The sequence below is a fragment of the Podarcis bocagei genome (assembly GCF_964188305.1).
Source record: "Podarcis bocagei genome assembly, chromosome: W".
In the NCBI taxonomy this organism is placed as follows: domain Eukaryota; kingdom Metazoa; phylum Chordata; class Lepidosauria; order Squamata; family Lacertidae; genus Podarcis; species Podarcis bocagei.
This window is the reverse complement of record NC_138131.1, coordinates 61773445-61845533: the sequence shown is the minus strand read 5'-3', so window position 1 is coordinate 61845533 and position 72089 is coordinate 61773445. Positions and strand designations below refer to the sequence as shown.

The 72089-nt window shown below is 46.1% G+C and overlaps 1 pseudogene across 1 annotated transcript; it reads left to right on the top strand.

Moving 5' to 3' along the window:
• Window positions 1-26053: 26053 nt before the first annotated feature.
• On the top strand, window positions 26054-54612 carry LOC308577993 (protein CIMAP1C-like; annotated as a pseudogene). Its single transcript has 5 exons — window positions 26054-26165; window positions 28748-28917; window positions 35967-36077; window positions 36698-36811; window positions 54128-54612. The product of its transcript is annotated as a protein CIMAP1C-like (transcript).
• Window positions 54613-72089: the final 17477 nt, after the last annotated feature.

The following is a 72089-nucleotide window of genomic DNA, read 5'->3' as shown; positions in this document are numbered from 1 at the left end:
CCCTGAATAGCCTAATCTCATAGCTGGACCAGCAGATACTGGGGAGCACATCCAATATCAGCCGGAGGATCTCAATGATTACTGTCCTCCTCTTATCTGGAATGGGCGGGTGGGAGTGACGCCACCCTGCAAAGCTTCCTTACGTGGAAATTGTTACAGGGGTCTGGGAGCCAAAAACAGTTGCTGAAGTATGAGAAAGCAGCCTTGTGCAGGCTGATTGTCTTAAGGGGCCATGCCTCTACGCTTTAGGTGAACTATTAGAACATCATACTCCTTAGCTGCACGTCTGCGTCGTAAACCAAACTTATCTCTGAACCCCTCGAATTGGGACCATGCTCCGGTGTAGGATTGCAATGTTGATGGTGCAAGGGGGCTCAGTACCCCTGCTGTCACTTCTCTCGACCGAGTTCCCAAGGTCCTCCGGAAAGGCTTCTGGGAGTTGATCGGCCTCGGGTGCTAGGTCACCAAAACGCTCCATCTGAAAGCGAGACAGGGCATCTGCAATGTCGTTATTGAGGCCCGGGATGAACCGCGCGGAAAAGGTGATGTTACCTTTCAGACATTCCAGCACGAAGAGACGGAGCACGCGAATTACCCTGTTGGATTTTGCAGATTGCTTCGCCATGATTCTTACCACCGCCTGGTTGTCTGACCAGAAGCACACCTTGGTGTCCTTGAGAAGGTCCCCCAAACCCGGAGAGCTACTAGGATTGGAAAGAACTCAAGAAAAGTTAAATCGCGTGTAATGCCCTCCGCGTGCCAAGATGTCGGCCAAGGCTGCGCACGCCAGTGACCCCTGAGGTAGACACCGAAGCCAGAGCGACCAGAGGCGTCAGAGTGCACCTGTAGCTGCTCCTTAAGCAGCAGCCAATCTCGCCAAAAGGATACCCCATTGTAACTTTTCAGGAAGGTCAGCCACATTTTGAGGTCCTCCCTTATGGTATGAGTGACCCTGATGTGGTGGTGGGGGGCAACACCGCCAACCATGAGACGGGCTAGGCGTGCGCAAAAGGCGCGACTGGGCGAGATAACCCTGCCTTCAAAATAGAGGTGTCCTAAGAGTGTCTGGACCTGATGCAACGTAGTCGTTTTCTGGGCCATCGTGGTGGTAACCAATTCCCTCAACGTGGCGAGTTCGGCCAGGGGCAGGCAAGAGGTTTGGCTGACAGAATCCAGTTCAATACCCAGATATGATTTGAAACCTAGCAACCAGAAGTCCCTGGGGTGGACTGGTAACAAACGGAAGGCCGATTCGATGTCACATTTTGCCATGAGCGCGCCCGAGCCGCACTCCCTAACCAGCCTGATTGCCTGATCAAGAGATGCATATTTGACTGAGCATTGTTCTTGAGGATTGGCATCATTTACTGACCCACCCTTTGGGTAAGAAAGGTTGTGTATTAATCGAAACTCGCCTGTGGCCTTCTTAGGCACGATACCTGGTGGAGACACTATGAGGGTGGGAAATGGAGGTTCTGAGAAGGGACCTGCCACTCGCCCCAGCAAACGTTCTTTGGTGATCTTCTTCTCAGCAATGTGTGGCATATCTCAGACAGACTTTTGGTTGGGGGGATTGGTGCATGAAGGGGTGACTACCACTGGGATGTGGAAACCTTCCCTAGAGCCCTCCTAAATGTATTTTGCTGCCTCTTTATTGGGGTACTGGAGTAAAAAGGCAGCATTGCTGATATAGATACGGGTGAGGGGGCTAGGGAAAGGAGAACACTATTTGCGGGCATTGTTTTTGCTTTGCAGTGTGCCAGAGGAGCCTGTAGAGGCTCCGGCCTCTCTTTTGTCTTGAGATGTGCCTGCGCCTGATCCGCGGGAGCCTTGAAAAAACTTCTACCCCCAAAAACATTTTGTGGTGGGGTGAGATCCACTACAGCGCTCGCATTTATGAGCAAATCGGCATTTTTCTCTGAAGCAGGAACCGTTGTTATACTCCCAGCAAGATCTCTTGGGGGCCTTGGATTGGTATTTGGACTGTTTCACATTGTCAGACCCTTTCTTGAAGAATGGGGCAACCAACTCAGACCACACGTCATCATCTTCGATATCCCATCTAGCTGTGTCGTCCCCTGCCGCCCGCTCCCTGAATGCCTGGTCATAGGCAAGTGCCGCCTCCCCCCCCATACATGGCTTCAGCCTTTAGGATGATAAGTAGGTAGTTGGTCAGGTGCCAACCCCTGTCAGGGTAACTAGCGACTATAATACCCATGTAAGTGGTGTATGCAGTGAGCCAATTACGAAAGGTACGCTCAACACTCACTTTTTTATCTTTTTTCCTCTGCTTGGCGGATTTAGATTTTAGGCATGTCGAAGAGGCAGGGGATAGCAGATCAAACAAATCCACAAACTCCCCATTAAGGATGCGTTCCCGCAACTTCTCGCGCAGGCGAAGGCCTGGGGGCTGGTCAGTTCTTTTGAAGTTGGATTTCCTAATGCTACCTCTGGAGTCAATGCCCTCCTCACCACACAGCGCAATAGCACCATGTTCACGCCTGTGCCTCCGGTTGCGGCACCGCCAGACCCAGTGCGGCAGCCCTGGGGCGTGGGGGCCTGTAACCCAATAGCCTTTGATGCTCCCCCCCGTGTACTATCAGTGGAGCTGGACCTACCTGAGGAACTAGATGATCCAGAAGAGTCCCTCTTGGACTTGTGGCTCTCCTCCTGGATTTGCGGTGTTTCCTCCCACGATGACGCGATCTGTGCGACTTAGGGATGATGAGCGTGATGCGCCTTCCTGGACACGGCGGTCAGCGGAGCTGCTACTGCGCCCTTGCCTGCGGCTGTGAGGTGACCCAGAGCGCCCTGTGCGCGAATCCCGCTGCTCCAGGCGGCGCCTCAGCCGGGCAATGGTCCTATCCTTACTGTCTCCACGCACCGGGTGCGAGGGACTGCTACTAAGGCAGGAGCGGGTAGAGGAGGAGCTCTCTGTACATCTCGGCTTGGCAGCCGAGCCCTTGCCGGCGCGACTCGCCATGGCTAGTGGGCTTATGGACCCAAAAGACCCTCTAGGTGCTGCTGCCCTCTTGGGCGCGGTCTTCTTGGGCTGCTCCTCCCTGGTCGCACGCGCCTTACGCTGTTCAGTGGCCTGTATCTGGGCAGGCTTGGTGGACGCGCCCCTTACAGTGCCCCTTCTAATGCGGGGCGGAGAAGCAGCCTGACGCTTTGGTGGCATGGTGTGGGGCTAATAGAGTAGGGTATGCTAGGGAATCCGTAGAACAAGGGGGGGGGCAATGATTGGTAGAAAATGCCCGCTATCAATTTGCAAACACACACTAGTGATAAAGGTAAGGGTTCAAATAATGGGAGGGGAGGAGATAAGGCAAGGACTGAGTCGCAGCAGGGATCGCTACTAAAGGCTGCAAAATAAAACAAGCAATAGTTTAGAAAATCACTGCACAGATTTCAGTTGAGGTCCATGGGCAGTCTCCCCTCGTCGATAATGAGCGCGATGCCTGCTGTCCACTGCACCTGCTGGCAAGCTATGATAGTGAGATGCAAAACCAATACTTACCTGATGAGGCCATAGGTGCGCCTAAGGACCACCGAAGCATGACCGCCCCTGCAGCCAGATCCAGGATGGCCGCCGCCATGTAGTCACCGGCGCAATGGCTGCTGCCATGCGATCGCCATTGAAATGGCTGCAGACTTGGGGCCACCACTAAGCAGGCCCCACCACGGTTTATGGGGGGGTGGGGCAAGCAGAGGCACACACTGTCCCCCGGGGCCATCTGGGGGGGGAGGCGGGTATGCCCACCAGCTGCAGAGGTCCCCCCCGCCGCCGCCCAGGGGAGGTTCCAGGGTCGCCAGAGGCCTGGTGTAGGCCATATGAGGCGGCAGGGCCTCCCTGCAGCCTTAAAGGCTGACCAAAGGTGGGGGAAGGCCATGCGGTGTGGCCCGCGGCCCCCCCACGGAATGGGGGGGTGGCAGGAAGGCCCCCGCCGCCCAGGGGAGGCTCCAAAGCCGCTGTAGGCCCAGCTAGGCCGCACTATTCAGCAGAGCCTTTCCGAGGCCCGGTTACGCCTCCCGGAGCCGGGGAGGGCACGGGCCGCAGCCCGCGCCCCCACCCCCACCCCAGCGATTGTGCGTGTGGCGGGAAGGCCCCCGCCGCCCAGGAGAAGCTCCAGGGCCACCGGAGGCCCGGCTAGGCCGCAAAATGCGGCAAGGCCTCGCCGAGGCCCAGCCAGGCCTCCCTGCGGCCCAGGCAGCCCTCCGGAGCCGGGGGAGGCCGCGTGGCAGGGCCCGGGGCCCCCCCGGCGGTCGCGGGGGTGGCGGGAAGGCCCCCGCCGCCCAGGAAAGGCCCCAGGGCCGCCAGAGGCCCGGCTAGGCCGCAAAATGCGGCAAGGCCTCGCCGAGGCCCAGCCAGGCCTCCCTGCGGCCCAGGCAGCCCTCCGGAGCCGGGGGAGGCCGTGTGGCGGGGCCCGCGGGCCCCCCCGGCGATCGCGGGGGCGGCGGGAAGGCCCCCGCCGCCCAGGAAAGGCCCCAGGGCCGCCAGAGGCCCGGCTAGGCTGCAAAATGCGGCAAGGCCTCGCCGAGGCCCAGCCAGGCCTCCCTGCGGCCCAGGCAGCCCTCCGGAGCCGGGGGAGGCCGCGTGGCGGATGTTGGTTTCTGCTTTGCTTCACTGTGCAGCGAAAGGGCTTGTCACGAGACAGGTGTTTACATTCCACAGTCTGTACTGTTGGAGTTTCTCACGGGAAAGGGAAGCTGGATGTGACGTACACTGGTTTCCTGTTTTTCACTGTGTGATTCTCTCCGAGCTGTCGAGAGGATGCTTTTCTGCTCCGGCAGAGGCAAGATGTCTTTCTGTAATATACCAGCTTTGAACTGTAAATAAAGCAATATAGAGTATGCAGCACGTACTCCTCATCCTTCCGCTGGGCACGAGACTCTGCTTTAAATGAACACGTGGTTATGGGCTCCAGAAGTCGAATCGGAGTGCCGGCAAAGGATCGGAATGCAGAGGGACAGATCGGAACGGTATCTGCTCTGCGCGTAAAAGTGATTGATGAGGTATGTGCTACTGCTCCGGGCAGCCTGCCAGCTTCTAGTTAATTGCTTTATGGCTGGACTTTGAACATTTAAAGCCGTTTTGCCGGGAACAGGCAAAAGGCTCCCAGGCACAAGTCACTATGCTGGGGAAATCGAAAGTAACTTTTAAGTGCGCTTTTGGAATGAAGCAGCTGCAGCAGTGACGCAGCAAGATTTAAAGCAGCATATATGACGCTGAAGGCTAATGCCAGAGTCATGATGGCCCTTCAGGATGCTTGTGGGATTCCTACGCTCAACAAGAAAAACCATGCCGACTGGGTTCTGTATGCAGAGGCAATTCTGCGGAAAGAGGGTTTGTTTGAGGTGATTACAGACCCCCCCCCCCAGTTCCAGTTACAGATGCATGGGAAGCTAAGGATTCCAAAGCACGGGGAACGCTTACATTGATAGTATCCCCAGAAGAGCTCTGTCTATTGCGTGATAAGACCTCAGCCAGAGAAATTTGGGACGCTTTGAGAGAGGCTCACTTAAGGACAGAAGCTGGATCTACTATGTTTTACTTTAACAAGCTGCATAATATGGCTCTTGCTGAAGGTGGAGATGTGCGTTTACATCTGATGGAGATGCAAAATCTGAGACATGAGCTGCAACAGAGAGGACTGAACTTTCCAGAGGCTGTGTATTCTTTCATGATACTACAATCTTTGGGTTCAGGTTGGGAGTCTGTTGCAACCCAGATTGCTGTGCAGCCAACCGCTCAGCTGACAGTGGACTATGTAACTGCCGTGATATTGAATGAAGCGGATCGCCGGGGTGCTAGCTGCATGGGCAAGGGGGAGTCTTCACAGACGTCGTCCCTTAGTGCAGTGGAACCACCAGATGGCGCCAAAGCTTTGAAGGCAGTGAAATGCTACTCGTGTGGACGTCTAGGCCATATGAAGAGGGAATGCAGATATCCCAGGGCCAAGACAGAGCAGCGCAGCGAAAGCTCATCGCGTGGAAAAGGCCGAGGCAAAGGCAAAGGTCCGGTGTCTAGGACAACGCAGCACAAGGCTATGGTTTCACGCTTCACTCCAAAGGCTGCAGAGGTCCAGAAGACGTCTAGATCTTTCTTCGTTGTTGATTCAGCGGCAACCCACCACATGTGCAACGATAAGAGACTGTTTGTGTCTTTTACACCGCAGGAAGGTGCGATTCACCAGGCGGATGACCACACTATTCCAAGTAAAGGCTACGGAACTGTTGTTCTTCACAGTTTGGACTTATCGATACAGAATGTACTTTATGTGCCAGACGCCAATCATAATCTGCTCAGCGTTGGACAGCTGAATGAACGGAACATTGACGTGTCCTTCAAGAACAAGAAGTGCATCATCACAAAGAAAAATGATTATGTATTGCATGCTGAATATGTTGATCGTTTGTTTGTTTTGTATTATGATGATGTTGAAAAGGATGACACTTGTTGCATTGCAGGTTCTAACAAAAGTTTGCATGCAGAATGTATTCATGATTTTCATAGAAAATTTGGTCATTTGCATTTTGAGGCAGTATCTAAAATGCCTACCTTGGTTGAAGATATGACTATTAAACCCTGCAGGTACCACATGAAGTGCAAAGCATGCGCAGCAAACAAGGTGAAAATGGCTGCGAAAGGTAAGGTGTCTAGTAGGCAAGCTACAGAACCATACCAGATTGTTCATGCTGATTTGGTTGGACCACTAGCGCCCTCTTTGGGTGGAAATAGGTACTTCATGGTTCTCATTGATGCATTTTCTAGATATATTTTTGTGTACAATCTCAAACAGAAATCAGAGGCTTTTCCTAGGTTCAAGGAATTCTGTGCTTGGTTGGAAAATGTGCATGGTAAGAAGATAAAGACTCTTTTCAGTGATCGCGGGGGAGAATTCACTTCTCAGCAGTTTGAAGCTTTTCTGACTGAGAAAGGAATTCAACACGATTTGTCTAGTCCTCGCTCGCCATGGCAGAATGGACTTGCGGAACGGGCAAATCAGACATTGCTTCAAGGGTTAAAAACCTTGCTGCATGATGCCAATCTTCCAGAGAATTATTGGGCCGAAGCTCTCTCGTGTTTTGTTTACAGTTACAATCGCAGGTTATCTTCAGCGATTGGTTGTACCCCCTATGAGAAGATGTTTGGCAAGAAGCCATACATCAAACACATGAAGATTTTTGGTTCGGACATGTGGGTTCGCTCACCACAAAACTCCAAGTTAGACAAGCGTGGATTGCATGGTATCTTTCTAGGTTATCAGAAAGGGTCTTACAGAATAATGATGACTGACTCTAAGACAATAAAGCTCACGAGAAGTGTTGAGTACAATGCAAAGTGGGGGGAGAATGTGGGAATTTTCCAATGTTATCCTGATGACGGTGATAAGACTGAGGATAGTCAAAAGCAACCACAACAACCCACTGATGAAGATTCTGAGTCTGAATCTGAAACTGAATCGGGTGATTCAGAGGATTTCAAGAGTGCGAAAGCCTCTATGCGACCCTCTGAAAGCTCTGATCAAGAATTGGAGGAACCATTGTTCACAATAGGTCGTTTTTCTCCTAAGAAGGAAGAGGAGAATGTTGAAGACTTAAGGCTAATTCATAGGTCACAGAGAGCCACAAAAGGCAAACCTCCAAAGAGATTTGCTGATGAGTTTGCTACAATAGCAGTAACAGCTGTTAAAAGCTCCAAGAAGGTATTTGAACCTTCAAGTTTCCAAGAAATCCAGGGTTTGGATTCAAAGGAAGCTGAGCCATGGTTAAATGCCATGAAGGCTGAGCTTGATTCCTTAGAAAGGAACAAAACATGGGAACTAGTTCCAGTAGTTCCAGGAATGAAACTGCTTGGAAGCAAATGGGTCTTCAAAGCGAAGACAGATCAAAATGGCAAGATAGTCAGACACAAAGCCAGATTGGTAGCCAGAGGTTTTGCACAGGTACCAGGTGAGGACTATCACGAGACCTACTCACCCACAGTGAGATATGAAAGCATTAGGCTTATGCTCAAGCTAGCTGCAGAGGAAAATTTACACATTAGTCACCATGATATTAATACAGCTTTTCTGTACGGATCTCTGAATGAATCACTTTATATGCTTCCACCTGATGGCGTACAGGTAAAACAGGGATTTGTTTGTGCTCTGAAGAAATCCCTTTATGGTCTCAAACAAAGTGCACGGTGTTGGCACACAAAACTCACTGAAGTATTGTTTTCTCTAGGTTTTCAGCAAGGGAAAGCTGATCCATGTGTATTTGTCAAAGAGGAGGGGCAAAAGAAACTGTACTGTTTGTTTTATGTTGATGATTTATTATTCTTTTGGAAAGATGTCGCAATGTACAATAACGCCCTAGCTCAACTAAAAGAGCACTTTGACATGAAAGATCTTGGTGACGTAAACAACTACCTATCTCTGGAAATAGAGAGAGATCAAGATGGTAACATTCTAGTACACCAGTCACGAAAAATTGCTGATGTGTTAAGCAAACTAAACCTGATGGATGCTAACCCTGTAGACACACCGATGACAACAGGTTATCAGGTAGATGACACTGAAGAAGCGTTTTCTGACACTACACTGTACAGAAGTGTTCTAGGCAAGCTAAACTTCATTGCCAGATGTTCAAGACCTGACATTGCTGTTAGCTGTAATTTGCTAAGCAGACAAGTCAACAATCCTAGTGTCAAGGATTGGAAAGCTCTGAAACGCATAGCGCGGTATTTGAAAGGCACTATGCATTACAGACTGAGACTTAACAATCAGAAGTCTGGTGGTCTTGAGATATTTGCAGATGCAAGTTTTGGAAGTGACACTGCAGACAGGAAAAGTACGTCTGGAGTTTGCTACATGTACAATCAGGGTCTGTTTGATTGGTCTTGCAAGAAGCAAACAACAGTTAGCTTAAGTACTTGTGAAGCTGAACTGAATGCACTGTCTTATTCACTTAAGGATTGTGAATGGTTGTTACAATTGTGCAAAGACATGAAAATTCCTGTCAAATGTCCAATCCAGGTTTACCAGGACAACAAAGCATGTTTGGCTTTGCTGAATTCGGAAGGTTGTAAGCAAAGCACGAAGCACTTGCAATTGAAGGTGCAACATGCTAGGGAATGTATTCAGAAGGGACTCGTAACGGTGTCCTATATGCCAGGTAATGAAATTCCTGCTGATGTATTGTCCAAGATTATATCAAAGGATCAACACTGTACCTATGTACAGAAGTTGGGTTTGTACTGATATTGTACGAACACGCTGCCCAGTGATGTTCACAGAAAGGGGGAGGATGTTGGTTTCTGCTTTGCTTCACTGTGCAGCGAAAGGGCTTGTCACGAGACAGGTGTTTACATTCCACAGTCTGTACTGTTGGAGTTTCTCACGGGAAAGGGAAGCTGGATGTGACGTACACTGGTTTCCTGTTTTTCACTGTGTGATTCTCTCCGAGCTGTCGAGAGGATGCTTTTCTGCTCCGGCAGAGGCAAGATGTCTTTCTGTAATATACCAGCTTTGAACTGTAAATAAAGCAATATAGAGTATGCAGCACGTACTTCTCATCCTTCCGCTGGGCACGAGACTCTGCTTAAAATCAACAGCGGGGCCCGCGGCCCCCCCCGGCGATCACGGGGGCGGCGGGAAGGCCCCCGCCGCCCGGGGGAGGCTCCAGGGCTGGGGGACACGGAGGAGCCCCCCCGAGGCCTAGTAAGGCCTCACGAAACGCCGCGGGCCTCCCTGCGGCCTAGAAAAGGCCATCTGGGGGCCACCAAGGCCCTGGGAGGTGACCGGGGACCCCCCTCCACCACCCGCCGCACCCCAGGGCCGCCAGGCCTGGCGGGGGAAGGGAAGGGGCTGCGCGTGGCGTTGCCTCCCCCCCCCCGCGGCCCACACGCCCCCGCAGGCATGGGGGGGCAGCTAGTGGGGCCCCCGTGCCACCACCCAACACCCCAGGGCATCAGGGCCCACCTAAGGAAAAGGATCCCCTTTTGAAGGGGTATCCTGAAGTCCATTACCCCCGTTATCCCTTGGGATCCCTCCTTTTGGAGCGAGGAAGTCCAGCGACGTCCTTCCTGGAGAAGCTCTGGAGCCAAGTGTGGATTCCTAGGTAAGATCCTCCCTCTATTGTGTGGGCAGGTAATCCCTCCCCTACCTGGCCTGGTCTCCTTGGCAACGCTTCCCCCAGGTGGGATTGGACAACTGACTGAGGTAGGTGGAGACCTCCAGGTATCCCACCTGAGGGAAGGCAAAGCCAAGCCTATGCTGTTGGAGCCGCTCCAGATCTAGGGGCTGCACGCGTCCACGCAAAGGGCGCCCCCCATTTTAAGCGGGGAGCGGTCATTATTAATCTAGCGAATTGTTCGGAATAGATAGATTTAATTCCATTCAGATATTCTGAGCGAGTATCGAGGCAGCTTCTTATGTATTTTGTAACTTGATGCAAGAACCTTCCCTCTCAGTCTCAGTCACCTCACTGCTATGTTAGGAAAGTGATACTGGCCTACCTTGGAAGACTGTTGTAAGAAAAAAGTAGGTTTTTTAATTGTACCCATGGTTTTTCAGAACCTATGGCTTGTCTAACTGATGCACTTACCTGAACTCACCTTTTACATGCCTTCTGAGGACATCAATTTTTCTTTTTCTTCCATGCTGCCCCCAGCAAAGGAAATTTTTGTGTTTCATTTGTGTTCCTTTGCATACTTCTGTATCTGTATTTTATTTTGTTGTACTTAGCTTTGGGGAAAAACCCTTAATAGACAAATATACAATGTTTAAATTGTTATATTGAACCAAAAACAGAGGTGCCACACTACTGGCAATTGCAAGTTTGAGAACACTGCTGGAAATTAGCATGTTGAATCCTAAGATCATCTGTCCAGTGGTTGTTGCTTCTGCTCGGATGAATTGGATAAAATGATTCTAGGGTAATTAAATGTTGACCTACATATCCATTTTTCATTTTCATATACAGTGGTACCTCGGGTTAAGAACTTAATTCATTCCGGAGGTCCATTCTTAACCGGAAACTGTTCTTAACCTGAGGCACCACTTTAGCTAAAGGGGCCTCCCACTGCCGCCGTGCAATTTCTGTTCTCATCCTGAAGCAAAGTTCTTAACCCGAGGTACTACTTCCGGGTTAACAGAGTCTGTAACCTGAAGCGTATGTAACCCGAGGTACCACTGTATAGTTATTGTGTTCTATATAATTTTAAGTATAATTCCCCATACAAGTGAATAGTAAAAGAACTCATACAAGTAATGCTGACACAACCCCTCACACACACTACCATATTTTTTGCTCTATAAGACGCACCAGACCATAAAACGCACCTAGTTTTTGGAGGAGGAAACAAGAAAAAAAATATTCTGAATCCCAGAAGCCAGGACAGCAAGCGAGATCGCAGTGATCCCGCTTGCTGTCCTGGCTTCTGGGATAGCCACACGCAGCCCCCGGCAGCAGGATGAAGGCTTCTGTTGCCCGGGAGAACTTGCGCATGGCTAAGGCTCCCCCAAGACCTGTGCTCCCTTTAAAGAGCCTGTGAAGCGCTCTTTCTCTGGGGAAAAGCCAAGAGCCGCACACAAGCTCCACACGGCTAATAAAAGGGAGCACTGAGCAGAGCCTCCCGCCTGCATTCGCTCCATAAGACGCACACACATTTCCCCTTACTTTTTAGGAAGGGAAAAGTGTGTCTTATAGAGCGAAAAATGTGGTAAGTAGAATAAGAGAAGCATAACCACCCGACCCCACCCCTCTCCCTCTTTTGTCTTTTTCTTCTTCTTCTTCTTCCTAATTGTTTAAACCAGTTCATAAACCAAGAACTTATACACTGATCACTAATAATGAAACATATGTTGCAGATATTTTTCCACAATTATTATGCTATTTTTGTGACATACTAATGACATGAGAAAACTTGTATAATGTTATTCTTGTTTATATAAGCCAATAAACACACACACACACACACACACACAATTTTAGTTCTCATTTCCCCTAATTTCTTTCCAAGCAATTTTCCCCAAAATAACACATTTCTGCTTGTTATTGCCACAAATATATGTATTTTTGATGCACACTTTTCCCTAACGTATGTGTCACGGGAAATGGGGTTGCTTGTGTGTAAATCTCCAGCCGTTCCAAACTGCTTAGGTGTGGTTGTGTCTTTTTCTGACTGAGCAGCCCTTTGCGCTGCTGCTCAGTCGCTAGCAGAATCCATGAGTGAGTGTCTCCTAAATTTCCTCCAGCATAAGAATTCCTTAACGGACAACCTTCGCCTCGCCTCTCTGCGCGGAAGCCTTCTGCGCAGAGTGGGCGTGCCGAGTGGTGGTCCTCCACCCTCCTCACTGACTTCACTGGAAGAGTCTCGGAGCCTCGCCTCCGAGCTGCTCTCTGCCTCTCCCTTCTTCCTGGTGTCACCTGAACTTCCTTCCCCAGATGACGTTCTCTCTCTTCCCTTACTCTTCCCCTCTCCTGCAGAGTCCGGGAGCCTCGCCTCTCCCCTCTGCTCCGATGTCAGTTCCCTGACATCCACCTCCCTCCCAGGGCCCTCCAACCCCCCCGTCCTTTCCTCGGACGGTGATGCAGGAAACCCCCGGAAGGAACTCTCCCCTCCATCTGATGATTCAAACACCCCTCTCCATTTGCTGCTGTCTCTTCTCTCTCCCCTATCTCCCCAGTCGGATTCTTCTTCGGACAATTCCCCTTCCTCCTCTTCGGAGGCGGGAAAACCCTCAAACTCTTCCTCTTCATCGGTGGTGCCAAATTGCTCCCCCCAGAACCTCTCTGGTGGTTTGGGCTTTCCCGGATACCTGCTATGAAACTCCTCCTGCAGATACTCATCCCTAATCTCTTCTGCTGGGACCCATGCATTTTCCGCTTCTGGCTCCCCCTCCCACGCCACCAAATATTCCACTCGTCCCCCTCTCCACCTGGAATCAAGAATTTCAGCTGCATGGCCACTGAATTCCCTTTCCTCCATCTGTGGATGCAAGGGTGTTTCACTTTGCTGACCCAGAAATTCCCTCCCCTCCCTGAACGGTGAGAGTAAGGACCTGTGGAACATGGGGTGCAGTTTCATGTGAGATGGCAATTTGAGCCTAAAGGCCACTGGATTAACTTGCTGGGCTACTTCGAACGGTCCCAGTTTCTTTGGCCTTAGCTTCTTGCACCCTCCTTTGAACGGCAACCCTTTGGTAGACAACCACACCTGGTCCCCCACTCTTATGGTTTCTCCCTCTCTGCGGTGCTTGTCTGCCTGCCTCTTGTACTCTTCCTTGGCCCTTTCCAGGTTTAACTTAAGCTGTTGGTGTAAAGCCTCCATTTCTTCCAAAATTTTTCAGCTGCGGGAACACTCCAACTTCCCTCCCCTTCCCCGGGGAAAGCCCTGGGGTGACACCCGTAATTCGCCATAAACGGACTCATCCCTGTGGACACATGTTCTGCATTATTGTATGCAAACTCAGCCAGCGCTAATTTGTCCACCCAATCCTTCTCCCTCTCGCAGACGTAGCAGCGTAGATATTGTTGAAGTATGCTGTTAGCTCTCTCTGCTTGTCCATTGGTTTCTGGATGTCTGGCCGTTGAGAACCCAACCTCGACGTCCAGCAGACTCATGAGCTTCCTCCAGAATCTGGACGTGAATTGCCGGCCTCTGTCGGATAAAATCCTCAAGGGGGCGCCATGCAACCTGAAAACATGCTCTACAAACAGCTTTGCTGTTTCTTCTGCAGTCACCGCATGCGAGCACGCAATAAAATGGCACATTTTGGTCATCAAGTCAACTACCACCATTACTGCCGTTTTCCCCCTGGCTTTGGGTAAGTCCGTCATAAAGTCAATTGATACCACCTCCCATGGCCTCTCTGGTGTGGGTAAGGGCTCCAGTAACCCTGCAGGTGCTGTCCTCTCCCCCTTCGCTCTCTGGCAGCACTGGCACCCACGTACATACTCCTTCACATCTTCCCTCACCCGTGGCCACCAAAACTGCCTGGTGACCAGTAGCATTGTCTTATGTTGTCCAAAATGTCCTGCCGTGGGGTTGTCATGCAGTTGTTTGAGTATTCTGCTCCTCAAATCCCCCTCAGGTATGTACAATGCACCCTTATAGTACAGTGCCCCGTCCTTTACTTCGAACCCCCCCCCCTGAGTTTCCCCAGTGATACCAATTTCTCGGATTTTGGTTTGTGCATATTGATCATCCCTCGTCAACCCGGCCAGCTCTTGCCTCCCGACGAACACTCCCCCACACACCCATCTGCCCTCGGGAATGACATGACGTGCTTCTGGCCCTCCCTCCCCTTCTGCGTATTCGGGCTTGCGGGAGAGGGCGTCTGCTCTGACATTTTCCTTCCCAGGCACGTACCTAATCTCAAAATCAAACTTGGAAAACTCCTGTGCCCACCGCACCTGTCGTTGGTTCAGCACTCTCGCCGTTCTCCAATATTCCACGTTCTTGTGGTCAGTACACACCTGGACTTTGTGCTGTGCGCCTATGAGAAAATGTCTCCATCGTCGAAAGGCCTCGTGAATTGCCAGCAGTTCCCGATCGTACACTGTATAGTTTTGCTCTGACTTGTTCAGCTTCCTGGAAAAGAAGGCACACGGCTTCCACTGTTCCCCATTTTCCTGCTGGAGCAATATGCCCCCCACAGCTCTGTCTGGCGCGTCCGTCTCTAGCCTCATCGGCTTCCGCAGATCCACATGTAGGAGCTGCTCTTCCGACGCGAAAGCCCTCTTAAGCTTTTCAAAGGAACGCTGGGCCTCTTCTGTCCATTCGAACTTCTTCTTACTGCTGAGACAATCCGTTATGGGTGCCGTTAGATGGGCGAAGTTCTTGATGAACTTCCTGTAGAAATTTGCAAACCCCAAGAACCTCTGCACGTCCTTCCTGTTCTTGGGAGGCTTCCATTCTAGCACAGCCTGCACCTTCCCCGGGTCCATGGCCAAGCCCTTGTCTGACAACCGATAGCCAAGGAACTCCACCTCTCGAGCATGGAATTGGCACTTCTCCAATTTGACCCACAGCTGGTGCTCCTGCAGTCTCTTCAGCACTTCCCTGACGTCTTTTACATGCTGCTCCTCGTTCTCTGAGTAGATTAGGACGTCGTCCAGGAAGGCTACACAATTCTTGTACAGCAGGGACCCCAGCACGTGGTGCATGAAAGCTTGAAAGGTGCTCGATCCCGATTGTAATCCGAAGGGCATAACTAAGTACTCAAAGGCTCCCAGAGGGGTGAACATGGTGGTTTTCCATTCATCCCCCTCCCTCATCCTTATCAAGTTGTACGCCCCCCGAAGGTCCAGCTTGGTAAAAATCTTCCCCTTCCTTACCCTGGCCAAAATGTCATCAATTCTGGGCATTGGGAAGGTCACTGGTTCCGACACCCTGTTCAATCCACGGTAGTCCACTACGAGCCTGGGCTCATGGGAGTCTCGCTTGTCCACAAAGAACACTGGACTACCCCCCACCGCCCTCGATTCCCTTATGAACCCTCGCTTCAGGTTCTTGTCAATAAACTTCCGCAATTCCTGCATCTCCCTATCTGACATGGCGTACAGCTTGCCCACTGGCAGCTGAGCGTCTGGGAGCAAGTTGATCTGGCAGTCAAAGGGCCTGTGGGGGGGTAGCCGATCCGCCTCCTTCTCGCTGAAGACTTCTTCCAAGTCCGCATACTGAGGTGGTATCTTCCCTTTTTCCCCTACTGCCATCCCTGCCACCCTGGCTACTGCCATCCTCAGGCCTTCCCCTCCGTGGCAATGCTCTACGCAGTGAGCTGACCCAAAGGTGACTGTCCGCTGGTGCCACCCTACTACTGGGTCGTGCAGTGCCAGCCAACTCATTCCCAGTATGATAGGTGGTCCTGCTAAGGTGGCTACGTGAAAGACAATTGTCTCAGTGTGTCTGGAAACTGTCATTTTCATGGGCGGGGTCTGGTGGGTCACTTCCCCTCCCAAAAGTTCTCTCCCATCTATCGTGGTTACTTGCAGGGGATGTTCTAGAGGCACCACCTGTAGCTGGTGTTCTAGCGCAAAATCCTTGCTAAAGAAGTTGCAAGAGCTGCCTGAATACAGCAGCACCTTCACTTTGATGGGGTGTCCGTTTGGGAGTTCTAGCACCACCTCTATTGCGATGGCTGCTCGGGGGGGGGGTCTGGTTTGGGCACTACTACTGGTTGCTCGCCTGGCTGCTGTGCCCTCCTTCCTGCAGCCAAGCACGGCCGTTTCCCGGAGCCTCTTTCTTTTCCTCCTCACTCCCCACTGCCCCCACCATTCCTTGCCACGCCTTCTTCTGAGGGCATACTCTGGCAAAATGTCCCGGCTGCTGGCATAGGAAACACCTCTTACTGGTTTTCCCCTCCTTCTTACGCACCTCGCTGGAGTTTGAAAACCCGCACGCGCGCGCTCCTCCAATCTCCATTGGCTCCTCGGGTGGCACAGTAGACACTGGCACGTCTGGAGTGCGGTTGTCATGCCAACGCTCTGCTCTCCCTTCCCGCCTTTCCAGCGCGCGCGTCTCTTGCCTGACTCCTACAGCGAGCGCCAACTTGGTCAGCTGGTCCATCGATTCCGGGCGGGGTGAGCGGGAAAGTTCGTCTCTCACCCAAGGGGATAAGCCCTCCTCAAATAACATTTGTACTGGTTGAGAACTCAGATCCCACCCAAGTTTATGGATCAGCATAGCAAATCTCGACCAGTACTCTCTCACTGACTGGTTTCCTTGTTTGCACTCCATCAGTTCTTTACGAGTCACACTCTCTTCAACATCGCTCGCGAACATGTGATCCATCGCGCTAAAAAACTTTCTCAGGTCCTTCAAAGCCGCGTTCTCTGCCGCCATTAAGGGTCGGACCCAATCTCTGGCCCTCCCCTGCAGGTGCCCCACCACGAAAGCGACTCTTCCCCCATCGTCGGCAAAGTCATCGTGCTGCAGATCCAGCGCATACTGCACTTCAGTCTTAAAAGCGTTATAATCTCTGGGGTTGCCCCCAAAAGTCCGCACAAGTCCCCGTACCTTTCTTGCGATGGGGGTAATCTTCCCCTGGGCGTCATGTGTCCTCCTTTCATCCAGCCGCGCCGCTAGTAGAGCCAGTTGCTGCTCCAAGTCTTGGTTTCTCTCCTCCAGACTCTGTCCGCCTTTGGCCCCCTCTCCTGCGCCGGCTCCTCCGGTTTGACTCATGACTGTACCCCGGTCCTCTTGCACACAAGCAACGTAAAGGACTCACGGATTGCTGTCACGGGAAATGGGGTTGCTTGTGTGTAAATCTCCAGCCGTTCCAAACCGCTTAGGTGTGGTTGTGTCTTTCCCTGACTGAGCAGCCCTTTGCGCTGCTGCTTAGTCGCTAGCAGAATCCGTGAGTGGGTGTCTCCTAAATTTCCTCCAGCATAAGAATTACTTTGATCTGAAGCCTTTGAAGAGGAATTTAAAAGTTTCAATTTCGTGCATGACCTGAACTGTCGCTATAGGTACTAAGGGATTTAAACTTTTTTTTCCTGCTTTGCTTTGAACTTAGTTTTTCCTCTCCCTGTGGATTTACAAAATTATTTAAAGAAACCCAGGTACTTGACTGCCAAACTATTAGAGCTGTCAGTTTGCGGACTTGATTTTTGCTACTCTGAACTGTTACTTTTGAGTGTTACTGGACTAGCTACTTTGAAACACTATTATCTGGCACTTTTCCTGAAACTTTGTTTAAATAAGGACTCACTCTGCTGGCTATAAAGAAGAGCGGAAGGTCTTTCTTGAAATTTATGAGTGGTTGGATACTGTTGGATTTTGGCAAAACTTTTTTAAGCTTTTACGCTTTGGAACAACTATTGGAAAAAATTCCTTTGTTCTCCTCAAGATTTGTTTGAACTCCCCCTGGTGGATTTTGGATTTACAACTGGTTGGGACTTGTTTTTTCTCTTTTTTCTTCCTTTAACTTGTTGTTTACTCTCTGAGCTTGTGGATTCCCATGGGAGCATACTAAATTTGACCTTGGCACGTAGACAGGAGTGGAATGAGTGGCACTGGGAAAACAAGATCGGCCAAAGCTAAAGCTAAACAATTAACTCAATCAACATTAACTTCCCAGTTGCGCAGATCATCTGTTCCTACTGTTTTGGGAACACAAGAATTAGAAACTGAGCTGACTTTATCAGAAGGCATGGCAGCTGGAGGAAACGAATCAGTACTAGACAAAATCTTGGAGAAGTTGGAAACATTGGACAAAAAAGTGGATGTACAATCGGCAAAGATTGACCAAAATACTGCCAGCCTAAATAAATTAACTGAACAAGTGACCTTACATGCACAATCAATTGGGAAGCTTTTTGAAGCTACTACAGAGAATCGTAAAGCTACCACAGAGAATCGTAAATTGGCTGAGGAAGTTAACCAGAAAGTGGAAGCAGTGAAGGAGGAGGTTAAACCACTGACTAAACAGATTGGTGAACATCAGGCCTACCTGTCTATGATTGAATTACGCAGTCGGGAAAATAATCTGAGGCTGAGATCAATTTTAGAACTGGAACAAGGGAATTTAACGGAATATTTGACAAAAGAACTTTCCAAGTTTTGGAACTTGGAGGAAGACAAGGACTTTAAAATCGTTAGTGCCTTCAGACTTGGAAGAGTAGCAAGGAAGGACAGACCCAGAGACTGTTTGATTACTTTGAGATCTAAGGAAGAGAAGGATAAAATACTAAGCTTACATTATGAAAAATCACTTGTAATCCAGGGAAGGAGAGCGGAAATTTACAAAGATATCCCTAAACAACTTTTGGATCTAAGAACCACCTATACAGAACTAACCAAACTGTTGAGAAGTAACTCAATCCTTTTCAGGTGGGAATTTCCTCAAGGATTATCTTTCACATTCAGAGGGAAGAAGGTGAAAATTAAAACACCCGAGGATAAAGATAAGTTCCTGCATGATTACGGAGAAGACCTTCAGAAAGTGATTACAGGGCCTGAGGCTTGGTCACCGCCACCGCCTGCACCTACACCTTTGGGATCTGAGGAACAGAAGAAAGAAACACCACCCTCTACAGAATAACAGACTCGCCCAGGATGTCTCTGCAACTTCTTAGCTGGAACATTAATGGTGGAAATTCCCCGGAAAAAAGGAGAAGGATATTCCATATATTAAAGAAAGAACAATTGGACATTATTTGCCTACAGGAAACACATGTGACTAGGCTCCACAGAAAAGTGTTAATTAACAAAAGATTAGGCCAAGAATTTATTTCATCAGACCGAGTCAAAAAGAGAGGAGTGGTGATTTATGCAAAGGAGAGCCTATCACCAAAATTCCTTTTTAAAGATGAACAAGGAAGAATTTTGGCAATCGAAATTCAAACCCAGGGTGAAAAGTTCTTGATACTGGGAATCTATGCACCGAACGAAGGGAAATCAGAATTTTATAAGAAGCTGCATGAGACAATGCTGGACTATCTGGACTATAATAACATCATTATGATGGGAGATATGAATGGGGTGGTGTCTACAAATATGGATAAGTCACATGGCCAAAGCTTGACAAAAGATGGCAGACTACCTAAAACTTTTTTTGAACTGACTGACAATATGGACTTGATTGATATCTGGAGGACAAAAAAACCCCTAGGAAGAGAGGGAACATTCTTTTCTGAAGCCCAACTGACATGGACAAGAATCGACCAAATCTGGATAACTAGAGGTCTGGCACCCAAGATCAGAAAAGTGGAAATCTGCCCAAAGACTTGCTCCGACCATAACGCAGTAAAGATGGATATGAGACTAACTACAACCGGCTCCTTTAGATGGAAGATGAATGACACCCTGCTCAGAGACCAGGAGATTATCAAAAAGGCCCAAAAAGCTTTGAAGGACTATTTTGAAATAAATTTGAACACCATGGTGGAAAAAAGAGTAATCTGGGACCCAAGTAAAGCTGTAATGAGGGGGTTTCTGATACAACAGAACACCATAAAGAAAAGAGCACAGAACGAGAAAAAGGAAAAGATTTTGGAGAAAATTAGGGAATGCGAGAAAAAGTTAAGATCGAAACCGAAGTCAAAGGAGATTCTGAGAGAAACTAAACTCTACCAAGTACAATACTCTAAATTGATAAATCAGGAAGTGGAGTGGAAAATCAAGTTAATGAAACAAAGATCATTTGAATCGGCAAATAAATGTGGAAAGCTGTTAGCATGGCAGCTGAAAAAGAGACAAAAACTAAATACGGTTACCAACTTAGAGATTGAAGGGAAAAACATTCAGAATCCTGTGGAGATTAGAAAGTGCTTCCAGAGATACTTTAAGCAACTTTACACTCAAGCTTTTTGTTCAGAATATATCGCACCCATACCATTCTCAAATCCTTGGCCTACCCCCATCCCATGAAGATTCTTTTTCATAAAACTCCAAGAGATATTGTCAAAGGCTTTCTCCGCGTCCACAAAAATCAGAACTGCTTTAGTGTTTATATTCACCTCTAGTAGTTCCAAAATGTCTATTATGTTCCTCACATTGTCTGATAAATGCCTTTTAGGGAGAAAGCCTGCTTGGTCCTTATGAATCTTCTCCATCAACACTCTTTTCAATCTTTTTGCCAAAATGTCTGCAAAAATTTTGTAATCCACATTAAGTAATGATATTGGGCGGTAGTTCTTAAGTTGAGTCTTTTCAGTCTCTGTCTTTGGTATGAGTGTAATATACGCTTCTTTCCACGATTCTGGCGCCCTTTTCCCCTCTAAAATCTCATTACAGACTTCCTTTAGCGGTTGCACCAACCACTCCTTCAAAGCTTTGTAGTATCTGGAAGTCAGTCCATCTGGTCCTGGAGATTTGCCCAATTGCATGTTCTGAATGGCACCCTCTATCTCTTGTTCTGTTATTCTCTGATTTAGATCCACCTTACTTTGATGAGAGATTTTTTGTAATCCATATTTTTTAAGGAATTCATCTATGTCCTCTTCATTCTGTGATCCTTGTGAATATAACTTTTTAAAATAACTCAGGAAACAATTTCTAATCTCGTTGGGTTTGGATATATTCTTTCCATCCACTTCTAGATTTGTAACTGTATTTAGTTTCTGTCTTTTCTTCAATTGCCAGGCGAGAAGTTTACCACATTTATCTGCCGATTCAAATGTCTTTTGTCTCATTTGCTTTATCTTCCACTCAATCTCTTGATTCATCAATTCCATATATTGTGTTTGATATAGCTTGATCTCTCTCAAAATCTCCTGGGACTTTGGTTTTGATCTTAATCTTTTCTCTCCTTCTTTTATCTTTTCCAAAATCTTTTCCTTCTTCTCATTTTGCTTTCTCTTTTTTATTGAATTTTGTTGAATCAAAAATCCTCGCATCACAGCTTTGCTTGCGTCCCAGATCACTCTTTTTTCTACATCGGCCTTTAAATTTATTTCAAAATAGTCCTTTAAGGTTTTTTGGGCCTTTCTGTGGATCTCCTCGTCTCGAAACAGGGTGTCATTCATCCTCCATCTGAATTGACCAGTTGTTGTAAGTTTCATCTCCATCTTCACGGCGTTATGGTCGGAGCAAGTCTTTGGGCAGATTTCTATTTTTTTAATCTTTGGAGCCATCCCACTAGTAATCCAAATTTGGTCGATTCTGGTCCAGGTCATCATTGCTTGAGAGAAAAAAGTTCCCTCTCTCTCGAGAGGGTTCCTTGTTCTCCAAATATCTATTAAGTCCATATTTTCAGTCATTTCAAAGAAGGTCTTCGGAAGTCTCCCTTCCTTGGAGATTGTCAGTCTTTGTGCCTTGTCCATATTTGTAGAAACCACACCATTCATATCTCCCATAATTACTACGTTATAGTCCAAATAATCCATCAGAGTTTCATGCAACTTCTTGAAGAATTCCGCCTTCCCTTCATTTGGTGCATAGATTCCAACTATTAACAATTTTTCTCCTTGTACTTGTATTTCCACTGCCAGGTATCTTCCTTGTTCATCTTTAAACATCATTTTTGGGGCCAATTTCTCTTTTGCATAAATCACTACTCCTCTTTTCTTAACTTTGTCCGATGAGATGAATTCTTGTCCTAATCTTTTATTTATAAGTAGTTTTCTGTGTACCCTGGTCACATGGGTTTCTTGTAAACAGATCAAATCCAATTGTTCTCTTTTCAAAATATGAAAAACTTGGCGTCTTTTCGTGGGCATGTTCAGCCCATTACAATTCCAACTAAGGAATTGCAGGGCCATCTTGTTATTTGTCACTTACTCCTCCTACCGCTCCAAGTTGTTGCTCTTCCTCTGATGGTGGTGGTTTAAGCCCAAATGATAGATTCAGAATGTCCACTACTCTTTTTTGCTCTGAGATTGGGTCTACCGTTCCCTTCTGCAGATCCTCGTGGTTTCTCTCCAAGAATTTCTCTTTGTCTTGAATTGTTTTTATTTTCACCTTCTTTCCCTTGTAGTTAAAGGGCAGTCCTTGTGGAAACTCCCACCTGAAGAGTATGTTGTTCTTTTTCAGCAGGTAGACCAGATCTTTATAGAAGGTTCTCACCTCCAAAATATATTCAGGGATGTCCTTAAAAATCTGTATATGAGAATTTCCAATTTCCAAGGCCTTTTGGTAATTTAGTTTCAGTATTTTGTCTCTTTCTTCCTTGGATCTGAAAGTAATCAGGCAATCCCTCGGAGTCTTTCTGTTTTGTCTCCTGCCCAGTCTAAATGCTGTTATTATCTTAAATTCTTCTTCCTCCAATTCTTCCTGCCAAAAGTCAGAAAACTCTTGTGTAAGGAACTCCACAAGGCTGTCTCCTTCACTTTCAGGAATTAGTCTTAATTTCAAATTTCTCTCCTTTCTCTGTAATTCCATCAAAGACAAGGCCGCATCATGTTCATACACTTTTTTAGAAAACGGTTCTAATTTTTCCTGTGTCTCCTCAGCAATCTTTCTGGCATCCTCTGCGATTTTACGTGTTGCCGAGTTTTCTTCAATCAGTTTATTTATAGATTCTGTGTTGGATATCACACTTTTCGTATTCAAATCCAGCCTTGCTGTTAATTCTGTTAGTTTTTGTGAATTTTCTGTACTCTGCTGTGTCAAAGCTTCCAGGGATTGATTTATCTTGAGTAACGCCTGTGTCATTGACTCCATGGAGACAGCCGTCACTTTTTCCTGCCCAGCTGCACCTGTCGGTGTTAAACTTGATATTGAGCCTCTTTTCTTCTGTTGCTGTTGCTGCTGTTTTGCTTTAGCTCTCGTAGTTATCTCCTCTGCTGGGCCACTCATGTCCCAAGGACGTTCTCACAGGAACAATTTCCAAATGGAAAATCCCACTGTCTTAATCTGTTATTCTGCAACTGTTACTTCTCAGCCCTCTAGAGGGGGCAAAACATAATGTCCAAGTGAAGGAAACAAAGAATATAGAACAAAGAAACCAGGAAACTTCAATATAAATGCTGCAACACTTTTTCTATGTAGTTTCTCTGTCAACACAGTCCAGTCTGGTATATTGTAGCAGCAAAACCCCAAAACTTTGTATCAGTTAAGTCCTCAACTATGTAGCCTTGTAACAAGTTTCTAAAATCTTTTCACTGTCCTGGTATCTTATTTTGACAGTCCGTCTCAGGGGATTGAGGCAGCGGAAAGTTTTTCTCTTTCAAAAATCATGCAGGTTAATGAGGTTACTTTCCCTCCCCTCTGCCCCTGCCTGCTAGAGAGGAGATTTATATCCAAATGCCAGGCTTAAATAGTCCTATTGTTATTTCCCTTCAGATGCAGCTCTTTGTTTTTCGTTGCTTCATCTGTCATGCAGTCGGGGGAAGGCAGACTTCCTTGATTTTAACCTCCCCCGTTTCCGGCCAAATTTCCAATTTAAATTTAAAAGTTCCCGATAGTCATTCAATCCTACTCACGGGGTTTTCAATCCGAATTCAATTTGCAGGAAGGAATCGGCGCTCTCCGTCAATGGCGACGCGGCTTCACTCTGCGGGCTGGGTAGCGACTCTCAGCACCGCGCTCTCCCGATGCCGTTCCGGAGCCTTTAAAAAGGCAGTAAAGGGGGGCGCTTCTGGTGCCCACCGAGTCTCCTTGTTCACAGGCATCCGCGCCTGTGATTTTAGGGGTCCCCCACTTGCCGTAGCGGGTCAGACCCGAACTCGTGGAGCAGTCCTCCTCCGGAGCTCGGAAAGAGGACCGCCATAAACGCTGGCGCCGACCGGAAGTAAAGGCTTTCTGGGAAATGATCTATAATGAGTTAAAAAGGTATTTAAGTATACCTTCCTTAAGAAACCAGAGGCCTTCCTTTTGGGCATTGTCGGCCAAGGGGTGTTAAAGAAAGATAGAACCTTTTTTCTGTATGCAACAACAGCAGCAAGAATACTCATTGCAGAGCACTGGAAGACCCAAGATTTACCCACACTGGAAGAATGGCAGATGCAACTGATAGACTACATGGAACTGGCTGAAATGACTGGCAGAATCCGGGACCTGGGAGAAGAGACGGTGGAAGAGGATTGGAAAAAATTTAAAGACTATTTACAAAAACACTACAAACTGTATGAATGTTAGGAGAATGCACAATTGAAAGTAACACGGCAGCAGAAACTTTGTTGTAAAATATATGAGAATAAGTGAGGTTTAAGGAAATGATGAAATTTGAAGCAATATTATGTTTAAATCAAGCAGTTTAATTTACGATAAAGTTATTTAAAAGTTGGGACATAATATCCGAGATTTACAAAATAAGAATTGAAATAAGGTAATAAATTGCTGTCTATAACTATGTGACTGAGAACGCAGGGAAGGGAGATGCGGGGAAGTCCAAAGATTATGAAAATATGACTTATGAACAACTGTGTTTTATATGTATTCTTCTTTTATTCTTTGTTTATTTCTTAACTTTGCTTTGACTTTTTCTGTCTGTATGGTGATGGTATTTTATATGTTTGGTGGTTTGTTCGTTGTTTAAAAAATTGCAATAAATATTTTATTTTTTTTTAAAAAAGAATTCCTTAACAGACAACCTTCGCCTCGCCTCTCTGCGCGGAAGCCTTCTGCGCAGAGTGGGCGTGCCGAGTGGTGGTCCTCCACCCTCCTCACTGACTTCACTGGAAGAGTCTCGGAGCCTCACGTCCGAGCTGCTCTCTGCCTCTCCCTTCTTCCTGGTGTCACCTGGACTTCCTTCCCCAGATGACGTTCTCTCTCTTCCCTTACTTGTCCCCTCTCCTGCAGAGTCCGGGAGCCTCGCCTCTCCCCTCTGCTCCGATGTCAGTTCCCTGACAGTATGTCCACATTGTTTTTTGTTGGAGAACCATGTGGCAAAATTCCAAGAAGTGCAAATTTCAAAAGAAAGCTGCGTTTCAGTGTGCCTCTTGTTTAAGGAAGGGTGAATTGGGTCAGTTTCATGTTAAGGGAACTGAATTTCCTCTCCATCCCTCTGTTCATATTGAGAAACATTCTCTTTTGCTTTGAGGTTCATTTTTTTATGCTTTCTGGACTTTTTGTTTCATTTTAACTGGGATGTGGTCATTGTTGCCCAGGCAGCCTGTGCAAACACCCCTCTCTGAGCTCCTGGGAATGGGGGAAGGTTAGAATACAAATGCTGCAAATAAAACGAAAAAATGGAACAAAAAAAATCAATGAATACTATATCATATGAAGGCAAAGGAATGGGGAACATGGTCTTAGCATGGGCATAGCGAGGACTTTTGTTAGCGGGGCAGAAATGACATGATTGGTCAGTTAAGTATTTCTATTGTTTTATTTGATAGGGAGCAGCTGCCCTCTGTCCCCCCCCCCCTTAGCTATGCCCATGGGTCTTATGAAACAAAATGTGGTATTTTGGGCTTGTGGCTCTCCCCCCCCCCCCGGCTGGTAACTTGCAAGGAAGGAGGACTTGTATTAGCAGCACACAAAGAGGGAGAGAGAGAGAGAGAGAGAGAGGGGGGGAGAGAGAGGGAGGGAGGGAGGGAGGGAGGGAGGGAGGGAGGGGGAGGGAGAGTATTCTGCCAGAACCATGGTAATATGGAAATAAACAAGTCTGGTTCCACACTTGCATCAGCATCGCCTGGGCAACCTGGGAGCGAATTGCGACATGAGGCATTGTTTATGTTCCAAAAAGGAGGGGGTAGAGGAGGAATTGGAAAGCTGAGTAACATCCCCACTCCTTATTGAAATCTACATCCAGATTTCCATTCCATCCAGAGAAGCAGCATCAGCGGTATGGGTGACTGACACAACCAATTGCTACTTTGATTGGTAACTGAAATCCTAAGACCTTTGTTTGCTGTGTATTAGCATGATTAGGGTTAGGGAGCATAGCAATGCAAAGGCCAGTTGCCACCTCTCTTAGAAACTCCAGAGAATTAGAAAGACACAGAAGAAATTGTTTGTATTCTCCAAATGCTGCCCCACAGACCATGCCACTACAAGGAGATGACAAAAGGCATTGTTTTTGTGCCCTGTATTTAAGTTTTATTCCCCACCCCCTCCAAAGTGCTCAGGGTGAGGGATCAGGCCTGGTCTCATGCTCTGGAGGTGGTGCTCCCTTCATTCTGCTCCTCTGTCCTGAAGGGCTCTGGGATTAGGGTGGACACAGTTGTGGTTCTCCGGGGGGAAGGGTCAGACTTATGCTTGGAATGTCTGGAATCAGTATTTTGGTACCTGGAAAAGGGCAGGCGACAGCTTACTCATGCCAAAAATAAGCAGGATATAAATGTAAGAAAACAACTAGCTAAATAAATACTCCCCCTTCAATGCCATCTAGGTCTTCAGCTGGTGGGTCAGGACTTCCACCAATACTTCCACCATGCAAATATATGGTCAATGATGAAGAAATGGGTCCCCAAATGCATGTTACTGAAAAGGATGGAGATCCCTATCTAGCCTTTCGTCCATCATTGAATCACAGAACTGTAGAGTTGGGAAGGCCCATGAGTGTCATCTAGTCCAACCCCCTGCCATGCAAGAATCTTTTACCCAACATGGTGCTCGAACCCATGACCCTGAGATTAAGAGTCCCATGCTGCACCAACTGAGTTATCCTAGGTTCAACAAGTCTTGTGGCAGCAAATTCCACACATCAATGGTGAGTGTGCTTTGCTGCGAACAAATAAGAACGTAAGAACATAAGAATCTGTTGGATCTGGCCAAAGGGCATCTAGTTCAGCATTCTGTTCTCACAGTGACCAACCAGATGCCTGTGGGAAACCTGCAAGCAGGATCCAAGCACTCTCCTCCCATGTTTCCAGCAGCTGGTATTCAGAAGCAGGACATAGTCATAGAATCATAGAATCATAGAATCATAGAGTTGGAAGAGACCACAAGGGCCATCGAGTCCAACCCCCTGCCAAGCAGGAAACACCATCAGAGCACTCCTGACATATGGTTGTCAAGCCTCTGCTTAAAGACCTCCAAAGAAGGAGACTCCACCACACTCCTTGGCAGCAAATTCCACTGTTGTCCTGACTAGTTGTCATTGATAGCTTTATCCTCCTCTGTGAATTTATCCAGTCCTCTTTAAAAGCCATCCATGTTGGTGGTCAGCACTGCCTCCTGTGGGAGGGAGTTCCATAGTTAAACTAAGCGCTGTTTATTGGGGCTTTGCTTAATGCTATCAACACACATGAAACTATTTCCCCAACTCCTGCCTGCTGGTTCCCCTTGCATGTTTCTTTTGGTGTGTTTTCTACATGGCTATTTTGCTATTAATCATTTCTATTGTTTTCCTTCTGCTGTTTGGGATCGTGGTACTGTTGCTTGAGCTGCTTGCAATTATATTTTATGGTTGCAATTTCATTCCATGTTGTTCATTTTAAATTGTTCTGAGCTGCCTTGGGGACCTTGTTGTTGAAAGGCAGGCTGGGGGGGGGCAGTAAAATCAGGGGTCGATAAGCTTTTTTTTTTAGTGCAAGGGCCATATTTGATAACCATCTGAGGGCCATGTACCAGTGTTGAATGGGGTTAGATACAAAAACTGGGTGGAGCAACAGGAGGGACTCTTTGTGCATTAGGCTATAATCCAGCTCCACATACCCTCCAAGTTTCTATACCTACCCCTGCCCCCATCTTCATTCAGGAAAGCAAGAGGCTTTGCTCTCACATTCCAGCCAGGCAAAAGCACTTGAAGAGGGCACAAAGCAGGGGCAGGGAGGCTTGTGACCTGGAGAGAGTGCTAATGGTCAGAGAGAGAGAGGTCTGGTTGGTGGCATGTGGCTCCTGGGCTGAGCCTCCCATTCCTGGTTTAAATAAACAAAGGCACACAGACCTCTAGATTCACCCTCATTCCCTTAGCCCTTACAGTGCAGGGGCTGCAAAGGGGCTCTTCTCTGTCTGTTGTTGGACTAAAACTCCCATCATCCCATGGTGACTGGGGCTGATGGGAGTTGGAGTCCAACAAGCTCTTGGGATGTTGGCTACCCTGGCCTAGGTACATGCCGTTAAATCACATAAACAAGCAGCAATCTCCATTCTTTTAGCACTTATGGTCCTTATGTGGCCAAAACAGCACCATCTGTGCAAGACGGAGGGCTCAGCAAGCCTGGAGAAAACGGCAAGGTTTGAAGATAGGATAGGATAGGATAGGATAGGATAGGATAGGATAGGATAGGATAGGATCCCTCAGAGGAGAACACTCCCCCCTCCCCAAATAGCCCAATGTGAACTTAGCATACTTAGTGGAAATTGAATACTGTTTGGGGTGGGGTAGAACGGAGTAGCTGGAACCCTGAGCTGCAACACTCCATGGTGCAACATTTTATTGCAGGTTGGACTTGCATTCATTCATTTACTTTCATTCCCCAGAGCACTGGTGACACATACGACTCCCCACTGCAGTGGGCACACTCCAATGCCGACTTCCAGAGCCAAAGGTGCAGCTCAGCCTGTTAGTTGTCTTTCTGGTATCTCTAAGCATCCAGCCAGAGTGCCGGCCATCAAGAAGCAGTATGCGTCCATCAGTGCCAAGTATAAAGGTGAGCTGTGGGAATAGATGGGGCAAGAGAGAGAAGGAGATCAGGAATACAGAGGTACCTATATCTTTGCCAGTCTGGATGTGTTCAACAGCATTGTTGAAAGACCCTCTGGCATCTGGTTAGCCCCTGTGAGAACAGGATGCTGGACTCGGTGGCTGGCTGGCTTGATCCATCAGGGTTCAAAGAAATTTCAAAGAAATTTTATTGCGGCCGTAGGCCCATACAGATAAAAACAAGACATAAATAACAGTTTTTGCACGTGGGAAAAAACAGCCGCTAAAACACCACTATAACAATAAAATACTGTAGTATGGAATGGAAGGAAGGAATGACATGCTGCACCTTAATTAACTTGTAGTGCTCCTTGGCAGCGCTTTTGGGTAAGGACAGCGACCAGGAACCTAGCCACTTTCAGTGTCGTATGGATGTCCTTATCCTGCAAGATTTGGGCAAGGTGGAATTTTGGTGGGGTACCCTCTAGCTTCTGTATGATTAATCCCAACAAATTTGCCCGTGGCACATTGAACAAGGGGCAAGTGAACATAATGTGCTGAAGCGACTCCGGCGTCTCCTTATCACATTCGCACATGGCGGAGGCTTGGCCCTTTGAGAATCTATGTCTCAGGACATTAGAGGGAAAAACGTTAAACCTCGCCTTGGTGAAGGCCAGCCTATGGGCAACAGACGAAAGGGAGGAGAGGTATGATGGAACGCAGTAAGTTAAAGTGATACCAATGTTCTGGGGCGAACAAACACCTCCCCCCAGCGTATAATTTCGCTGTAAATCGATGTCGTCCAGTCTTTGGCGGATCAGTCTTTGAGCAGTGATTTGATCTAGTTTTAGGGAATCTAGGGGAGAGATTCCATAACTCAGGAGTTTGGCATGAATTCTACTAGTCCAAAGGCTGGAGAATTCATCTCGCCATAGGCATTGGACAAGGTAATGGTCTGGTAATCTGTGCCACAATGATAACCAATAATTGAAGACTTGCTTCCACAGGCAAGTTTCTAAGGATGCGATCTTCAATTCTAATCGGATGGCTGCGTTGCTTACGCACAGGGGGAGCATTAGGAGCCGACGTAGGAATTGGTTTTGCAAAGTCTCAAGAGGAGCAAGATCTGTCATCACGGCCCAGAGCGGGGCAGCATAAGCAAGCACGGGAACCACTTTTGCCTTGAACACCTTTAGGGCCGAGGGAACATGCAAAGCTCCATCCGAAAAGAAAAATCGGAGGAGCGCATATGACAGAGTTTTGGCCTTGTTGAGTAGGTGTTGAATTTGTGCTTTCCACCCCAAATTGTGTTGAAAAATAACTCCTAGGTATTGAAATTTTAGGACTTGCTCTATTTTTGCTCCACCAAGCTTCCATTTGTATAATCTCCGACTTCTGGCGAAAATCAGAATCTTAGATTTAGCATGGTTGATGGTTAATTGGTTGAGTTGACAGTACGTGGCAAAGATCTTCAGAGCTCTGGTTAGTCCAACACGTGTATAAGATAGAATTACCGCGTCGTCCGCGTATAAAAGGAGTGGACAGTGGTAATCCGCTAGTCTAGGCGCGTGTGTACTTGGAGATGAGTTGACTAGGGGTGCTCGCATGTCGCTGATGAATAGGTTGAATAGGCAGGGAGCTAATATACATCCTTGGCGCACTCCCTTGTTTATTGGAATCGAATTTGTGAGGTCGCCCGCAGGAGTAAGTCTCACTCTGGCAAGGGTACCTTCGTGGAGCTGGCTTATAAGCCATAAGAGTCTTCTATCGATGCCCTGTTTTGCAAGTTTCTCCCAAAGAATATTTCTAGGAACGCTGTCAAAGGCTGCCTTTAGATCTAAGAAGGCAGCACAAAGGTAGCCCCGGGGGGGGGGGGGACGAGTACTTCCGTGCCAGATGGTAAAGAACTATCGCATGATCAGTTGTTGAACGTTTAATTCTGAACCCTGCTTGTTCGTGACCAATCTGATTAGTCTCGTCTGCCCATCGCAATAGTTTAGTCAGCAAAAAGCTGGCATAAATTTTCCCTATGATCGAAAGGAGGCTGATGTTACGGTAGTTTTCCGGCTCCATTGGAGAACCTTTTTTATGAATTGGTACTATAATGGCCTCCTTCCATATTTTGGGGATGAGACCAGAAGCGTTGATTGCGTCGAAGGTTTTGGCCAAGATGTCAGCCCACCATTTTGGGTGTAGTTTGATGGCTTCAGCAGGGATCAGGTCGGGCCCTGGGGCTTTGCCCGGTTTCAGCTGGGCTATTAGCTTGGCTATTTCGTCCGGATCGGTGGGAGGCCAAATAGGTAGGTGGGAAAACAGATGCATCAGATGGTCGGAGGGAGCATCTGCCTGTGAGAAACATTTCTTCAGGAACAATTCCCATGTCGGTGCTGGGATGACTGCCCTTGGGAATTTCCTCGCCCTTCTGTTAATCAAAGACCAGAATTCCCTGGATCTATGTGGTTTTGAAGCAGTAATCAAGGCCTGCCAGCGATTCTGTTGCCACTCGCGTTTGGCAGTTTTCTGCGTGCGTTTGTAAACTTGCTTGGCTTGTGCATAACTAGCTGGCAGAGTAGATGCATCGGAGGTCTTGTACACATTATATATAGCACGGAGGCGCTGTCTTGCTTGTTTACACTAAGAATTATACCAGGGGGCACCGTAAGTATACTCGTTTCGATTTAATATTTTGGGTGGTAGCCTGAAGAAGGACGTAAGATCAGTCGTATGGTGGTGGAAGCGTTTCAACACTATGCTATACTCGTCTGAGGCAGAGTCTATGTTGGAATGGGGCCCGAGGATTTCTTTTTGAAAGAATTCCTGATACCTTTGAGCCTGGGTCTCCGACCATTTGATTCCTCTTAGTTGGAGAGATTCGTTGGTTACCATCTGGGTCGCATGTCTATGGGCCTCTGACTGCCAGTTCAGGGAGAGCTTGGCTACAAGGGGAAGATGGTCACTAGATTGTACATTCTCGATCTTAAAGGTGGAGATACACTTAAGTATATCACTGGAAACCAGCAGGTAATCGAGAACGCTGTTTGATTTAACGCTCAGATGAGTGAAATCCCCTGGAATATCAGGGAGGCATGTTCCATTTAGGGGGACCAGATTTAAACGGATGGCCATTTGATAGAGGAGTACTCCAGCCTCGTTAACTCGTTGGTCTTTAGAAGTTCTCCTCATGATATGTTCCAGCTCATAATTATCAAGGTTTGGGGTAACCCACCATTTGGCTTTGGTTAGCGAGTCCCAATTTGCTGCTGTGCGGGCATTAAAATCGCCACCTATTATGGCCGGGGTGTTAGGAAACTTAACATAGCATGAGAGCAAATGCTCTTCTAGCGAGCCCCATTTAGAGCCCAGTTCGGAGGAAGAGCCCCCAGGTGGCAAGTAAGCATTTGTAACTAGAAGTGAGATCTTTTCCCCCGCAATCAGTCCAGTAAGGGCGTAAGGAGGCAAGGCCTGTACTAGAGTAAGTTTAGAATGTAGGTTGAGGGAGATGCCTATTATTAGGCCCCCTTTAGGGCGGCCTCCTTTCAGGGAGGGGCAGGCAGGGAGTTCTAGAAGCTCAAAGCCATTTAGGGAAATTTTCTCTACTTCCCACGATTCTTGGAGCAAGATGATATGAAACAGGTTAATATACTCCAGGAATTCTGGGTCAAGTTTTTTCCCCCTCCAGCCCGCAATGTTCCAGCTGAGGACTGATAGGGGGGAGTTCCTGTTGTGCCCAATTCGCTGTCATTTCAGGGAGAGATGTGAGTCCTTTGGAGGCAGGGCAGACCCCGCAAAAAAGTCAGTTATTTTACTTTGCACGGCAGGCACCTGCTGAAGGTACCTAGTCTTGAAGTTGGTAGTGAAGTATTCTGACTGAGGCGACAAAACGGGTCTCCCGCTGGGTAACCCAAGGGTGGACACTTCAGTGGGAAACTCCACAGGATTTGCTGAGACTGCCCCACCGCGAGGGCTGAAGGTCGCCAATGAAACCATTTGATTTATATGTCCGGCCGGGTCTTCAATCAAATCCGGGCCATTTTTTGATGTAGGTGGAGCACTCCCATGACCTGATGCTGGTGAAGGTACAGGGGATGCTTGGCGTACTGGTACCGTTTGTATGTCGGGTCTATGCCGCTCAGGGGAATAAGAGGACTCCAGTTCCGGCATTGATGGATTAGATGGTAAGGAATTGTTTTGGTGGAAGGAACTCTGAGATACACTCCTCAGCGGGGGACTCTTGGAGGGCGAGTCAAAATTTATCAAGAGTTGAGGTGAGAGGCCAACTTGTGGGGCAAGACCTGGGTCTGCCAGGCGTCGGTGGGTTTTGCCCACAAATGGGGGAGACATGGGTTTAGGAGCAGGACTAAGGTGAGGAAGACTTCCTGCTTCCTTAAAACACGACTCCGAAAAGCTGGCAGGGTAGTCCTGAAAAGTGGGCAGAACTTTTCCGTTCTTCTGGACATGTATGAGCTGATGATTAAGTACTTCTAGTCTATCAATTATTTCTTGTTATTCTCTCGTTGGAAGGTCGCCAAAGGTGGCTAAAAGCTCTCTTTCCTCCGGCGGGGTCAGAGAATTACTTGCGCCAGTGGGTTTCTTTAGAGCTCGTGGGGGCGTAGGGTAAATCCAGTTTTGGTGCGGGTGGATATCCTCCGGGAGAGGAGGCTCAATGTCCTGAGGTACTCCCGACCTCTCCGACAGAGTCCGCTCCGTGCCGTGACCGGCAAGTAGAAGGGGGTGGATCATGCTATCCATAAAAACTCTTGTTGGGATGATATCATACCTAGCCAAGAGTGATTTCTGCCTGATGATAGCTGAAGGGATCCTTGGAGAGTAAAACGCAAGCATCACTTTCTGTTGCCTGAGGTGCTGGTTCAAGGGTAATACTGCAATGAGATCACATTGTGAGATTTCTATGTTTAGGAGATTGCTTAGATGCTTTTTAACCCCACTCAGAGTAAGCCACCTTGGTGACCCTGCCCCGATGTTTAGGCAGATTTTCTTAGGTTGTAGGGACAACGCTTGGTGTTTCAGTGCAGGATTTGGTTTATATTTAGGGATCACACTTCTTTTTTTGGTTGAAGGTATGGACCTCTGGCACTTCAATTCCCCTGTGTCTACAGTTGGTTTAAACTTTGACCAGGAGTTATCAATTTTCTGTTCGAGGTTACATAGCTGGGAGGATAGCACATCAATCTTCTTGAATATGCAATTAAGGGTTCTGACCACAAGATGGAGATGTTCATGTTGTTCTTGTCTTGCGCAGTCCTCAGCTCCGGCGTCCTGCACCACCCTCAGTGGGACATACCCTCTTCCTCCAAGCTTGCCGTCCGCAGATTTAATCTGAGGTAAAAATAATTCCTCTGGTGTTGACATTTTTTCTGGAGACGTTAGAGGGTAGAAACGGTTCTGAGTTTTCACCCTATAGCAGAATTCAATGGGGTCACTCCGTTTGCCAGGCACGGGGGGGTCGGTTTTTAATTGTTTGGCTCTTGGGGAGGGCAGAGCCTCGTCACAATCCCTTAGGCGTTTGCCTTGGCCCATCGTTATAAGTCTTTTAAAATAGCGGTGCTTAAAAGGTAGTAAAAAGTGGTAGAAAGGTAGTAAAAAGTGGTAGAAATAAAAACAACAACTGAATGTGAGCTGGCGGAGAGCCAGTAAGTCGAAGGCTGCTTCCAAGGCTGCCGGAGAATACAATTATCTGCTCATTAAAGCTGATTTACGATGCAGGCTTTACAGTTATCAACAATGTGAACTCCTGGCATGGGCTCCAACACCCATACAATCTTCAGCAAAAACTTGCAAGGCTGGGAGCCACAACACAGATTTTAAAGAGGATTCGAGATGAACTCCGGCAAATGCGTCTTACCTCATCGCCATCTTGACGCCGCCTCCCATCAGGGTTCCTTTTTTGTTCTTGTGGAAACCCAAGAAGGAAACTGATCTACATTTCTCAGTCACCATCAGAACTTTCTTCCAAGAGTACTGCTAGCATGCGAGACAGTGCATATTTCCTTGTTAATAAATAATAATAAATAATAAACTTTATTTATATCCCGCCCTCCCCAGCCGAAGCTGGGCTCAGGGCAGCTAACAACAATAAAATAATACAACATTCTAAAATCATTTCATTATAAAATTTATTCAAATCAAATTGATGGCAACCATTGGGCTAGAGTTCTGTGAAGATTGCCAAAGGAGGGAGTCAGGCTAATAATATTTTTTTTCTTTTGTTTTCCTTTTCCTGTGGCTGGTATGTCACCACTGCTGTTGTCCTACCAGGGTAACGCTTGTTTAAAGGGGATGAAGGAAGGGGGTTGGGAAAGTACAGGCAGAGCATAGGTGGTTGAGTAAAATGGGAAATCTTCTCTGGCTTGAATTATAGTCCGAGCCACAGAAGAATTCAGGTGCCTTGTAATGCTCACTTCCTATTGCAATGCAAATATCCTGGCCCAAGGCTAGCGAGATTTTACCAGAGGGAGAAGAAAAGTATGTTGTGGGACTTCCATCAGCCCCAGCCAGTCTGGTTCAGTGGTCAGAGATGATGGGAGTTGCAGTGCAGCAACACCTGGAGATCAAACACATCCATTCTTAAGGAAATTAGCCCTGAGTGCTCACTGGAAGGACAGATTGTGAAGCTGAGGCTCCAATACTTTGGCCACCTCATGAGAAGACTCCCTGGAAAAGACCCTGATGTTGGGAAAGATGGAGGGCACAAGGAGAAGGGGACGACGGAGGATGAGATGGTTGGACAGTGTTCTCGAAGCTACAAACATGAGTCTGATCAAACTGTGGGAGGCAGTGGAAGACAGGAGTGCCCAGCATGCTCTGGTCCATGGGGTCACGAAGAGTCGGACACGACTAAACTACTAAACAACAACAACAACACCTAGAGAGCTGTAGCTCCAAAACCCAATATATTATTCAATATATTATTCAACACAATATATTATTCCATTTTGCCCTTTTACCCAGTGTGGCAGCTCATAATCTGCAAATGCTAATGGTTCCGGGTTGTCTTCCCATTATTTTATTCCTCCCCCCCTTGTGGTTCTCTTGCAGGGCCAGGACCTGGGAAGTATGGTAGGTAGCCTCTCACTGGCATTAAGGACCATGACTTCACCAAGTATGCTGAGCCAGCCTACACAATGCGTGTGAAATCCAGTGAAAGATGTAAGATGCTGACAAGTTAGGTTCTGTGTTATTTGGGTTTTCCCAACAGCATTAACTGACCCACAGGGTGAAGCTGGCTAAACAACTGTTAAATTTGCTGGCAAAACATTTGAACAGAGATTGACAACCTGTGTTTTTGGGACTCTCTAATTATCGGGGCCACAGTTGATGGGACCTGGGTGATCCATGATCAAGAGCTGGGTGGCTTTCCAAAGTTTCCATTCCAACTGGATCAATGGCACTGCATGTAGGGGGCTAATGTAGTTGTTTCTTGACTACAACTCCCATCAGCCCCAGTCAGCATGGTCAAGAATGATAGGAGTTGTAGTCCAGCAAGGGCTGGAGGGTCTTATACTGCTGATTATTATGGTTGCACAAAAATCAGGGTTCTCAGTTGTACAGCTGTGGACCTTAGTGGGAAGAGGATGATCTACACTTAAGCCATGTTGAAGGATAACAGGAATGGAGGTGCAGGGGGGCGGAGCTTAACATATTCACTGCTATCTAGCTAGTGGGTGCCTTTAATTGATATCGGATAGGAAGTCAGTCATTGCAACCAAGCTAAATAGCTCAGAATCCACACCATGCCTCATGCAGACAATTCTTCTTTCCTTTGCAAGTGATCTCGATCACGGAGAGTCCTGGGCCCTGCTACTATGTGGACCCAAGCATTTCCCGTCTAGGGATATGGAGACCAGTTTCATTCCGCATGGTGCAAGAGAGAAAGCGGGCATGTAAGTTGAAAGATGAGAGATACTATGATGGTCAAGATGGGGCTGGAGTGGCATCTGTGCAATTTTGTGATGAAAATGTTTCTTTCTCACCTTGTGCAAAGAAGGCTTGTTGGTCAATCCCTGAACATGAAAGAGAGGGAATGAAAAAGAATGAGTGTGAGTGAATGAGCAGGTGTGTTATGCATGAAAATGGATGTGTGGGAGCATTATGTGTGGAGCTGTGGTCTTAAACCACTGAGTCTCTTGGGCTTGCTGAGCAGAAGGTTGGTGGTTCGAATCCCTGAGACAGGGTGAGCTCCTGTTGCTCTGTTCCAGCTTCTGCCAATCTCGCAGCTTGAAAGCATACCTGTGCAAGTGGATAAATAGGTACTGCTCCAGGGGGGAGGTAAACGGCGTTTCCATGCACTCTGGCTTCTATCACAGTGTCCCGGTGCACCAGAATGCTGGCCACATGACCTGAAGTGAGATGAGCGCCACACCGCATAGACGCCTTTGACTATGTATGTAAGGTCCTTTACCTTACATTTACCTTTTACCTGCATGCATGTGGATTTGTGTATGAATGACAGAGAGCAGGGGTAGACTTTGGTAATACGGTTTTCTAAGTGAGGACAAAATTTGGCACTTCCCCCAATATATTTTATTTCCACAGTAATTCCTTTTGGTACAGTTGCTTTTTAATGGGGTTTCTCAGTAGGTACCCACATGAATATAAGTATTAATTATTACTATTATTATTACTATTATTATTGCTACTACCAATATTATTATTACTATTATTATTATTTTATGCCCCCTTGGCTCAGCACCCTGAGCAGGGGAACAGCCTGCACTGCCCTAGATCTGGCACTACAGAGAGAAGCATATGAAAAAGAGACAGGTGGCCTCACCCTCTTTTTTTATCAGCCACACTCACTGTTTGTCCCAGCCCCACTGGTTTGCAGGCCCTGGAAGGTTGACTGCATGGGAGTGTTGTCCATAGGCTGTAAAAGTTTATTCACTCTTTGATAAAAAAAATATTTCTGAGTAGGGGGTTTTCAAGAACCAGACAGGAAAACCAGCTATGTACAGAGACCTTACCTAAGTGGGCTGTTTGATGTGGGAGATTGTCTGGGGTGATATCAAAGTGTAGTTTAAAAGTGTCTGTGACGCCCATCCATCCCTCCATTCATTCCATGTGTGTGTGTGATCCCTATTGCTTTCCAGCTATTGGCCTTGACCGAGTGGGGCTGCTCTGGATAAAGGGGCATTCAAGGAACTGGGGGAAATATAGTTTTCCTGATTGGTGTTCCACCAAGTCAACTGGGTTGAAAAACACTTTTTACCATTAGGGTGTCTAAGTGTCCTACTTTACAGAGGGCAGTCCTCTAGCCAAAGGGTTCTTCCAATAGTAACACCTTGAACCTGGCCTGGTAGCAAATCAGCAGCCAGTGCAGATCTTTGAGCACAGGTGTTATATGCTGACAAGGTCTCACTCCTGCCAGCAATCATGTTGCAGCATTCTGGTCAATCACGCTGGAAGTCTCATCTTCCTGATGCCAAGGGACCATAAGATGTTGAGCATGTGGCTGATGAACGGACAGAAAGGAGAGCCACCAAAAACAGCATAAGGGAAAACAAGAGGGTCATGTTGCTTTAGAGTCATAATCTAGGAAGTAGTCTGGAGGGTACCTATGGAATTAACAGTAAATGACAGTGAATTGCAAGGGAAGATGTCATGGAAGAGATTAATAGCAGTGCACTCTTAACTCCACAGGTGATGAACTTAGTTGGAAAGGCTGCTAGAAGAGGAGATTGGAGGACAATGCCATGATTTTTAAAAGTGGGGGGGATTTTCAGTCAAGGCAAGGAGGATAGTGCCTCTTCCTCCAACATCCTCAAAAGCACAACAGTTTACAAATGATTCAGCTTAAGAACAAATAGAATTCTCAAATTTAGAGAGAGAAAGAGAGAGAGAATATGCAAGGCTTGTCATCTACAAGGAGGAGCAGAGTATTGTAGCAAATACATGGGGAATGCTTTTCCCTTTCGTTTGAGAAACATCAATGGAAGCTTGGGATCTACTAATAGATCAATAAGTGGGGTTTTTTTACTCCTAACATTAGCAAGTAAAACAGCAACTTAAAAAACAAACAAACCCTGCATGGCAGATTGCTCCTTCTCTTTAAGCCTCAATGTTTCTCACCTGTCAGATTTTACATCCATCATTCCTGCCTCCTCCTGTGCTCCTGTAGGATATGATGTATCTGTTACAATATAGAAGCAATGCGGCCACGAGCTGGTAGCTTGAAAGCAAAACATAATGGGAATGTTGGGACTGTTCCGTGGGAAACAGAGGGACAGTCAATTAACAGTGCAGAGAGCACCGGAATTAGCTGAGAGCGTAATATGAGCTGTACAGGAAGTACAGGTGGAGTTTGTCTCTCGGCTGTTGGAGTTTGAAGAGAGCAGTCGTGTTTTTCTGTAACGCTGCAAAGACAGAAATAAAGGCATGTAAATATGTTTCTGTCTATCTCTTTCCCCTGCCGGGGGGGGGGCAGGAAAGAGGGGGGGTGTTCTTCTCACGCTGAGAAGGATCGCCTATCACGACCTAGCCTGTATCCTGCTGGGGAATGCAGACAGGGAGGTCATCAGGAGATCAAGCCGGGTGCCTAGAGAGTTGCCAGGTTCTCCTAATAAAGGCTTGATTCCCAACATCTGGTAGCAGAGGATGGTTTTGATCCATGAAAGCAACAAGAGAGGTTGATGGAGCGTACTTCATCCTCTGCAAGGAGATAAGGAAGATATGGTAGCGTGCGGATGGAAGCACCGGAGGAGGTGTTTTTGCTGAGCAACGGAACCCCTAAGGTATGCTAATTTTATGGCTGTGAGAGTGAACGCGAATTGAGACATTCTTCGGTTCACTGAGTGTCTGCTTTTGGATGAAACCAGCACTGAAAGAGAGCCACATATTTCGCATACCTGAGTCTTGATAAGCCTGGAATGTCCAGTTGCTAAGCAACGAAACGTCAGTAAAGTGGAAAGTTACCGGCCAACAACGGAAGAGGGGCTGGGACTGTGAGAGGCTGGTAAACAGCGTTTGTTTTGTCTAATATCTCACTGCTCTTGAAAGGACTTTCAAAACAGCCTGTGTTTAACTGCCAAGTGAGGCAGTAAACAGCCAATAGACTCTTGGAATTTTACAGGCTCGAGAGTGAGAGCTGAGGCTTGGATTCAAAATGGATGCCAAGAAGGGAGGAGGCTTACCTTACCCACCTCCACTGACTAATGACAATTATTCCTCATGGTCTGTAAAGATGAAAGCCCTGCTTCAGAATCAGAGGATTTTTGGGGTGATTGAAAACCCCATCCCTGCTGCACCAACGCCAGGTTGGAATTCACAGAATGTGAGAGCCAGGACGGCCATAATTCTCTGTATCTCAGATGATCAACTCGTGCATATTCAGAATTTGCAATGCGCGCGTGAGATTTGGCAAACGCTGCTGTCAGGGGTTCAGGAGCAGAGGCACAGGAAAGGGAGGAAACAGAGAGCGAGGGGGAGGAATCCGGAGGTAATATGAGTGATGACAGCGGCCCGAGATCTCTGAGTCTTTCCAGTGAATCGGAAGATTCACAGAAAGGGGCGCCAGTGGTCAGAGCAAGGGGGGCGCCTAGGGGGACACCCCAGGTAGAAGGGACCAGAGGGGACTCAGAGAGCAGCAGTTGGAAATCGGGACCAGCTTCCCCACCAGAGCGCAGTAGGGGGGAGGGGTCCCAGGTATCGGGATCTGGCGGCTCGCCGCAAGCGGGAGGGCAGGAGTTAGGATTGGCCACACCTCCATCGGGGAGCGAGGAAACGGTCAAGAGGAAGGTTGAAGGCTGCGCGCGCGCGCCAAGTTCAAATGCACAGGAAGCCCGCCGCAAGGAGGGAGAAGAGTCGGGGGGGTCAGCGTCAGAAGAGTCCAGGAAGGAAGAGACCACGGGGGGTAGAGGGACCCAGAGGAGAAAGGAAAGACGGAAGAGGTGGAGTAAGGCTAGAGTATTAAGTTGGTGTACAGGAGGCGGAGACTCAGACGGAGCTTCGCCGGTCTAGCTTCTAAGACGTAGAGCTGCGCGCTGCGGCTTGAAAATGGAAACTGTAGCTCAATAAAGAAGTTTGTACAATACTGCCGGCTAGCGTGGTCCTCTGTGAGCTGGGACCTGGAAGCGGCTCTGACAGCTGCGTAGAATACATCAAAGAGATGCTGGTTCTTCAGCGTTGCTGCATTTTGAAAAGCTGACCAATCTAAGGCTAGTGCCAGATGGAGATGTACAAGCGCATCTGACAGAGATGAAATTCTTACGCCAGCAGATGGCGGAATGCAATTTCCCTCTACAGGAAGACATATTCTGCTTCATGATTATTAACAGCCTTAATCGGACTTATGCTGCTGCATCGTGAGTGTCGGAGAAGGCCTCTCCCTCCTCAGGCTCACTCCATCCGGCCTAGGGGGCGGGGCCCAGGCTCACCTTCGCCACAGCTTTAAGAGGCCTCATTGGGGTCTGGGACATCGCTGCTGCTGCATCGGAGTGTCGGAGAAGGCCTCTCCCTCCTCAGGCTCACTCCATCCGGCCTAGGGGGCGGGGCCCAGGCTCACCCCCGTAATAGCTTTAAGGACACTGGTGCTGCTGCAGCAAATGTTGAAGATGTTTATATATATTTTAAGGTGTTTTAAAGGTGTTTTTATTGTTTACTTTGTTGTACCACCGTGAATGGTGGTTTTTATCTATGTATTTTTGTTTGTTCCGTCTTGTTTTGTTTTTGGGGTTGGACATCGAGTGGGGTGGGGATTGGTTTTGTTTGGGCACAATTGTTTTGGTTGTTTTGTTTTCTAATTTGTAAATGGAGGTTAGTATGAGGCTTGGGATTGCTACCGTGGAGGGGCGAGGGAGGTATGGAGGTGGGGGCAGATGTTATAGGCGAAGGGGATTGAGATACGGATATGCTCGTACCCCTTCCAATCTGCGCCCCATCCCGAGGGACGAGGGTAGGGTGAGCAAGGATTACTCACTTCCTTCACTGGTGTTGTGCAATGCCAGGTCTATAGGCAACAAAACCGCTACCCTGCGAGATTTCTTTACCTCGCAGGGGGTTGACCTGGCTTGTGTGATGGAGACCTGGGTGCGCGAAGGGGTAACTGTTACCTTACGAGAGATGGCGCCCCCGGGTTTCTCCGTCCTCCACCAGTCACGGACTGTGGGCCGGGGGGGAGGGGTGGCAGTATTAATCCGGGAAGATTGTTCTTTCAGGGCTCTACCATCGCCATTGATCCCTGGCATTGAATGTGTTGGCCTAGTGTGGGGCTCCGAGGAGAGCTTGGCTGTCTGGCTGGTATACCGGCCACCTAGCGTACCAGCAGCCACCCTGTCAGGCCTGTTGGAGGCGGTGGCCGGCTGGGCCTTGGAGTTCCCTAACCTATTGGTATTGGGAGACTTCAACTTCCACGCTGATGCCACTCCCTCCTCACAGGCTCTGGACCTGGTGTCTTCCATGGCGACACTAGGGCTCTCCCAGTTTGTTTCGGGCCCCACACATCAAGCAGGCCACACGCTGGATTTGATCTTTGGCGCCGGTATAGATGTGATCATGTCTCCTTCGATGAAGGTGCCATGGTCTGATCACTATGCTCTGAAAGCCAGGATTGATGTTCCACCCCCACCCTGCTTAGGTGGCGAGCCGATTTGGGCTCGCCCGCAGAGGCTGATGGACCCTGATAGATTCCGTCAAGCCTTGCGGGACCTTTCTCCCCCTGGCGACTCATTGACTGAGCTTGTTGAGGGCTGGAATACCCAGCTCCTGGCAGCCATCGATGAGATTGCACCTAAGCGCCCTCTACGACCCCGCAGAAACCGGGCTCCCTGGTTTACCGAGGAGCTTCGGAAAATGAAGCGGGACCTCAGACGGCTAGAGCGAGTATGGCGGGGTGCCCGTGACGGAGCCTCAAGAACATCTTATAGGGTTTTTATGAAAACCTATGAGATGGCAGTGAAGGCCGCTAAGACGTCTTACTTCTCGGCTTGCATTGCATCCGCTAGGTCTCGCCCGGCGCAATTATTTAGTATAATTCGGTCTTTAACATCCCTTGAAGGACAGCCAAATTTAAATAACAATCTGACACACAGCTGTGAGGCATTTGCGAGCTTTTTTGCGGAGAAGGTCCTGTTGCTCCGCCATGACCTCCCTGCCAATTTGGATACAATAAAGGAACTGGAGGCCCCTCGACTGTCCTCGGGTCCAGTATTGGACCACTTTGACCAGATATCTCCAGCCGATGTGGACAGATTCCTCCAAGCTGGAAAGCCCACCACCTGTCCTCTTGACCCGTGCCCGTCATGGCTGATTAGAGCGTGTCCAGACGAGGTGCGGGCCCCCCTGGGGGATATCATCAATTTGTCCCTTGGCACCGGGATATTCCCAGGGGAACTGAAGGAGGCGGTGGTGCGTCCGCTCTTAAAGAAAACATCATTAGATCCCTCAAATCTATCCAATTACCGCCCGGTCTCGAATCTTCCATTCCTGGGTAAGGTGATTGAGAGAGCGGTTGCTGAACAGCTTGGTAGGTTTCTGGATGAAACATCTGCTTTGGATCCATTCCAGTCCGGCTTCCGCGCTGGTCATGGGACCAAGACGGCTCTGGTCGCCCTAACAGATGATCTCTGCAGGCAGCTGGATCGAGGCGGGTCGGGGCTGCTGATTCTTCTAGATCTGTCAGCAGCCTTTGACATGGTCGATCACGAACTCCTGGACCACCGCCTTGCCGACGTGGGGATCCAGGGCACAGTCCTTCAATGGCTGCACTCGTTTCTCTCTGGTCGGGGACAGAGGGTGGCGCTTGGGGGGGAATTGTCATCGCGCCACTCCTTGGTGTGTGGAGTGCCTCAGGGTGCAATTCTCTCCCCTGAAGCGTCAGGCAAAAGTCGTACCAAGTCCCAGGTGAAACCTGCAAAAGACTTCCGGTCAGCACCAGCGACAAATGGCGGATTCCCTCTGAGCTCCGGAGGGAATCGGCTCCACGGGGACAGGGTCTGACCGCTGCGGCGAAGCGGGACCCGAAGAAATCTCAGGCGGGGAAGCCTGAGAACTTGGAGACTCGACGGGCTCCGTTTGCGCCCCCCTTTTTAAAGGCTCCGGAACGGAAAGGGGGTGTGTGGCGCGGAGAGCGCTGATTTCTTTCTGGACAATTGGAAGCTAAAGCAACTACCCGTGAGTAGGAGTAAGCAAGTAATTGGAAGAAAAATTTAGTTAATTTGGCACCGAAACGGGAAAGGCACAAACAGGAAGTCTGCCTCTTCCAACTTGTAAATAGATTAAAGTAAAGAGACTGTAAAGCTGTAACCCTGAAAGACGACTTTTAAAGGTCAAATCCAGCACCAAAAAAGACGACTCCCCTCCGGTTTGCAGGAGTGGAGGGGGGAGAACCGAGCATTATTTTACCTGCAAGAAAAGAGGGTGTAAATATATTTCTGCTGTCTCGGAAAACTGGGAACGGACTGCCTATGACAGGGAAGGTCGACCAGTGGGAAGAATTGTCTGCATGTTAAGGGTAAAGAATATTGACACTTTGAGAAAGATACAGTGTTTATAGATCTGCCTTTGACTATAAAGTAACTTTTTAGAGACACTGAAACTTTTCTAAAAGCATTGAAACTCTGGCTTTTGAGGGATATTGGAACTTTTAAGAACTATACTTGTTTTTAACAGTTGCATAGTGAAGTTGGAAGGGTGTCCCCCTAGAGGAGACTACGTTGTAACAACTATTTTGTCATCAAGTTACCAAGCTCTGGAAAATTACTTTGCAAAACAAACTCACCAAGCGTGTGACTGACCTTGGGCTTGTTATGGCAGATGGGAAAGGGAAGATAGAGCTGGTGAGTGGCATACAGGATAAAACTACCAGATCCGGCAGACAATACAAGACTGATATTACTTTTCAGAGAAGGGCCTCAACATCCGGAGCGGCAGGCACAGTAGGAGCTGCTGCTTCGCAAGTAAAATCAAAAGCTATGTCATCTGAAGAGCTATTGGCTCAGGCACTTGGCAAAATTGATGCATCTTTGGAAAAATTAGCCAAACAGGTTGCAGAGACAAATAAACAAGTAGCTGGGGCCTCAGCAAAAATAGATTTGAACACTCCAAGTATTAATGAACTGGGGAACAAGGTGAACTCCAATACACAGTCCATTGAAAAACTATTAGAGGAATCAGCCTCGACTCGACAGATTGCAGAGGAAGCTAAGGATATTGCAACTGCTGTTCAAGAGAAGATACCACCGGTATATAAGAAATTAGAGGATCACGACCTGACACTCTCTATGATTGAATTACAAAGAAAGGAGAGAAACCTAAGAATTAGAGCAGTACCTGAAAGTGAGAAAGACAACTTGATAGACTTCCTTACAAAGGAATTCACAGACTTTTGGCAACAAGACCTGGGGAAAGATGAATTCAAATGGTGAGTGCATTTAGACTCAGCAAAAGACAAGGAAAGAACAGAGCAAGAGATTGTTTGATCACCTTAAGAACAAAAGAAGAAAGAGATAAAATCTTGAATCTGCACTACCAAAGAACCTTGGAAATTGAAGACTCATTTGTTGAGTCCTTCAAGGATATACCTAAACACATTTTGGATATAAGGGCTTATTATAAAGATCTTGTCGGCCTACTTAGAAGAAATAAAATACTCTTCAGGTGGGAATTTCCCCAAGGTTTATCTTTTAAATACAAAGGAAGGAAAATAAGAATAAGGACAGTGAATGATACAGACAAGTTTCTGAAAGATCACGAGGAGGACTTACAGAAGGAAGTGGAATCAGGAGAGGAGCTGACTGCATCAGGAAAAGGAATTCTAGACATAGCAAACTTGTCATTTGGATTCCCGGGCCCAGGGAAAGACACACCACCGACAGAAGAACAACAACAACTCGGTGCAGTTGGAGGGAAAGCTAAGTAACTTACCATGGCTCTGCAACTTTTAACCTGGAATTGTAATGGACTGAATTCCCCTCGGAAGAGGAAATCTGTTTTTCATGTATTAAGGAAAGAACAATTGGACTTGATTTGTTTAAAAGAAACACATGTAATGAGGCTACACAGGAAAATGCTTATTAATAAGAGATTGGGACAAGAATTTATTTCGTATGACAAAGTTAAAAAGAGAGGCTTGGTGATATATGCAAAGGAGAAATTGCTACCAAAATTTCATAGAATCATAGAGTTGGAAGAGACCACAAGGGCCATTGAGTCCAACCCCCTGCCAAGCAGGAAACACCATCAGAGCACTCCTGACATATGGTTGTCAAGCCTCTGCTTAAAGACCTCCAAAGTAGGAGACTCCACCACACTCCTTGGCAGCAAATTCCACTGTCGAACAGCTCTTACTGTCAGGAAGTTCTTCCTAATGTTTAGGTGGAATCTTCTTTCTTGTAGTTTGGATCCATTGCTACGTGTCCGCTTCTCTGGAGCAGCAGAAAACAACCTTTCTCCCTCCTCTATGTGACATCCTTTTATATATTTGAACATGGCTATCATATCACCCCTTAACCTCCTCTTCTCCAGGCTAAACATGCCCAGCTCCCTTAGCCGTTCCTCATAAGGCATCATTTCCAGGCCTTTGACCATTTTGGTTGCCCTCCTCTGGACACGTTCCAGTTTGTCAGTGTCCTTCTTGAACTGTGGTGCCCAGAACTGGACACAGTACTCCAGGTGAGGTCTGACCAGAGCAGAATACAGTGGCACTATTACTTCCCTTGATCTAGATGCTATACTCCTATTGATGCAGCCCAGAATTGCATTGGCTTTTTTAGCTGCCGCGTCACACTGTTGGCTCATGTCAAGTTTGTGGTCAACCAAGACTCCTAGATCCTTTTCACATGTACTGCTCTCAAGCCAGGTGTCCCCCATCTTGTATTTGTGCCTCTCATTTTTTTTTGCCCAAGTGCAATACTTTACATTTCTCCCTGTTAAAGTTCATCTTGTTTGTTTTGGCCCAGTTCTCTAATCTGTCAAGGTCGTTTTGAAGTGTGATCCTGTCCTCTGGGGTGTTAGCCACCCCTCCCAGTTTGGTGTCATCTGCAAATTTGATCAGGATGCCCTTGAGTCCATCATCCAAGTCGTTGATAAAGATGTTGAATAAGACCGGGCCCAAGACAGAACCCTGTGGCACCCCACTAGTCACTCTTCTCCAGGATGAAGAGGAACCACTTATACCGAAAACAGAGACTGAAAAGACTCAACTTAAGAACTACCGTCCCATATCCTTATTAAATGTGGATTACAAAATTTTTGCTGATATTTTGGCTAAGAGGCTGAAAAAAGTACTGATTGAAGAGATTCATAAGGACCAAGCGGGTTTTCTGCCGGGAAGACATTTATCTGATAATCTGAGGAACGTAATTGACATTTTGGAAAAGTTAGAAGTGAATATAAACACTAAAGCAGTTTTGATATTCGTGGGTGCAGAGAAAGCCTTTGATAATATATCTTGGAGTTTTATGAAAAAGAACTTGCAGGGTATGGGGGTAGGCCAAGGTTTTGAAAATGGTATAGGTGCAATATATTCTGAACAAAAGGCTAAATTAATTGTAAATAATGTGGTTACGGAACAATTTAAGATAGAAAAAGGAACACGACAGGGGTGCCCAATTTCCCCATTGCTTTTTATATCGGTCCTGGAGGTTCTGCTCAATATGATCAGAAGAGACCGGCAGGTTAAAGGTATACAGGTCGGAGCTAAACAATATAAATTGAGAGCATTTGCAGGTAACCTAGTTTTGACGTTACAGGAGCCAGAGTCTAGTACCAAAAGAGTATTAGAATTAATTCAAGAGTTTGGTCAGGTGGCAGGATTTAAATTGAACAAATTAAAAACTAAGGTTTTGGAGAAAAACTTAACATCATTGGAAAGAGAGAAGTTCCAGAATGAAACAGGTTTGACTGTGGTTAAGAAAGTGAAATACTTGGGGATTAATATGACAGCTAAAAATGGAAATTTGTTTAAAGATAACTATGAAAAATGCTGGACGGAAGTTAAAAAAGATTTAGAAATTTGGTCAAACTTGAAGCTTTCCTTGTTAGGTCGAATTGCTGTTATAAAGATGAATGTATTGCCAAGAATGTTATTTTTGTTTCAATCATTGCAAATTTTGGACAAAATGGACTGTTTCAAGAAGTGGCAGAGAGACATTTCTAGATTTGTCTGGCAGGGCAAGAAGCCCAGAATAAAATTTAAAATATTAACTGATGCAAAGGATAGAGGTGGATTTGCCCTGCCAGACTTTAAACTCTACTATGAATCAGCGGCATTTTGCTGGCTGAAAGAATGGCTGCTTCTTGAGAACACAGACATTTTGGATTTAGAAGGTTTTAATAACGTTTTTGGGTGGCATGCATACTTGTGGTATGACAAGGTTAAAGCACATAAAGCATTTAAAAATCATATTGTCAGAAGAGCATTGTTTAATGTCTGGATAAGATATAAAGATTTACTTGAAAATAAAACCCCAAGGTGGTTGTCACCGATGGAAGCAAAGGCCCAGAAAAAGCTCAATATGGAGGCCAAATGGCCGAAATATTGGGAAATTTCGGAACAAGAAGGAGATAAACTGAAATTACAGAGTTTCGAGAAATTAAAAAGTAAAGTGAGAGATTGGCTCCATTATTATCAGATAATGGAGGCCTACAATTTGGATAAAAAAGTTGGCTTCCAGGTGGGAAATACTAAACTGGAAACAGAACTGTTAGAACCCAAAACCAAGATTTTTGTCAAAAATGTATAACTTGCTGTTGAAATGGAATACTCAGGATGAAACGGTTAAATCTGTCATGATTAAATGGGCACAAGATGTTGGACATAATATTAATTTTGCTGACTGGGAACAGTTGTGGACCACCGGAATGAAATTTACGGCATGTAATGTCTTAAGAGAAAATATTATGAAAATGATTTACAGGTGGTACATGACCCCAGTCAAGCTCGCAAAAATCTATCTATCATTTGCCCGATAACAAATGTGGGAAATGTAAAGAAATGGAAGGTACATTCTTTCACCTTTGGTGGACGTGCCCAAAGATTAAGGCTTTCTGGGAGATGATATATAATGAACTGAAAAAGGTATTTAAGTATACCTTCCTGAAAAAAACAGAGGCCTTTCTCCTGGCCAATTGGTGCCAAAGAAGGACAGAACTTTTTTTATGTATGCAACGACAGCAGCAAGAATACTTATTGCAAAGTATTAGAAGACGCAAGATTTGCCCACTTTGGGAGAATGGCAGATGAAGCTGATTGACTGTATGGGACTGGCAGAAATGGCTGGCAGAATCCGTGACCAGGGAGAAGAGTCGGCAGAGGAAGATTGGGAAAAATTTAAGGACTATTTACAAAAATATTGCAAAATTAAGGAATGTTTTAGTATTGCTGTCCATGAGATCTCACCCAGCACTTCCCTAAGTTTTATGAAGTCGGCTTTCTTAAAGTCAAGAAATTGAGTCCTAGTATGCTTGGCTGCTCCTTTCCGCTGTATAGTAAACTTCAGAAGAGCATGATCACTCGCGCCTAATGATCCATCCACATCTACCCCACTAACCAGGTCATCAACATTGGTTAGGACCAGATCTAAAATGGCTGTTCCTCTTGTTGCTTCTCCCACTTTCTGGACAATGAAGTTGTCTGCAAGGCCAGTGAGGAATCTGTTTGACCTTATGCTCTTGGCTGAGTTTGACGTCCAACAAATATCCGGGTAATTGAAGTCCCCCATTACTACTATCTCCCTTCCTTTTGCATGCTTGGCCATCTGTTCCAGGAAGGCATCATCTATGTCCTCCGTTTGGCTTGGGGATCTATAGTAAACTCCCACAATGAGGTCTCTGTTATTCTTCTCTCCCTTAATTTTGACCCAAATGCTCTCACTTTGGCTTTGAGGATCTAAATCTTGGATCTCTTCACAGGTATACACATCCCTGACATATAACGCCACTCCTCCTCCTTTCTTGTCTGGTCTGTTTCTCTGAAATAGATTGTATCCCCCCATTATTACATTCCAATCGTGGGTAGTGTGCAGACTTGCAAGTTTCACAGTCCCTTCTCCTGCAATTTGCAACGTCCTTCCATCAGCCAGGTGGATCTCACCTTCCTGAGGCTTGAAGGAGATAAAGAGATGGCGATCCTTCGAAATGTGGCGCGTACAGCCTGAATCAACAACAAAGCTGCCTTTGGCTGTTGGAGCAGTCCTTACAGCAAGCAAACCCTTGTTTTCCACTGGTGTGGGCTTTTGCAGCTTGCCCCCCTGTTTCTGGTCAGCAGACGTGCCTTTAGCCTTTGGTGAAGCTGAGCCAGCAAACAACGCTTTGTTTTTCCCTTGCGCGGGCTCTTCACCCTCCCTCTGCTCCTGGCCATCTGCAGGCGGCTGCCTGTGTTTACCTTTGCCTTTCCGGCCTCTGCAAAGGCGATGGCCTTGGTTCTCACGAGAACCAGAGCTCTCAGCTGCCGACTCCTTGGCTCCCCCTGGAGGCTGGAATGCTGCCTGGGATGACGTGACGGTCAGCTCCCCCTGCAGCTTGCAACCGGTGCCCTCAGCATCCCTACATTCATTCGCATTCTGGGAAACAGCTAGGACCTCCGATGCAGTCAAACTCTGGGCTGGGATTATTGGCTTGTGAGCTTTCATCAAAGCAGTCCACATCCCACGTGCAGTGGTGTTGCCAGCCAGCGTCTTAATTTCCTCAAGAGATACGGATAGGACTATTACGTCTATCGCTTTCGAATCATGCGATTTCCATCTCTCTGTCAGAGGAACCGGAGGGGGCTCAGAAACGACATGCCACACCCCAAACTGACGCAGCAAACTCTCACACCATTTTGCCCAGGTTTCATAATTCTGCCCATCCAACTTAGGGCATTCAGCATTTGCCTTTGGGCACTGAGTGGCCTCTGAAGCTTCAAAAGCGTGGAAAAACTCCATTCCAGCTTTTACAATTAGCCGTGAGTCTATTTTAACTCGAGAGACTCCTTATCTTGGCAGCCATTAATCACGAAGCCTTTTTGGCTCAGCTCGCAGGCCAATTAGGCCTTGCCGGAGATCAAAGGCTCCTTGCGAGGTAAAACAGAAAAGCGTCCCTTTCCTTTCGCTTTTCCCCCAACATACCTCAAACGCAGTCTGTTGCAGCTTTACTCTCCTGTAGGTGCTATGAATCTGGGCCCGGAACCTTGTTGTTGGGAAACTGCCAGGGAGATAACGTCCATCACGGCCCCCAAGCCGGAGTTCGGAGATTCCATCGGCCTCCCGTAGTCACGCAGATCCAACAGTTAGGGGCACAAAGCCTTTGGAATTCCTAGCCACATTCCAGGGCTTGGTGCACCCTCTTTCAGCAGAAAGCACAGTCAAAAGCTTGCACCGCAGAAGAGCAGAAGAGCATTTTTACAGACTTTATGCTTTTCTGCTCTTCTGCGGTGCAAGCTTTTGACTGTGCTTTCTGCTGAAAGAGGGTGCACCAGCCTAGGAATGCAGCCTGAATTTCCAAAGGCTTTTGTGCCCCTAACTGTTGGATCTGCGTGACTACGGGAGGCCGATGGACGTCCAGAACTCCGGCTTGGGGGCTCATGATGGACACTAATGGATCCAACAGTTAGGGGCACAAAGCCTTTGGAATTCCTAGCCACATTCCAGGGCTTGGTGCACCCTCTTTCAGCAGAAAGCACAGTCAAAAGCTTGCACCGCAGAAGAGCAGAAGAGCATTTTTACAGACTTTATTTAGAACATGAACAGAACAAAAGAAAACACGTCCATTCTCAGTCAGCGTCTCTGACCATCTGACAAAAACGAAAGGAATATCTGAACAAAAACATCCTGTGATCAGGACATGCGCAGACTCTGTGACTCCCCAAAGCCTGCTCCCTTTAAGGTGGAACGGAAATATCCTAACATCCTGCACATTCTCTGAGGACTGACTTTGCTCCTCGTCTTCATATACCTGATCGACTGTAATGAGGGAGAGATCCTCAAATGGAGTCTGCTCTTCGTCTTCCATGCTAGGGGAGAGGACCTCAAAGTGATTGTGTATTTCTAAACAATCAGAGTGAACCCTGGGCCTCCTACTTCTTTGAGTCACGTTTCTCCATATATCTGGCTCCTGTGTTGGTGAACTAGCCTCCTTCTCAGGGGGAGTCCCCTGTCTCCTCCTTGGTGGAGACGGTGTGCTCTGTTGCTTCCAAGAAGAGCTCCAGCTCTCTAATTCTTTGGAGCGTAGCTACATGTTCCTCCAGTTGCTGGACTTTGTCTTTTAAAAGGGCAATCAACATGCAATTACTGCAGGTAAAGCTGCCTGCAACCTTTGGCAAGATGGCAAACATTGCGCAGGAATTGCAGGCGACTGCAGCTGTTCCCTCCCCTTCCATCTTGAGATCGTGTCGTTGGGGGTGGCTACAGAGGTCCTCCATCATAAAAAGCTTGAAGACAGGACAAATAACTCCCCCCCCAAAAAAAAGTCCAGAAGACGACGCAAGTAATCAAAGCTTTTCAGCGAGTGTATGCTGATGTGATTGGTCCTCTAGCACCATCTAGAGGCAATGCAAGATATTATCTTGTGTGTGTGGATTATTTCTCTCATTATGTGTGGGTATATATATTGCAGAAACCACAAGAAGCCTTAGAAAGGTTTAAAGAATTTTGTGACAAGGTTAAGAATGTTCATAATGCTAACATTGATTGTCTTTTCACAGATGAAAAGCCAGTTTTTCTTTTACAGGATTTTCAGGATTTCCTGGATAAGAAAGGGATAAGGCACAAGACACAAGACTGCTGTTTCTGCAGAAGCATGGAACAGAAGTGTCTGTGTGCAAGTGAACAAAGAATTGTAAAATGGCATGAAGGCACAATTGCTGAGTTCACATTTGCCACATGAGTATTGGGCGGAGTCGATATTGTGTTATTGTTAGTCTTGATTGAGAAAGGTTTCAAAAGATTTGGGAAGTTCTCCTTTTGAGAAGCTGTTCCGTAGAAAACCTTGTGTTGCCCATTTTAAGGTTTTTGGGTCTCATGTGAAGACAGAAGCTCCAGGTGGAGTAAAGAATGCTAGAGGCATTTTTGTGGGTTATGAAAAGGGTCTCTACAGAGTAATTTTGTCTGAATCTGGTCAGGTGATTCTCAAAAAATTTCTAGAGAGTGCTCCTGAACAGGAGAGAGTAATTGTTCACACATTTCCCACTGAGGACAATTCAGATGTTGATGATGATTTTACTGATTACAGTGGTACTCAGAGTGACAGTGATAGCTCAAAGAGCTCAGTTGACACAGTCATTGAGAGGAAATCTCACACAATGGCTAGACCTTCACAAATGAAGGATGAACCACTGTTTACTATTGGAACTGGTTCTCCAAAGAGTCCTGAGACTGAACCAGTGAGCAAAGAGGATCAGCACCTCATACGTAGGTCTGAGAGAGTTACAAAGGGTGTACCACCCAAGAGGTATTCAAAAGAGTTTGCTAACTTAGCTGTTGCGTGTGTTACTATTGTTGACAAGTCAAGACAGGTTGAAGCTGTGTCTAAGTCAGAGACAAAGACACAACAGGGAGTTGCTAAGTGTAACACTACATTCCCTAGCCAAGGTCATGCAGATGCACTCATTCCTTGGAAGTCAGACTACCAGAGAGGTACACTGGGGAAACCAGTGGCGGGTAGTTCCAAGGGTGGAACTGAAACAACAGGGGAGTGTTATATGTATAACAACTGTTTGTTTTCTTCTCTGGATCACGCTTTGCTCGCAGCGCACATTGATTCATATGGGGGAGTATGTTACGATATAGAAGCAATGCGGCCGCGAGCTGGTAGCTTGAAAGCAAAACATAATGGGAATGTTGGGACTGTTCCATGGGAAACAGAGGGACAGTCAATTCACAGTGCAGAGGGCGCCGGAATTAGCTGAGAGTGTAATATGAGCTGTACAGGAAGTACAGGTGGAGTTTGTCTCTCGGCTGTTGGAGTTTGAAGAGAGCAGTCGTGTTTTTCTGTAACGCTGCAAAGACAGAAATAAAGGCATGTAAATACGTTTCTGTCTATCTCTTTCCCCTGCCGGGGGGGGGGCAGGAAAGAGGGGTGTGTTCTTCTCACGCTGAGAAGGATCGCCTATCGCGACCTAGCAATGCAGACAGGGAGGTCATCAGGAGATCAAGCCAGGTGCCTGGAGAGTTGCCAGTTTCTCCTGATAAAGGCTTGATTCCCAACAGTATCCACAGGTTTATCCACATGCTCGACAGTGGGGAGCACCAAGTGGGGGGTGTCACCTCCTATCTGCTCTTGGCTTGCAGTTATATCTTGTACGCCTGCCCCAAATGAGTACTACGTGGAGAAGATACACCCACTTGAAGAGTCGAATGCACCAGCGTACACTATGGGCCTTCGAACGCACTACTGGGTGAGCAGCCCAAACCCAGCACCCAACCAATACACCCTTCCACAGACACTGCGTCCAAAGCTGCCTGTCAAACCTGCAGCTCCCTGCCTCTCAATGGCATCCAGTGCCTCTGTGTGGGGCTATGCTAAAGACCTGGTGAGAGGGCCTGGCCCGGCAATGAATACCATACCTGAACCAGATGTTTACCTGTGCCACCAGCCATCCTACAGCATCTCCCAAAGGTTTGCTTCCTCCAGCAAGAACTATACACCAGGACCCCCTGACTACAATGCGGAGCTGGTCACCACCGACAAACCCAGAGCCCCACAGTTCAGTCTTGGGATTCGTCACTCTGAGTATTCTCATGGCACACCTCCAGTTTGTTTACTCAAAGAGTGAGGGTGGACTCACAGGCCACAGAGGTGACTTGCCCCTTTGGGTAGACCCACCTCCAAATAATTCCATTGTGACACAGTGTCAGGAAGCAGGTGTAAATAGCTTGTTTCAGAGGGAGAGATTCTGATGAACTTTGAACACGTTTGGGCTATGCCAGGGTCAGGTAATTGGGGAGGGGGACTAGATAGCCCTCCTTGGTGAGACAGGGGGTCTGCCTTGGTTCTTGGCAAAATCCTTTCTCTATCCTTCCTCCTTCCAGTGTGCATTACTAGTGAAGTGTTTCTCACCCCACCACTTAATTCGCTTTCTGTTACAGAAGATTATTGGGAAGAAGGCTAAAATGCTCTTTTTGCTCATATAAGAAATAGTTTTATAATTTTATAAGTATTACCTTTTTTTTTTACAAAGCTCCATAAATATTTATTTTCCTTGCTACTATTCTATTTACACTGAGAATGAAATGCAAAATGAGAGAGCTGTTTTTAATATTGTGTTTTACCAGTGTATATTGAAGAGCCTTCCAAAGAGTGAATTTATAGGGCAGTCTATGTAACTTGTTTACATGTTACTTGCTTTGCGTAAGTAAGTAAATAAATAAATCCAATTTAGATCGCAGTTTTGGATTTTGTCAGCTTGGGATGACTAATGTACCTTCTAACATGCCTATCATCAAACCACATTCATTATGCTCTCAATTGATAAATGTAGGCTACATTGATTATGTTTATGAGCTCTGTGCATCCCTTCCCCCTCCATACCCAGGTGATTCAATGTATGAAAGGGAGAGTGAGACTGGGCTGCTTGGGTATCGTTTTCTATCCTAACCTCTTATTTGTTGCATGCAGCACCATTTCTGTTCTGCTACAGTTTGTCTCCTGCCAGCAAATATGTTATTTGTCTTGTCTGCTGGTGGTGAAATTATGGCACTTCACATCAGTCTCAAGGTTGAGGGTGCCTCTTGCCCACAACACATACACAGAATTTCCTCTAAGAGAAATGCTGGTTCTTAGCTCTCTCCTCCTAATCTAGATGAGCACCACAAGCCAAAAACCACTTTCTTGGGAAGAAGACTCACTGAACTCACTCACTTCACAATAAGAATGCGTAAGAACCAGGCTCTAAACTGCCTTTTTTCAATGTATTATTTATCCTGTAACAGGAATGTTTTCCCACTATTCTATTCTTCTATAAACCAGATGGGAACTAAGCTGCTCTTGCTCCATGTATCATTTTTACAGCACTTCCAGCCAACTGTATCCAACCTCTTTGCAAGTGCATGAGTGAAATATTATTATTAATATTAATAATTCAATTTTTTTATAATCTTTTAGCAAAAGATTTCAGGGTGGTGTACAACATTAGGAACACATTACAAAACATCAATGAGCAGGGCAGCAGTTGAAGAAGGAGCAAAAAGGGTTTTCTTTTGTGTGTGTGTGTGTTTCTTTGTGGCTGATTAGCTGTTCTCCCTTTGCAAAGGTCAGAGGGGGCAGGGTTTCTGTTGAGGCAGGGGATTAGCTGTGGGAGGAGCTTATCAGACCTAGCAGGGCAGCAGTTGAAGAAGGAGCAAAAAAGGTTTTCTTGTGTGTGTGTGTTTCTTTGTGGCTGATTAGCTGTTCTCCCTGTGCAAAGGTCAGAGGGGGCAGGGTTTCTGTTGAGGCAGGTGATTAGCTGTGGGAAGAGCTTATCAGAGCTTGCAGGGCAGCAGCGCGTGCAGTTTGATCCATCGTGTAGATTTAGGGGAGCTAGTCTCAAACGTTCGTTGGGGGAGACCTAGGGTTTTTTTGTGGGAGGAGTTATTTGTCCTGTCTTCACGCTTTTTATGATGGAGGACCGCTGTAGCCACCCCCAATGACACATTCTCAAGATGGAGTGGGAGGGAACAGCTGCAGTCGCCTGCGGTTCCTGCGCAATGTTTGCCATCTTGCCAAAGGTTGCAGGCAGCTTTACCTGTAGCAATTGCATGTTGATTGCCCTCTTAAAAGACAAAGTCCAGCAACTGGAAGAACGTGTAGCTACGCTCCAAAGAATTAGAGAGCTGGAGCTCTTCTTGGAAGCAACAGAGCACACCGTCTCCACCAAGGAGGAGACAGGGGACTCCCCTGAGAAGGAGGCTAGTTCACCAACACAGGAGCCAGATATATGGAGAAACGTGACTCAAAGAAGTAGGAGGCCCAGGGTTCGCTCTGATTGTTTAGAAATACACAATTGCTTTGAGGTCCTCTCCCCTAGCATGGAAGACGAAGAGCAGACTCCATTTGAGGATCTCTCCCTCATTACAGTCGATCAGGTATATGAAGACGAGCAGCAAAGTCAGTCCTCAGGGAATGTGCAGGCGACCTTGGAATGGACAGCTCACGGAAGAACCCCGACCAAACCTAAGAGGAGGCGTGTAGTGGTGATAGGGGATTCCCTACTGAGGGGAACAGAAGCAGTGATCTGTGGGCCTGACAAGATGTCTCGGGAAGTGTGCTGACTCCCCGGGGCTAAGATCCAAGATGTAACTGAACGACTGCAAGGAATCATAAAACCCACTGACAAATACCCCTTCCTCTTGGTTCATGTGGGAACCAATGACACTGCAAGCAATAGCCTCCAGAAGATCAAAAGAGACTACGAGGCCCTCGGCAGGAAATTGAAGCAACTAAATGCACAAATTGTCATCTCATCTGTCCTCCCAGTTGAACGACGTGGCCCAGGGAGAGAGGGAAAAATAGTGGAAGTGAACAGCTGGCTTCGCAAATGGTGTAAACAGGAACGGTTTGGATTCTTAGATCACGGACTGCAGTTTCTTGAAGATGGACTTCTGGCAAGTGATGGGCTGCACCTCACAACGGTTGGGAGAAATGTTTTTGCCAAGAATCTCAGAAACCTCATCAGGAGGGCTTTAAACTGACTAATGTGGGGGAGGGAGACAGTGCTCCTGAAGGTAGGAGTCCATCAATTGATGAAGACGATCATCCAAATGTCATAGACCAAATGGAGCAAACAGCACACAGACCTAGTGGTGGGAGGAAAAAATCCTTAAATAAGAGACACGGGGAAATGATTAATGGACTTCAATGTCTGTACACTAATGTGCAAAGCATGGGAAATAAACAAGATGAGCTTGAGCTCTTGGTACAACAAACTAAATATGACATAATAGGCATCACTGAAACCTGGTGGGATAAGTCCCATGATTGGAATGTAATAATGGGGGGATACAATCTATTTCAGAGAAACAGACCAGACAAGAAAGGAGGAGGAGTGGCGTTATATGTCAGGGATGTGTATACCTGTGAAGAGATCCAAGATTTAGAACCTCAATGCCAAAGTGAGAGCATTTGGGTCAAAATTAAGGGACAGAAGAATAACAGTGACCTCATTGTGGGAGTTACAGATGGGTAGCCGTGTTGGTCTGCCATAGTCAAAATAAAAAAATTCCTTCCTGTAGCACCTTAAAGACCAACTAAGTTAGTTCTTGGTATAAGCTTTCGTGTGCATGCACACTTCTTCAGATACACTGAAACAGAAGTTGCCAGATCCTTCTATATATAGAGAAGGTGGGGAGGGGTATTACTCAGAAGGGTGGTGGGAATCGGAGATTGGCAGATAGCTGAGATGAGCCTGATGAGCCTGTTGACGACTCTTAACGACTGTAGTAGGTCTTACAGGAAAAGGCAAGGGGTGAGAAGGTGAGAAGTGGCTTAGTCATGTATAATGAGATAAGAATCCAATGTCTCTGTTCAGACCAGGTGTCTCCATTGTTTTAAGTTTGGTAATGAGTTGCAATTCAGCAGCTTCTCTTTCCAGTCTATTTCTGAAATTCCTTTGTAGTAAAACAGCTACTTTGAGATCTTGTATAGAATGTCCTGGGAGATTGAAGTGTTCTCCTACTGGTTTCTCTGTTTTGTGATTCTTGATATTGGAGGGTCTTGCACTTTCTCTGGCTCTCCTCCCACTCCAGGGATCTCCAAGAGCAGGCCTTGTGCAAGACCAGCATTATATGAAAACAGCAGCCTCTCAAGCAGAGAGGCTGAACTGAGATCCATTGACTTTCTGTAATGCTCCTAGAAGGATAGGCTAAAAGGGGGCAGGGAATTCAGACAAATGAGCCCAAGCAGATGGCTTGATTTTCTGAAATGCTGCACCATGCAGCCTGCAAAGCAGGGACATCTCCATCATCTCCTTTCTCAGGCTGCAGCAGATGGATCCAGCACAGCAGTCTCCTTGTAGAACCACCCAGCCCAAAATGCCACCTTTGCCAGCCGTTAGTCTTACCTTTGCAAGCCCCTGCAGCACCCAGGTGGCAGATGGCGGCCAAAACTCGCCAGATGGCCTTCTGCTCCTCCACCACAATTCCCAGGATCTCCATGGCAGTGTGGAGCTGAGCAAATGCAGCTGAGGCCTTCTGCTTCTCTTCAGCCTGCAAGGAGAGAAAGGAACAGCCAGGTCTATGGCATGAGGGCATGGGCTGGGACCAGAGATACCAAGGTGCCTTCAGAAAGAATGGCAGCATACAAAGCACCCTTATAAAGAACCCGATAGGGCCAGAACCTCTCCAAAATACATCACCTACATTGATTATTCTTAAACCAGCATGTGAACATAGGAAACTAAGAAAAACCTGCTGGGTCAGGCCAATGACCCATCTAATTCAGGATCCTGCTCCCACAGTGAATGCCCCAAAGGGAAACCCATGAGCAGGACCCCAGCTCAAGAGCCCTCTCCTCCCCTCCTGCAGCTTCCAGCCCCAGGTTGGCGAAGGTTCCAGTAGAAGGAACCCCCAAGCTACAGAACTGAATGAGAGATAGTGCCTAGGTTACTTCCCTTGTAAGGACGGTAGAATCTTTCAGTTTCAGTTTCTTAAGTCACAGGCAAAAATACACCATAAATAAGACATTGTGGGGGCCAGGCTTCTGCTGAGGGGGAGCAGAACCTCAGATAATTGAGTACTTTCAATGCTTTTCAATAATATTTTTGGATCTGCCCCTCCTTGGCTATACCCATGTCTTAAGTTTAGCTCTCCTCATTTCCATGTCACCTTAAAAATATTTTGCCACATTCCCACATCAGTTTGCAATTAAAAGAAAAAATCACCAGCATTTTTAGTGCAAATTTCTCATAACATGCACATAGTTTGTATGTATAACTTGCCTAATGTATTTTTGTAAAACAATTTAAATTAATGTAATACATTTCTGTATGTTATTTCCCTAATACATGCATTTCTGGACACATGGCTTGACTGGAGGACAACCTTGCAAAATTCAGCAAGTGTGGATTTCAAACAATGGCTGCACTTCAGTACTCATTTTGTTTTGGGAAGTGCAAATTAAGTAGGTTTGCCTTTAAATGCAAATTGAATCACATTTCTCCTCCATCCCTAGTCCCTTGTTGTGTTTGAGTGTGATCAACAGACAGAATTCAGTATGGCTGGGCTAAGCAATTGGGAGGAGGTGCAGAATTGTGCGGGGGACGGCCCTTGCCTGCTGTGCCCTATACCACCCCCGAATTTATGGGGGTGGGGGCACTAGGCACAAAGCCCTCCTGTGGGATTTCCGGCTCTCCTGGACGCCGTTCCTGATTCGCGCCGCTAGTTGCAAATGATCTTTAAAAGAAACAATTTGGACAAGATTAATTGCACATGCTTCAAGGAAAAAGGGGAGTAAAGACTGCTGACAGAAGAGATCTCTGATAACAAGACAAGAATAAAATATGAGAAGATACGTCAAGATATGGTATGACAAATGGGGGAGGGGGGAGAAAACCTGCCTTCCTTTTTTTATGTGATTTAACAAGAATCCCCTCCCCTAATGAGTCAGAAACTAAGGACTTAAGCTGTGGATTTAAGGCTGTGTGGAGATAAACTTTCGATCCAAAGCAATGTTTCAAGATGAAGCTGGAAAGCTAAGAGTTCTGGAATGACGCAGTTAAAAATGCCGTCGCCATTTTGGGAGGCATTGTTGGAGCTCTTGGGTCTGGGAGGAGAAAGAGAGAAATAGAGTTGTTTACATATCGTGGATCAACTCCTCGGTGGGACTTAAGAGCGACAAATGCCAAAATTTATGATGGAAAGAACGAGGTTATCTACTAAGGAGATATATGGAAACCATCTGGACTTAGTGGAGGAACGGGAAATCCACACAGGATTATTATACTTGCTATCGGCTTAAGGAGACCAACAGAAGAGATCGTAAAGGAAAAAGAGAAATTATATGAATAAGATATGATGTGGAAACACCAAGATAAGACTGGATAGAATTATGAACTTTGTTTGGACTGATTGGGACTGATTTGGACATTAACGCAGTAAAGAAGATGATCTGAATCCCCCTTTGGATCTTGAAGTATGGGTTCCCCCAACAAAATTTAAAAATTTGGCTTTGTAATTTGGAATTTATATGATGTGATTTAATTTGATGTGATTAGCCAGTTAATAAAAATTATTTTAAAAAAAATACAAAGGGGGAGCCATTAAGATTCCAAACAGAAAACTGGATAAAATAAAGGAACCAGTGAGCTAAAACCTGGCATCATTCATACAAGAGAAAAGGTTTGTGCATTTTCAGAAGATGTACATAAAAGTTGAAAACCTGGAGGCAGAGATGACCCTACTTCAGAGCAGTAGATGGAAGTAGGGCTTCCATTTGATGAGCACCTACAGCTCTTGACCACAGAGAAAGTTGCTGAAAGAGCACAGGGTGGTTAATCCTGCCATGTCTCTCCCACACTGGACATGACTGGGGTCATTCCCCAGCACTGGGCAGCTTTTTCTAATTTCAGAAAATGTTCTCCGTTGCATCTCTGCATGATTGATTGTTGTTGAATTCCATACTTCTAAGCAGTCTCTGCTAGGATGATTAATTCTAACTCTGGCAATTCTCTGCGTTGTGATTACTGACTCAGATACATGGCCAGAATCACCAGTCCTCCTCCAGTGAGGTTGCCTGACGCCTCTCTGTATGTCATAGCTCTGTGCTTCTTTCTACCCATTCAGAATGGATGAGTGACTGACAGGTGAGTGACTCTGACAGTCACAGGTGAGTGACAGAGACCCAAGGAAGGGGCTTCTCCAAGGCTGAGTAATTCCTACTTAAATGTATTTGAAAAGTAAACCTTTTCAATAGTGTTTCCAATTCTAATTAAGCCATGCTCTTGGCTACCAAACATTTGAGACTTGAGATCTTGAAACTTTCAAAGGGGAGTGTGTTTGGCTCAAAGCAACTTTCTGAAACACTACAGCTGGAATAGACAGAAGGGCTGAGCATCCGCTGAGGACGGCAGAAAATCCCATTAACCAGCAAGTCCCAGAACTCTTTCAGACATCTAAGGGCCCCTCCCCATTCAACTTCAACAGACAGCATGTGTCACCAGATCAGAGAACACACAGCAAAGCTCCAAACTGTCACACTCCTCCTCAGTGCTTCCTTGGAGTAGAGCCTCTGGCTGTGAGGCAGACCATTTCATTGGGAATCCTGTTTTGCTAAGGTTTTTTTTTGTGTATTTATTTTTTTGAGCCGTTCTTTGAAGTGTTGCTTTTAAAGCAGGGTGAAAACAATCACTTGAGAGGATTGTTCTGATCATGAAACAAACTTCAGAACATGGTTTGAAAAGAAGCATGATTCCTGGCTTGGCACTCACTCCAGCTACTTTCAGTGACACACCAACCTTTTGACTTTAAAATCTTGAAAGAGCTGCAATTGTCAGTAAGGACAAATGGACTTCAAGCCCCATTTACACAGGCTCTTTTGGAAGCCACATTAGCCCAGCTTTTGGTTCCAGATGACATCAAGCTTTTGGCACGTACAGTGTTACCCCAATCAGCAGGTGTTTTGTTTGCCCACGAATGGGAAACTGCCTGCCGTGCTTATGCTCCAGCTTTGTTTCAACAAATCAGGGGAAATAATCCAAATATTACCCTTGCAGACGTCATAGATGCCATGATGGGGCGTGGTCCTTTCACTCAAGCTTCAGTGCAAGCCACACTGCTGCAAATCTTATTGAGGGACACTGCTCTTGCTGCTAAACAAGCAATGAGAAAAATCCCAGAACCCACCAGTATTCAATCAAGGTGGGGTTCTGAGGCATCTGTTCATAGTCTGCATTTTAATCAAGGCTTATATTTTGATCAGATACCTGTATTCTTAAAATGAGCTTAAAATATTTTTTAAAATATCTGTATCTCTCATGCCAGGCAGTGAGTGCATCGGCAGATGTGCTCATCTTAAAGAGGGCCCCTTTGGTTTATTGGTTTATTGCGGTCATAAAAAGGCTGAGAAGCAGGTCACTGACCTTGCATGCTGTAGAGTACAACTAAGTTGTAAAAGTGGTAGGTAAACAGTAAAATAAAACCATGTGCCTTAAACTTGAGCCACAGGACAAAAGGCCAAGGGCACATGGAAAACAAAGGCAACTGGCTTGGCTGGGGAAAAAGAAGCTTCTTCCTATTTTATTTTGAGGCTGGAAAGGAGGGTGAAAGGGGGAGGTGTAAACTAAAGAGGCTTCTTTAAAAACTGTTTTTTACTGAGTTCCTTCCTTTCTACTTTGAGAAGCTTTATTCTTTTAAAAGGTTACCTATGCTAATGTATTAAATATATTTGCTTAAATGTAATTATGCAAAGGATTTAGAAAGTAACAAATTTAGATGTTAGATTCTTATTTCATAGAATCATAGAGTCCTAGAGTTGGAATAGACCACAGGGGCCATTGAGCCCAGCCCCCTGCCAGAAATGAGACGCCATCCGAGCTATCCTGATATATTAGTTGTCAGACATTTGTTTGGAAACCTTCAAATGAAGGAGATCTTTCAATGTTGATGTGAAACTCAAGATCCTTGACATATGTTTAAGATAAAAATTCAAGATTAACCATTTGTTTTAGAAGGCAATAGGGCAAGGAAGGCAAGAGGTGAGCTGGTAATTAAGATTCCTTGTTGAGACACATGTAAGATATATTAATACTTATTTGTCATTTATAGATGTAACAATATATAGCTCTTTGTGTTCCATATAAGGATAGGAGGATGTGGGTGTATCTTTTAAGATTGGTTATAGCAAACAACCAATAGAAATTTCAACCAGGCTGATTGAACAGAGGCAGCCACAGGAGGAGCAAAGGGGGGCTGGATTAAGGGAATATAAGTGCTGGCCATAATGGCAGGAGGCAGGCCAGAGCTTGGTAACCATATACCACTGTGCCTCTCATTTATTTGTCTGACAAATAAATTATTATTTTACTTTCTCTGTTGCTGCGTTGAATATTTCATTCCAGCTAAGCGTTAACCACAAGCAGGATGCTACATTTTATGGTGCCTGCGACTCGGATCAGTGGTCTGCTGGAACGCAGCCCCTTCGCCTTACTGAGCAGGGTACAAGAGAGAAGACAACTGATTGCCTACCCAGCGCGCACTGGAAAAAATTTTTCCAGGGGAACGCAGCAGTCTCGTCTGTCTGATACCCTGCCCACTGACGGCGGCGGACCGGGGGGGACCAGAGAAATAAACAGGGAACCAGCTAAGGGTAAGTGCACTAAGGGGTTTTGGCCCTCCAATTAATTGGGAGGAAGAGAAGTCTTGATCAAACTTCTGCGTCTCAGTAAAGGGGAACTGAGTACGCTAGGTGGCTGGGTACATCAGATGGTGATCTGGTGTAGGGAAAAGGGAAGATTGGGAGGTAGAGTATGGTTGAAGTATCTAGCGCATTGCATGTGTGAGAAAGTACAATGTGTAGCTGACCTAAGTGTGGAGTGAGTACTACTTCGTTTCCCAGTAAGGTGTGTGTGTGAGTGACTGAGTGGATACTTCACAGGGCCATACAATGGGAGTTGGGGGTTCAAAAGGGGAAAACACACCTCTTGAATGTATGTTAAATAATTTTAAGAAAGCCTTCTCAGGGGCGTATGGAGTCAAAATGACGCCAGAGCGCCTGAGAACGTTATGTGAATTAGAGTGGCCGAAGCAAAATACTGAATGGCCATCTCAAGGAACCTTTGATATAAATTTAATAAGCAAACTTTGGTCTAACATCGCCAAAGAAACTGGAGGGTGCCCAGAACAATTTTCATATATAGATTCTTGGCTGAGCACATTAAATAAAAATCCTCCATGGATAAGGGAATGCAAAGTCCAACTATGCAAATTATTGGCTGTAAAAGCCAAAGCTAGGAAAGGAATCTTGCCAAATAAACTCAAACCCATTTTTGAGGGACCAGAGGAAGAGGTGTTTCCACCTCCACCCTATGCTCCACATCGAAGGGAGCCTAATTCAAACCCTCCACCAGTTGTAACCCCAAGGCAAGAAAGTGGAATGAATAATGGGGGTGGAGTCACAGAACTTGATTCCTTGATAGATTATGATAAATATCTTCAGGAGGCATTGGAGTTCTATAATGAAGCCCAAGCAGAAGTGGTTATTCCACCTGTGAGTCCCAGTAGAACTCCATCTACAGTCTCCTTTAGTGGAACAACTAATTGCCCACCCCAAACCCCTGTACATCCAAGTCCTAGAGAATTATTACAGAAGCTACAGGGAGACCTTAATCGGTCAGCAAGCAATACAGCCAGGCGTATAAGGCTGCTAAAAGAACGCCTTGGGACAGATATCACCCCCTATGATTTGAGGCCCCTAGAGCAAAGCGAAGAGAAAGATCACGTAGTAGCCCCTCTCAGAAGAGTATTTGATGCACTTGAGGAGCCTGTGCTGGTTAATGGGCAACCTGGACCACGGCCACCTCGAACTTCGATCCTCCAGTACATTCCATTCACAACTACGGATCTGATGAATTGGAAAACACCCCATTTTTTGCAGAAAAATCTCAGGCTATGATGGACTTGGTGACTTCAATAGTAAATACTCATAGTCCTACTTGGACAGATTGTCGCCAGCTCCTGAATACTCTCTTCACCACTGAGGAAAGGAGAGACATAATTGAAAAGGCACAGATATATTTGCGTGAGCAGGCCAGAGTGGGAAATATTTATAATATTGACCGTCATCTCCAGGACAACTTTCCCTTGGAAGATCCTAATTGGGATCCAAATAATGCAATTCACCTGGCCAGGCTTACCACCTACCGCCAGACGCTTGTGCAAGGTATCTGCAGGGCATGCCAGAAGCCCACTAATATGTCTAAAGTCTCAGGAGGGTAGACGTGTTACCCATAACACTGTTTCGTGTTCGGTGCACACCCACAAAAAGACTTAAGTTGTCACCTTTTGAGCTCCTGTATGGGAGGCCGCCCTCCTTTGTTCAGGATATTCCAACTGACCTCAAACAAATAGGAGACCATGCGACACAGGGACAAGTGCAATCTCTCTCCCGTGTTTTTGTCTCTCTCCCGTGTTTGTTTGTTTGTTTTATCTTAACAGGTGGGCCCTCGAGCGCACGCCGTGCAGCATTGCCAAGCCGATTCATCAGCTCCAGGCTGGCATAGTATATGGGTGAAAGAGTGGAAACGTGATCCACTTGCACCTAAGTGGCGTGGACCTTACACCGTCTTGCTCTCTACTCCAACAGCGGTGAAGGTAGCTGAGGTGACCCCCTGGATTCATCACTCCCGTTTGAAGAAGTCCGAAGGCAGTTGGACGTGCAAAGGTGACCCCTCTAATCCTTTAAAACTGACTCTCTCCAAAAACCCCTGTATCTAGCCCTACGGGGAACGGGCTAGGTCACGGGCAACATTAGACGACCGGCCTGCTGCAGCCACAATCTGGAAGCTGGCTGACCTGCGCACGCCTGAAGCTTGAGGAGCGTCTGAACCAGAGACTGTGAGCGGGAAGATTCTCTTATACAATTGATTGACTGCCCCCTTGTGGAACAATTATCAGAGATATTACACATTGGGGATCCTTGGGATATATGTTTTGGTCTTGGTGGCTCCCCATTTCTGTCACTGGGGGAATTATATTGGGACTAATATTTATTTGCTATCACAATAAGGTAATCTTTTGTGGAAGGAATGCATATGCTAGACATCAACATGATTTTATTATTAATCCTGATCCCTTGGGAAGGGGAAGGGTCCTTGAATCTGACCAAATTTGCTAAATATGGATTCCGCTATGACCACAATATGTGGGTAGGTTTAGCTGAAATGGTAGCCAATGTTGCAAATAGGACCAATTGCCTTGTTTGCTCTCTTGGGCCAGATGATTCAGAGGGAGGTATGCCCTTATTACCGATACCATTAGATGCCATTGGTATGGTAAGCGAAATGCCACACCAAACAGAAATACAGAATTTCCCCGGGTGGAACTCAACTAAACCATTACGAGTCATACCTGTACAAGGGGAATTCTGTGTACATAAATCATCAGATGCAGCTGATTCTACCATGATAGGCTCTTCTCATTGCCACTATACTTGGGATAATATTAAGAATACCTGGGCACACGGTACTACCTATCGAACTCGGAATACCTTGCCCTGTGCACCTCCTTTTATTCATGCATGGAAAGTGGTATGGAACATAACTGTGACAGAAAAAGGCAATCTAACATACTGCACTGTGAACTCTCTGCCTCTTTTGATATTTCGCCTTCTGTACTCCACGTACCAAAAACCTCAGACCCGATGGTTGTGGTGGATATGTGGAGAATGGGCATACAAGAAACTCCCTTCCAAATGGAGTGGGACTTGTTTCCTGGGATGGGTATTACCACCAATGTGGATTATGCCCACTAGTTCAGCTAAGCGAACACGAAGAAACGCTGATATTTCTCATATAGCAGGAGGAAGTACCCAAAGTTGGAGCGGTACTGATGATTGGCCGCCAGAGCGCATAATAGCCTATTATGATCCTGCCTCCTGGAATCCTGGTGAGCTCATACAAGGGGCACGGGATCCTATTTATAATCTAAACAGAATAATTCGATTACAAGCAGTAGTGGAACTTGTAACCAATGTAACGGCCCAGAGTTTGAGACTTATTGCATAACAGCTGGATGAAAGTAGAGCCACCATTTTGCAGCTGAAAATGGGAATGGATTATGTACTTGCCAAGCAGGGAGGCCTATGTGGAGTCTTGAACTTGACAGGGAATGCCTGTTGTTTTAACATTTCAGATAATGGTGAGGCAATCCGTGTGTTGGCCACAAAGATGGAGAATATAGCACATGTCCCAGTACAAACATGGGAAGGATGGGATATGGGATGGTTACCTAATGTCACAGAACTCAAAGGGATATTATTGTCTTGCTTGTTTTTCTTGACAGTAGTGGTAATGGTTTTATGTATGATGCCATGTATCATTTCATGTTTTAGAAGTACAATTAGCAAGATGATTTCGAATGAAACTCTACCTCATATCATGGCCCTATACACAGCTTTAACTCAGGAATATGATGCAGATCAAGCAATCAAGGACACTTGGTACCAAGGTCCTTGAGCTTGAAAGGGGGGAATGAGGCATCTGTTCATAGTCTGCATTTTAATCAAGGCTTATATTTTGATCAGATACCTGTATTCTTAAAATGAGCTTAAAATATATTTTAAAATATCTGTATCTCTCATGCCAGGCAGTGAGTGCATCGGCAGATGTGCTCATCTTAAAGAGGGCCCCTTTGGTTTATTGGTTTATTGCGGTCATAAAAAGGCTGAGAAGCAGGTCACTGACCTTGCATGCTGTAGAGTACAACTAAGTTGTAAAAGTGGTAGGTAAACAGTAAAATAAAACCATGTGCCTTAAACTTGAGCCACAGGACAAAAGGCCAAGGGCACATGGAAAACAAAGGCAACTGGCTTGGCTGGGGAAAAAGAAGCTTCTTCCTATTTTATTTTGAGGCTGGAAAGGAGGGTGAAAGGGGGAGGTGTAAACTAAAGAGGCTTCTTTAAAAACTGTTTTTTACTGAGTTCCTTCCTTTCTACTTTGAGAAGCTTTATTCTTTTAAAAGGTTACCTATGCTAATGTATTAAATATATTTGCTTAAATGTAATTATGCAAAGGATTTAGAAAGTAACAAATTTAGATGTTAGATTCTTATTTCATAGAATCATAGAGTCCTAGAGTTGGAATAGACCACAGGGGCCATTGAGCCCAGCCCCCTGCCAGAAATGAGACGCCATCCGAGCTATCCTGATATATTAGTTGTCAGACATTTGTTTGGAAACCTTCAAATGAAGGAGATCTTTCAATGTTGATGTGAAACTCAAGATCCTTGACATATGTTTAAGATAAAAATTTAAGATTAACCATTTGTTTTAGAAGGCAATAGGGCAAGGAAGGCAAGAGGTGAGCTGGTAATTAAGATTCCTTGTTGAGACACATGTAAGATATATTAATACTTATTTGTCATTTATAGATGTAACAATATATAGCTCTTTGTGTTCCATATAAGGATAGGAGGATGTGGGTGTATCTTTTAAGATTGGTTATAGCAAACAACCAATAGAAATTTCAACCAGGCTGATTGAACAGAGGCAGCCACAGGAGGAGCAAAGGGGGGCTGGATTAAGGGAATATAAGTGCTGGCCATAATGGCAGGAGGCAGGCCAGAGCTTGGTAACCATATACCACTGTGCCTCTCATTTATTTGTCTGACAAATAAATTATTATTTTACTTTCTCTGTTGCTGCGTTGAATATTTCATTCCAGCTAAGCGTTAACCACAAGCAGGATGCTACAGTTCAATCAGGCAAGAGGCAAGAGAATCATATTCTTCCTTTATGGACAGGCTGCTTACAGCAGTGAGTCGTCAAATTGAAAATCCTGAAGCCAAACAAATAATTATCAAACAATTGGCCTTTGAAAATGCCAATGAGGATTGTAAGGTTGCGTTACAACCGACGATACACAATCCTGCCACAGACACAGCAGCCATGCTTCGCATTTGTCAGTCTGTTGGTACAGCCACCCACAAGGCTCATCTGCTGGCAGCAGCGCTAAATGAAAACCAGCCTGTAGCCACCGATACAACTTGTTTCCAGTGTGGCAAACCAGGATCACTGATACCCCAGTGGGGGTAGAACAGTGGCCTCTACCAAAAGAAAAATCAGCAGCAGCGGCACCAGCTGTTTCTGAACAGCTTATTTCTGAACAATTGACTTTCGGCCACATTGAACCATCTTCATCCCACTGGCTCCAGCAGACAGGGAACGGTTTGCTTTTACATTGCCAGTATATAACAATTCGCAGCCCACCCAGTGATATCAGTGGGTTGTCCTGCCTCAAGGCATGCGGAACTCCCCTACACTTTGTCAACATTTTGTGGGTGAAGCATTGAAACCTTTCCGCATGCACCACCTAGAGGTGCTGCACACAAGCTGCATCTGGCAGTGTTTGCTACACCATTGTTGCCAACAGGAATTTATATGCTCAGACAGAAAAGAAGAAGACAATCTGCATTATAGAATGGCTACATTTACCACACACCCCACCTAAAAACATTTATTCCGTTGTTGAATCCACATCAGACATTGTTATCAAAGGACGTTCACGTGCTATAGCTTTGAGCGGTTCTGATGTTGCATCAATATATCTGCCCTTCTCACAGACTGAACAGCAGCATTTATTCATAACAAATGCTGCCGTGCAAATTGCCTTGGCTGATTTTATAGGTGTCATCACTTTTTTTTAAAAAAAAATCATATTTATTAAAGTTTCCAAAAAATATAGAAATACAAAGATAAAATACACTTAAAGCCTTACTTTCAATACCAACTTTCTGGGACTCCCCCTTCCCCCTCCCAGCTGTATTCCCCTTTCATGAATTTAGTTCTACAATCTCTCACTCCCCATTTAAAACTTAATTTGTTTAACCCACTATCCAATTTAAATTACACAATCTTACCTCCCTCCCATATCATTTACAAAAATAGAAAAAAAAGATTTTCCCCCCAGATCCACCCCAGTTTCCTTCCACGAATTCCCTTTTTTTAAAAAAAACATGTCCAATCAAAATGAAATGATATACAAGAGTTATATAAAGATATAAAAGATAAAAGATATAAAAAGATTCAAAAAATAGTTGCACAGCCTTTGGATTCCAAATCTCCCCCCCCCCTTCCCCGGTTTAGATTCCCTATGTCCATCAGTCTGTATGTTGTCAGCCTGGAGGTCTCGAAATCCATGGCCAGATTTCTCCCCAGTTCCACCTTGCCGGTTTTCTTTTAATTTATTTATTTTAATAATGTTTAACTTCAAACGTCCAATCTAAAAAAGGCCTTTAATTTCCTTGGTCTTTACCGCTCCTCCCTTTTTTCTTTCCATGTCGTAATCAGTCCTTTGTTCTTTTTATTCCTCACTTTCTCAGGTTTCTTGTCCTGTTCAGCTGCGAAAACGTTCTAATTCGGAAATCTGGTATCTCTACAGAGGTTTGTTGTTCAGGAACAAAAACTTACGTCCAGTCCCTTCCTTTTTTTTTTAATTTAAATTCATCATTAATACACATATACAAGCATACAAACATACATTTCTTACAATCCTTAAAAATGTTCAAACATACTTACACTCAATCCCACAAATAGTTCCTTTCCCCATCACCATCCACCAACCCTTCACCCCACCTTTGTGTTTGACTTCCAATCTACTCAATTACAATTTCTTTCCACTTCTATTACTTTCTTTCACACACCTTTACCCTAATTTCATACTTCTTTTTCTATTACACATTGTTTTCCATCTTATTTGATATATCAGTATTTGAAACGGAACTTGTTTATTCTAATAGGAGTTCTGATTTTTCGATATGATTTTGCAAGTATCTTTTAAACACCTTCCAGTCCCTATCTATCTTTTCTTTTGAAATCCTTCCAATTTCTTCCATTGTTTTGGATATATTGTAATACTCCAATAATTTGGCAAGCCACTCTGTTTTTGTCGGTATTATACCACTTTTCCAGTTTTTCGCAATCAATAGCCTTGCTGCTACTGTTGCGTATAAATATAAGGTCTTACCTTCTTCCCTTAGGCTTCCTGGTACAATTCCCAATAGAAAACCTTCTGGCGTTTTCCTAAATGAGTATCTAAACATTTTTTTCATTTCATTATATATTATTTCCCAAAATTGTTTGATGTTTAAACAATTCCACCATATATGTATCATGGTACCTTTTCCCGTGTTACATCGCCAGCAGATATCGCTACAGTTTTTATTCATTTTTGCTATTCTTTCAGGTGTTAAATACCATCTATGTTGCATTTTAAGGTAATTTTCTTTCAGTATATAACACATGGTGAATTTCATATCTTCTTTCCACAATTTTTCCCATTGTTCAAACATAATATTTTTCCCAATATCTTGCGCCCATTTAATCATTGATGCTTTAACCAATTCATCCTTTGTTTCCCACTCTAAAATCAGATTATACAATTTAGATATATTTTTTGATTTTTCTTGTATTAAATATTTATCGAATTTTGATATTTCTTTTTCAAATCCTAACTTTTTGTCTTTTGCTAATCTATACTTAATTTGAATATATTGGAACCAATCACTAATATGAGCTTTAATCTCTGTGTAGTCCTTTAATTCCAATTCTCCGTTTTCTTCCTTTAATACA